This window comes from Triturus cristatus, chromosome 2_2 (assembly GCF_964204655.1).
Source record: "Triturus cristatus chromosome 2_2, aTriCri1.1, whole genome shotgun sequence".
NCBI lineage: Eukaryota > Metazoa > Chordata > Amphibia > Caudata > Salamandridae > Triturus > Triturus cristatus.
The window spans coordinates 1,121,897,027-1,121,969,115 of NC_140582.1; positions in this window are offsets into that span (position 1 = coordinate 1,121,897,027).

The window sequence follows — 72,089 nt, forward strand, 5'->3', positions numbered from 1 at the left end:
TGGAAGGCAGCACCACCATCCCATAGCAATTTAGTTTATATACATTTATAAATGAAGATGTGAGTGAAGGGACCCCTCACCTCAGAAGAACCTAGTACTGGTAGTTGGTGCATCGTTCAGAAGCTCTGGTTCGTAGAAGCGAATCTTGCGTCTGTAATGCGAAAAAAGAAATGGTGTGCGTTAGTATATTGCAACTTGCAAGCATTTCTCAGCCGTGCCAAAAAGTGTAGCATCTATGGATAAGCAATATGGACTAACAGTAACAGTAGTACACCAGTTCTTCCTAAAAAAGTGGCTGGTTAATGTTTGTTGACCGCCTGTACGCAGCGCGTAGACTAGACAGTAGCAGTGTGAGGCAGGTCATGTGGGCTCAAAGGTGTCTTAAGAAGCTGCAAGGTAAAGGTAACGTCACATGTGCATGGCTAGGGCTAATCAAGCAAATGCTACAATGATCATATAACTTAGTGTCTACTCTACTACTACCTGATTTGTACTAGTGATTTATGTTAGTATTAACTCATTTTTCAACCTTGCTACTGATCAATAGGGGGGAGGTGTATATGTTGCCTAATAAATGTGTAATGTTTTCTAGGCGCACTACCGACCACCATTGCTGGGGCCAGCGAAGGCGACGCCGAGGGCGAGGATGCGGCAGTTGCAGATAGCAACGGAGGGGGAGTGGCAGCACCAGTGGCAGGCGGTGGTAAGTTAGATTCATAATCTTTAACTATTGTTGAACTTGACAGCACACTCACTGCAAAGGTGTACTGTATGTCTATGTATACTGTAAAGTTGTGAATTAGGGCCCCATTAGGATGGTGGGCGTATTGCCCCCGCCGGGCTGGCTGGAATTCACTGCCGTCACAGCAGGGGCAAACCTCCCGCCATCCCTGTAGAAAATATTCAGACATGTCTAGGCGGAAAAGGGTTCAATATGGCGGTGGTGTCTCTCTCACCACACCGGCAGCCATATAATCTGCATTTTGGAATGCCTTTGCGTGGCGGCATTACCGTCCGCCACGGAAAGGCATGCACACATTGCAGAGTATGCTTGGGGGCCCCCATGGAGGGTACCTACCGATGCTATGGTACCCCCCGACTTTCAAAGCAAAACGTGACAGGCTCCGTGCGAGGCCCGTCATGTTGTGCTTGGAAAAGCAGCACAACATTTTAGCATTGCTTTCAGCAAAGCCAACCAGAATTTAAAATTAAAATAACAGGGTGCGCCCGCCACTGTGCCGGGCGCATCATCCTAATTAATTGTCCCCACGGGACCCCCACCCTTTTTAGCAGTCGGATGGCGGGCGGACAAAGTCCGCCCGCTATCCGATGTCGTAAGTAAGTATGAGTTCTTGGGGACGTTTGAAGAGTGAACTAGAAGACTAGAATTCCCTTTAATTGGTATAGGACTAGGAGCCAGAGTATTGAGTAACCAATGGCCTCATCTATCTGATTTCAACTCCGCTTTGAAAGTTTTATGGAGAAGAGCACCTGGTGCACTGTTCAACTAAAAAGTGTAAGACAGGTGGAAGGAAGAAGGACGGGCGACATTTAAAATGTTATGTACTACTGTGCTTTATTTTATAGTGCTACTCTACCATGCCACTATGTGTATAAATAATTACCTTGTCCTACTGTTTTATTAAGACTATATTTTACAATTGTCGTGTTTTTTTCTTTTTGATACACAGCTACTCCGAAAATCAACCGCAAGGAGTTGGCCGCCAAGGCACGGCGCCGGAAGCTGGAGGCAATCCAGCAGGAATACCGGCGGCTGGTGGTCCTAGCCGAGGAGGAGGAGGAGAGTGCAGCAGCAATTGAAGCCTCCTCCAGTGCCCCGGGCCCCAGCCACCGCCCTCCAGCGGTACGGCGCCACCGTCTGGCGGCTGCCCGCCGCCACCGTGCCATCTCCGGTGCCCCCTCCCACTGTGGTTGCAACTGCCGCGGCCTTAGACGCCGCGTCGCCCATTTAGAGGACCAGATTCGTGTCCTCCTCCAGTCCCGCCCCACCAGTTAGTCCCTGTCACTGCCCCTTTTTTAATTCCTGTTTGTTTCCTCACTCGTTTGGGCGTTCTCTATTTCTATGGACAGTCGTTGGGGTTAGGGAGGGGGGTGGGTCAGCTTTTGTGGGTTTAGTTTATTTGTTAGGGTCAATTAAATATATTTTTCTATGTTACATGCAATGTTGTTAATGTTTTGTAGGTGGGGTAACTGTTTTACATCACACTGTTTCTTTGCTGGTGCATGGCCGCCCATAGCGTGTGTTTGATTTCAATAATTTGCTGACTGTATAAGACACAAACAGATAGATGCGACACACCTCACTCATTGACTGGTCCTACTATGCATTCTTTGGAGTGGTGTTTGAAACTGACATCATTGACATGTCCATTATTGATTCTGCCTCCCCCAAACTTCTCTCTTACCGGTGCTTGATGTTTATGTCCAACTGTGGCACAGCACTGGCTGCATGGTGAAGATGGTTTCCTTTTTCATACATGCCATGATTGGGGTGGTGGTGGTAGTATAGTAGTAGTATACACTGGCAGGGTAGCAGCATTTCCAAAAAAAGAAAAGGAGATAGTCAATCGCCTTTGAGAGACTGTTAGAGGAGTAGTTGAATGAAGTACATCACAGAATTTACCGAGCAACAATTATATGTTCAAATATTTGACAAAAAAAATGAATGCTGGATATTATGAGGATAGCCTACTAGACAGAGTTACAAACTATAGTTTTGTCGACTTGGCTATGCCTACAGTCTAACAGTTAGTGCTGTATATGAGGAATGACAACAAACAAATCAAATCAATGCCGGCAATTCATGCTGAGGTATATGTTCCTTTGTTAAATAAAATAACCTGTGAAATATCCTACTCATGGGTGGGCAAGCAGAAGAAGATCATCGCTCTGCATTGAAATTGAAGTAGTGTTGCTTTCACCACATCCGCCCCAGCAAGTGTGTGATTAAGTATTGGTGTACTTTTAATTTAGTTACACCTCGACAATAAGTCACACAGCCCGGGGGAAGAGGGTTAGGGTCCGTTGATTGGATGGGAAGTGGGATTTTGGGAAAGGTTTGACATAGAAAAACAGTATGCATACATAGACAAACAAACGACAATCATTGAAGACTACCATACCATATCCATTCCATATGTTAAGGTATAAAAAAGGAAATGCATGCATGATGAGACCCGGATTACATACACTTCTATTTCTTGTTCTGTTCCGGCCTTAAAACTTTAACAGATAGCAAATAGAAATTTTAAATATTGGTAGTGAAGAATCGTAAACACAGAGAAAACGTAATGATGATTGATAATAACAACTCCAAGAACACACTGTTGTAAAGAATGTATACAAGATATTAATCAAATTTTTTAAAAGAAGTGAAAAGTGGATACTGTTACTGTCTTATCCTGGTCAAAAATGTGGACTGGTTTTTTGCATCTCGGCATTCCTCTTGCTCCTCTCGTCCATCAATCTAGGGTGTGTCGCCTCACCACTCGCCACTGCCCGGCTGGAATAAAAAGGTGATTGATTGGTAAGGTAATTAATATGCATTGTAATGTTTTACAAAGTTTTGGACAAGGCCCGGCCTGTAATTTTAGATTGAAAACCAAAGGGGATATTCAGAAAGAAAGTGAAAACAAATGCACAAGTGATGGTGTAGTGCAACAAGAACACTTTCCGAGGTGGCATGTATGCATATGCATCATCTCTACTGTAGTCTGTTTCCAGCATAGACCTTCAACAGTAACAGGAGAGATCAGGCCCACAGTGCTTACCATTAGCACATCCTACGTTACCACTTTAGAGTCCTTTTTTTTTTCTCTCAAAGAGTTGGACAAACGCAAAGCACATTATCCATTCCAGACATAGCATTTTACAGTTAAAGTTAGTAAAATCAATGCACTGCAGTCATCCCACCGCTACACTCTATTCAACTTCTACACAGACATTTGGGTGTGCTGTGGTTGTGGTTCACGTGTTTACCTTTAGGCTTTTCCGTTTTATGCCACTCATGAAACATCCTCCTGACTTCATCATCAGCTCTGATACTTCTACTGACTGAAGATCGGCCTGCAGTACAAGTGTAATTTTTAGAACACAACAAGAGTAGAAATATAAATATTACTGACTTGAGTCATTCTTTATTGTGTACAGAAAGATAGATTAACACTAGTACACTTTGACATCATTCACTTTGTGCACAACAAACAACGCCAACACAAAGATCAATAGCTCAGAGTCAGGTGTCCAATGCATGCCATTAATTATCATCATTTATTACCTGTTACTTCTCATCTTAAGTTAACGGGCCGTCTCTTTCGCCATCATCATGACGGACGGTGCTGTTTAAGTCACAGTCATTTGCATTGCGCAGCAGATTGAGTGAGTGCCCTTCCTGTATTGAATTAAAAGCAATGTATCACCAAGATGCAGGAGAGAAGTACACATTTCTTGTTTGCCAGAAGAGGAAAATTAGTAATTACTAGTGTGTTCTGTAGAAAGTTGATTAGTGGCAGTGCACAATTACATCAATTCATGCGAAACACACCACAAAATCTACATCATTCAGTCTGCTATTCTGCGGCCAATGCATGGCATCAATCATTACCTGTTGCATCTCATCTCGTTAACGCTGCAGGCCGTCTCTTTCGCCATCATCATGATGGACGGTGCTGTTAAGTCACAGTCATTTGCATTGCGCAGCAGATTGAGTGAGTGCCCTTCCTGTATTGAATTAAAAGCAATGTATCACCAAGATGCAGGAGAGAAGTACACATTTCTTGTTTGCCAGAAGAGGAAAATTAGTAATTACTAGTGTGTTCTGTAGAAAGTTGATTAGTGGCAGTGCACAATTACATCAATTCATGCGAAACACACCACAAAATCTACATCATTCAGTCTGCTATTCTGCGGCCAATGCATGGCATCAATCATTACCTGTTGCATCTCATCTCGTTAACGCTGCAGGCCGTCTCTTTCGCCATCATCATGATGGACGGTGCTGTTAAGTCACAGTCATTTGCATTGCGCAGCAGATTGAGTGAGTGCCCTTCCTGTATTGAATTAAAAGCAATGTATCACCAAGATGCAGGAGAGAAGTACACATTTCTTGTTTGCCAGAAGAGGAAAATTAGTAATTACTAGTGTGTTCTGTAGAAAGTTGATTAGTGGCAGTGCACAATTACATCAATTCATTCATGCGCAACACACACAACAAAATCTACATCACTCAGTCTGCTTTTCTGCGGACAATGCATGGCATCAATCATTACCTGTTGCATCTTATTTTCAGTTAATGGCCAGTCTCTCTCGGCTCTGAAGGAGGATAGCTATAGAAGTCATCAGATTCATGGTCCACTTGTTTTGGAAGGACGAGGAAAGTTTGAATTTGTTGTTACCATCATCCAATCATCATTCATGAGGGAAATGGAATTGACCAGGAGATGCAGTATGATCGAGCGGAGGAGCTGGATTCTGAGGACTGTAGTGTCAAATGGCAGACACCTGAAACTTGTATCTTAAATTAGAAGATTAGAAGACGGTGATAATGCATTGGTTGCGATTCACAAGTTTATAACCGGAACAACAGACACAAACAAAGGGGGAAAAAAGGGAGGAAGACAGTAAGTGCGAGCCTAATTGTCAGGGAAGTATAGCTCGTCCTCAAACTCTGGGGGATCTTCCAGTAGTAGGTAATCATCTGACACAATACTACCGTCACCTGAGCCGCTGTCCTCATCTTCCTCTGTTGATTCATGCATTGTGTAATTCGGTGGTATGAAGTGCTGATTCATTTTGATCATTGTTAACCTCTCCACGTTTTTGGGAGATAGACTGGTCCTTCTCAAGGTTACAATGGAACCAGCAGCACTGAAAACACGTTCGGAAGAGACACTTGCGACAGGGCAAGCCAGATAGCTTATCGCCAGCCTGCTGAGCTGTGGCCATTCAGACCTTTTCCTATACCAATACTGCACTGGGTTTTGATCAACGTACACCTCTGTTGGATCGTCCAGATAGGCCTGGACCATCCGCTCAATGTTCAGGGTTGCTGCTGGTAAGCTTTTGTGCTGTTTTTTCTGTGCATCAGCACTGTGCTTACGGCCCATCTTTACATACCAATCTGATAATGATTGTACTCGGCCGAATGATCCAGTTATTGTTTTTGTAGTCGATGGTGATGGTGAGTGTTGCGATTGTGAGCCAACCGCACTGCCCTCAGCCGACGAAGTTGCACTTGATTCTGCATGGCCTGCTTCAGTATCAGTACTTGTTGTGGGTTGATGTGGCGGGCTTTTAATTAGCAGCCCTTCGTTTTCAAACTTGATGGCTGCTTCAGCTATACAACTTTTGTAGCGGGCAACATCAGTGTCGGAAAAAGAACGGAATAGTCCTAATTTTGCACGTGGATCCAGAATTGTGGCACAAATGTAATGGTCTTGTGACAAAATTTTATTTTGTATCCTTACATTTTCTGATAAGCGCCTGGATAAGCTCTCCACCAAGTCATGGGCTTGCCTTCTGTCCTCTACACCTTTGTAGGATTCAGACACATTATTCAGCTCATGCTCTAGCATTTGCAACAATGGGATCGCTTGGCCCATTGTACAGTCCTCCTTGCTGACTTCACGTGTGAAGACCTCAAAAGGAGACAGCATCTCAGTCAGGCATTGAATTAGGGTCCATTGCTCCCTCTGAAGGGTCATGCCTTTAACACTAGCATCACTGCCTTTGTACCAGACATAATCATTGAGTGACCTGTGCTGTTCGTACAGACGATCAAGCATGTAATACGTTGAGTTCCAACGTGTTGCCACCTCCTGGATGAGTGCCTTGACTGGCACCCTACGCTCACGTTGGAAGATCCTCAGCTGCTTCCGAGCTTTAAAAGAATGGCTGAAATGAGTGCATATTCTTCGGCAGATGGACAGTAAATTGCTTACTATGGGTTCTTTTTTCAGAAAGTCTTGCACTATAATGTTTATGCAGTGTGCCAAACACGGAACCCTGAAATAGGAACCAAGTTCCATGGCCTTAAGTACATTACTGCCATTGTCTGTGGCAACAAAACCAATACCAAGCCCTCTGGGCTGCAGCCATTCCAAAACCTTGGTGCGAAACTCTTCTAAAATGTTTTCAGCCGTATGAGATTTCTCCATGGCGAACATGGCTACAGTTGCATGTTTCCGAGTACCTTCAAAAATCGCAGCTGTGTCAACAACACCTCGTGCAGATAGTAGATCTTTAACCCCCACAAAAGAGATCCAGTGTGCAGTGATACACATGTAATCTGTGGCTTGGCAACTGGTCCACATGTCTGTTGTCAGGTGGATATTGTGCACAGCACTCTTCTGCAAAGCTTGTCCAACCAATTCCAGCACATCATGATGTAGTGCCGGAACAGCAATTCTTGCGAAATAGGACCGGCTTGGAACTTTCCATTTCGGGCAGATGGCAGACACAAATTCAAGGAAACCCACCCCTTCCACAAATGAAAAAGGAAGAAGGTCCAGCGCTAACATTTTAGCCAGCTTCGCATTGTACAATCGTGCCGTTGGGTGGTTGCGTTGGAACTGCCCCTCCAACCTAAACATGCTGTCAATGGTAGGCTGGCTTACTTTCCTTAGTGGTGCCATTAACCCACTAAGGCTCAACGACACAGATTGTCTCATTGAGGTACTCGCCGCCGGTCGCCTTGGTGTCTCACCCACACTCTGAGTATGGCTCTTACTGCGGTGCCACTCTGATGTTACTGAGGAGGATGTGGGCGTTACCACTGCAGTGACTGCACTACTGGAGACAGGGCTAGAAATGCCTCCCTGTTCTTCACCTGCCACCACAATAATATCGCTCCCTGATTCCTGACCAACTTCAAAGGGTTTAGTTTTCCTACTTTCTTTTAACTTAAGTAGGTGATCCTCCCACACAATAGTGTGGTGTGTTCTGAGATGACTTGCTTGTCCTCCGGTACCATAGTTTGTACCAAGCTTACCACGCCGAACACCTTGCCGACAAATTGCGCATATAGCAACGTTCTCCTCCTTGGCGCTAACAGAAAAGAAGTCCCAAACTGGGGAGGAGAACTTTCTGGCACTGCTGGATGTGCCACTTTCAACACCAGATGAACTTGAGGGGGTCCTTGAAAATATGTGACCCTGTCCACCTACACTGTGACTTTTACTACCACTTCCTACTGAGGTGGTTGAGCTGGATGTAGGTCCCTGCCGGGCCTTGGAAAATATGGCAGCTGGAGGTAGTGGTGGTGTAACCTGTGTTGGTGAGATCCGTGCTGCATCCCGCTCAGTAGCAGCCTTTCTGGATAGGGTTAGAATGTCGGTCTCCAATCCCTTTGGGGCGGGAGTAATGTGCGTGATGACTGGCTCGTCTTCATCAACATCATCACCCCCCTCTTCTACATCTACCTCCATAACTCTAAGTTTTTCTGGGACCTTCCTTTTCAGAAGCAATGTCTTGTGGCGTACTTCACTCTCAGACCGAGCTGGTGGGACCCAAGTGTCATCACGATCATCAGAAGCGGGGCTTGAAGAAGAAGATGATGGACTAAGCCTCCTTTTCCTTGCTGGTGGTCTGGAAGACAATAGATGTTCTGGAACAGTGGTTTGACTTCGCTCCGCTTTGTCTGCAGGAAGCTCGATTTCCTGAAATGCCCCTACGTCAGGAGCAACAACTACTATGGTGGGCTGTTGTGGCGGCTGCTGCTGTTCTGGTTGCGGCGGCTGCTGCTGCTGGTCTGGTTGCGGCGGCTGCTGCTGCTGGTCTGGTTGCGGCGGCTGCTGCTGCTGGTCTGGTTGCGGCGGCTGCTGCTGCTGTTCTGGTTGCGGCGGCTGCTGCTGCTGTTCTGGTTGCGCCGGCTGCTGCTGCTGTTCTGGTTGCGCCGGCTGCTGCTGCTGTTCTGGTTGCGCCGGCTGCTGCTGCTGTTCTGGTTGCGCCGGCTGCTGCTGCTGTTCTGGTTGCGCCGGCTGCTGCTGCTGTTCTGGTTGCGCCGGCTGCTGCTGCTGTTCTGGTTGCGCCGGCTGCACACTGATCTGCTGAGTTTGCGCCTGCGTTGAACTTGATTGTGTACTACTTTGCGGTAATGACATTTCTTCAACACCGCTGCCCGTTAGTAGACTGGCTACCTCTGCGACAGTAAAGCCCTTGGGCCTAGGTTGGTGGGGTTGCTGGACCGCTGTGCTGCTCCCAGCTTGGTTCCCGGACAACGCTTTGGTGCCAAAAAAAACCTTGGCCGGCACACCACCAGTCGTGGTTAATGGCACTTCCTTTTTCTGTTCCTTCTTCTCACCAGCAACTTTCTTGGTACTGGACCTGGTACCTTTCTTTGGGGCCATCTTATTCCGACGTCAGGCAGGAGGCAGATGCACAACAAGTTCTGGTCACACGTGGGCGTGATGCGCAGCAGGACTTCTGTCTGGCTGGCAGTACAACGGGTAGCCAGGTGATGCCGATGACACCTCCTACTCTGTCTTTTGTGCACCTAAAAGCAAAGAAGACAGGAGAAGAACATCAGTGAAATGTTGCATTTGTTTTTGTGGTTCAGTTACTTAGTACTGTACTAGTGCAAACAAAAGATAGTCTAGCCATTTATGAATTTTTTTTAACTAGAGCTATGTTATACTACTAGTACTGTGTACAGCCACACTACACTCTCAGGAAGGTGATGTCTAAAAATTCAACAGATCACATAGAAAACACTTGATCAATAAAGCTGTGGCTACCTGCTCTGGTAGCAGTGGATGAAAGCAGGCCTGCTGGCAGACAAGGCCAGGCAAGCTTGCAGGCCTAGGCCTCAAAATGGCCACCAGCCACATGTCCAGGCCCAACAACATCAGCAAGGCCACCCCAAAAAACACACTTCCCCAACTCAATCCAATGCCATCCATGCCCAAAATGATGTCTAAAATCAACAGAACACACAGAAAACAGTAGATTACTAAAGCTGTGGCTACCTGCTCTGGTAGCAGTGGATGAAAGCAGGCCTGTTGGCAGACAAGGCCAGGCAAGCTTGCAGGCCTAGGCCTCAAAATGGCCACCAGCCACATGGCGAGCCCCAACAGCATCAGCAAGGCCACCCCAAAAAACACACTTCCCCAACTCAATCCAATGCCATCCATGCCCAAAATGATGTCTAAAATCAACAGAACACACAGAAAACAGTAGATTACTAAAGCTGTGGCTACCTGCTCTGGTAGCAGTGGATGAAAGCAGGCCTGTTGGCAGACAAGGCCAGGCAAGCTTGCAGGCCTAGGCCTCAAAATGGCCACCAGCCACATGGAGAGCCCCAACAGCATCAGCAAGGCCACCCCAAAATACACACTTCCCCAACTCAATCCAATGCCATCCATGCCCAAAATGATGTCTAAAATCAACAGAACACACAGAAAACAGTAGATTACTAAAGCTGTGGCTACCTGCTCTGGTAGTAGTGGATGAAAGCAGGCCTGCTGGCAGACAAGGCCAGGCAAGCTTGCAGGCCTAGGCCTCAAAATGGCCACCAGCCACATGGCGAGCCCCAACAGCATCAGCAAGGCCACCCCAAAATACACACTTCCCCAACTCAATCCAATGGCATCCATGCCCAAAATGATGTCTAAAATCAACAGAACACACAGAAAACAGTAGATTACTAAAGCTGTGGCTACCTGCTCTGGTAGCAGTGGATGAAAGCAGGCCTGCTGGCAGACAAGGGCAGGCAAGCTTGCAGGCCTAGGCCTCAAAATGGCCACCAGCCACATGGAGAGCCCCAACAACATCAGCAAGGCCACCCCAAAATACACACTTCCCCAACTCAATCCAATGGCATCCATGCCCAAAATGATGTCTAAAATCAACAGAACACACAGAAAACAGTAGATTACTAAAGCTGTGGCTACCTGCTCTGGTAGCAGTGGATGAAAGCAGGCCTGCTGGCAGACAAGGCCAGGCAAGCTTGCAGGCCTAGGCCTCAAAATGGCCACCAGCCACATGGCGAGCCCCAACAACATCAGCAAGGCCACCCCAAAATACACACTTCCCCAACTCAATCCAATGCCATCCATGCCCAAAATGATGTCTAAAATCAACAGAACACACAGAAAACAGTAGATTACTAAAGCTGTGGCTACCTGCTCTGGTAGCAGTGGATGAAAGCAGGCCTGCTGGCAGACAAGGCCAGGCAAGCTTGCAGGCCTAGGCCTCAAAATGGCCACCAGCCACATGGCGAGCCCCAACAACATCAGCAAGGCCACCCCAAAATACACACTTCCCCAACTCAATCCAATGGCATCCATGCCCAAAATGATGTCTAAAATCAACAGAACACACAGAAAACAGTAGATTACTAAAGCTGTGGCTACCTGCTCTGGTAGCAGTGGATGAAAGCAGGCCTGCTGGCAGACAAGGCCAGGCAAGCTTGCAGGCCTAGGCCTCAAAATGGCCACCAGCCACATGGCGAGCCCCAACAACATCAGCAAGGCCACCCCAAAATACACACTTCCCCAACTCAATCCAATGCCATCCATGCCCAAAATGATGTCTAAAATCAACAGAACACACAGAAAACAGTAGATTACTAAAGCTGTGGCTACCTGCTCTGGTAGCAGTGGATGAAAGCAGGCCTGCTGGCAGACAAGGCCAGGCAAGCTTGCAGGCCTAGGCCTCAAAATGGCCACCAGCCACATGGAGAGCCCCAACAACATCAGCAAGGCCACCCCAAAATACACACTTCCCCAACTCAATCCAATGCCATCCATGCCCTAAATGTGATTGAAAATGAAATATATTCAAAAAACAAAAGGAACAGTTGCTTCATCATGCACACACACACCCATGAGGCCATGCCCATGGCTAGCTCGGGCCTACTACTACAACCCACAAAATTAAAATAAATTAAAAAAAAAAAAAAGGAATGATGATAATTAATTATCAAAAATAAATTGTAGTTACACAACAACTGCAATGCCCACAATCAAACACAACAACCACTTACTTGTAAAATATCCTATTCCAAAAATCCTGAAATCCAATTGCAATGATGCAGCAGACAAAAAGAGAGATCTTTCCAGCTCCAAATCCAAAGGCAGAATGAGCAGGAGATGGACAAAGCACTGGGAGGAGCCTGCTGGACAGGAACAGGAAGTTGGAGAATCTGTGTCACTTCCTCCCTCTCTCCACTTTGTAAAAAAAAAATGAATCCTGGAGTCCTTGCACAAAAAAGGAAAGCCAAATGTGAATGTAAGGAGTTCTTTTCATCCAAAATCAGTATTTGCAGATGGTTTCATGCTGCTAGAGCCGATATTCCTCTCCAAATTGTAAATTTTACATTGTTGAGTTCTCCAGCTTCACATTACTTCCGCCGGCGTGTCGAAAACGATATGATCGCGTTCTCTTCTTTGTCCCTGTCGCGTTGGATATGACGTGTTCGCGGTCTCTTTCTCCTGTTCGCGTTCGATTTCATGTGCCCGCGTCCTCATTCTCTGGCTCGCGATGTAGAATGACATGTTCGAGATCTCAATCTTCTCATACTCGCGCGGTGCATGATCGCGAGAAGAAATACCTGATCGCGCGACAAATGACGTGATCGCGTGAAAAATGACTTGAATGCGGCCGCGAACTCTCGCGAGACAGCGCAAAATGGCTACCAAAATCCAACATCTCGTGGAGAACGCGACCGGGTCAAGAAAACTTGTCGGAGAACGCAGGGATTCAGGTAAGGCGATCGCGCGCGCGCGAGAATGTATTGTTTTACAGCGCGAGCAAGAAAAAAATTATCGCTAAGCTGCGGAATGCGGAAATTTTGACATTTTCGCGCTTTCCGCGGAACGCGAGAATGCCAAAATATCGCAACTTCCGCGAACGGAACGGAATTTTGGCCCAGGCCTAATGTATATCTCAAGGTCGATGGAAGAATAAATGAGTATATAAGTGTCTAAATTGATGATTTGTTTCTGAAAAATTGATTGTATAACTGACTGATTAAGTGTATCTTTTTGAATACATGGCTTAGTGAGTAATGTTTAAATGTGTAAATACCTGTATCAGTCTCTCACTTTGTATATAAGTGGCTGCATGGGTTGGTGAGTAGCTACATGAGTGTCTATATAGGTTAATAGTTGGTTTTTTGAGTATCAGTATGAGTGTCTGAGTGTCTTCATGGTGCGGTGGGGGGTATTACGTAGTGCATAGATGCATGATTGAGTGACTCACTGTTTGTATGTGTTGAAGACAGCATGTGTGCAGGACTGTATGGGTGGATGAGTGTGTGCATGGGTGTGTTAGTGAGTGAATGACTGTCTCAATAGTGTCTTCATAAGTAACTACATATGTTTTAAACTAGTATATGTGACTATTGTTGTTTATAAGTGAGTATATGTGAGAGTGAGAGATTGGAAGAGTTCCTGTATGAATAAGTATGTGTTTCTATAAGTGATTGTTAAACAGACTAAGTATGTGTAAGTTTCTGTAAAAGTAAGTGTGCTGGTGTGTGTATAACTGTATATGCAAGTAAATGGATGTTTGATTCTTTATTAGCATGAGTGACTATGTGTGTGAGTAACTCTATGGATGAGTGGGATTGTGTTACAGGATGTTTAGGTGTATGAGTACATATGATGTGTGAGTACATGTATGAGTGACTGTATAGGATTGTTGGTGGATGAGTGGATGTGTATGTGGATCTTAGAATTACTGAATAGGTTGTTGTAACTGTTATTGGTATGTCCATTGTTTTGAAAATTTTAGTGTCTATTTTTGAATGTTTGTATCAAAGGTTATATTAGGGTGAGAGGAGGTCTACCACTCTGTCACAAGGATAATATCATCAGTGATGTCATTTGAGATTTCATCAGTGATGTCATGAGTGATGTCACTGACCATGTCATGAGTGATGTAATATGTGACGTCATCAGTAGTGCATTGCGGGCGCGCGAGTTATAGTTAGCTGAACTAACTATAACGGGGGAATTTCATTGGTTTTTTACGAGTGAAATGTCCAGCTAACTATAACATGTGTGAAACCTTTGGTTTTTTCATTGAATTTCTAAGGTTTTTTAAATGCTAATTCCTAACTATAACGTGTGTGAAACCCATGGTTTTTTCAGTGAATTTCAAAGGTTTTTTAAATGCTAATTCCTAACTATAACGTGTGTGAAACCCATGTTTTTTTCAGTGAATTTGCAAGGTTTTTTAAATGCTAATTTTTTTTTTTTTCTTCTATTTTTTTTTACATATTTTTATTTTAATTTTCTATCCTTTTTTAAAGACTATGGTTAAATTTTTAAAATTCTATAATATGTTTTTTTTAATATATTTTATAAAATAAACAGGTAAAATTTATTAGCAATACATTTATTCCTTTTTTTTTAATTTTTTTTTTAGTACACGTACCGTAAGCTTACGGTAAGCGTACGGTTTACGCAATGTCCGTAATTTATCTACACTGTTTGCGTATAGTTACGCAATTTGCGTAGCCGCACGTACTCCGCGTGGGACGCGTACGCGTGTACGCTACACGCGCACGTTACGCGGAAGTGTCGAGGAGTGACTGTTATGCGCATGCGCGCAAGCGCGTGTCTTTTTTACGCGCATGCGTACTTTTGCCGTAAGCGTACCGTAAGCGTACGGTAGGTCATGTGATCATGAAACACAACTTTTGATTGGTTGAAACTACTTTCAGTTCTAGAACTCTCCTACACCACACCCATTCCCTTCATTTCTGCTTGTGATCCCTTAGGAGAAGGAGCTGGGTTGTCTTTGTGATACGATGGCAGAACAGCAGAGCTCTTCTGAGAGTGAGGCTAGCAGCACTACCTTGAGGCAGAGAGCGAGGAAACAAAAGACCTCTTACGTATGGGACTATTTTACTTTTCCAGAAGGCCAGCAAAAGGTAAATGCACCCTTAGTGACTTGCAAGCTGTGTAAGCGTGTACTTTCAAGGGGTAATCCTGACAGGAAGTATTCCTTTGGGAATCACACCATGATGAGACACCTTAAGGATGTACACAGAAGGACACATGCTCGACTTACTGAAGGTAACCCTTCAGTAAATCAACCAAGCACATCCACAGCAGCTCAGCCTGGACCATCATCTGCAGAGCCGAGTCCTTCTTCTGCAGGTCAGGTGAGCCCTTCATCTGTGGGGGGAGCATCTCCTTTTTCTGGTCCTCTGGAAATTAACCCTCGGTTTGCGAGGGTTGAAGTACGGTGCGCCCATTGTCACGATCTAATTACTTATAGGGAGACCAGTGTTTCCCTAGTGAACAGTAAAATAGATCAGCACACTTGTCGTACCGTCTAATATTCCCAATCTTTCTTTCCTCTGTCCCTGAATGAACACAACGGCTCTTTTAAGAGCCAACCTTACCTTTCATCTATTTTTTATATATTTTTTTAAAAACTTTTTTTATTTTTTTTTTTACCGTACGCGTACGGTACGCGTAATTTTTTTTTTTTTTTTTAAAAACACTAAAAATCAATTATCACATTACAAGGTCCTTGAGAGACTACAATTAAAAACTGCAAATGTGATTGTAGAGAAGTGGAAAAAAGGGACCATGACATTATTGACTTACCATACCCACTCAAAAAAAGATTTATTCATTTAATTTATTTTTAATTGCTTTTAAAATGGTTATAGTTTTTGAAAATTTTCTATCTCAATCTGAAAAAAAAGAAAAAAGTATTAATATTTAATAAAACATTTAATAATACAGTACACATATTTACATATTTTTCAAAAAATATTTTTGCCTTTTTTTTGCTGTTTTCAGAAAATATTGCATTTCACTATAAATTGTGAAAGCAATTGCATTCATCATTTAACAGCAGGCAAACAAAAATTAACAATCTCAAAGATTGTTTTTAAAAAAGCCCAGAATCTCTTTTTTCATAAACATAACTTTAAAGAAATGCATAATTTTCTAAAAAAATATCATCTAATATCTATACTTATTTCTTGAAAATACCGTCTGATATTTTTGTTTCAGAAGTATAATCACAATAATATATGTCAAATAACTCCACAATACATCTGGTTCCATTTCCTTTAGGCCAAATAGTAATTTTAAAATTCTTTTTTTGTTTAATTTCCAATGGTAATCCAATAAAAAACAAAAGTTTAAATTGTACAGATGTCACCGTTTCTCTGTAACATTTTGGTTTCCGAAAGATTAATTAATAATTAAATAAGTCCACAATAGAATTGTTTACTTTTCCGCATGGCCAAATAGTAATTTTAAAAATCTTTTTTGAAAAAATTTCCAATGGCAATCCAATAACATTCCAAAATTTAAATTGTGCAGATGTTACCGATTTTTTCTAAATTTTTGGTTTTCCAAAGTTTCCTTAAAAAATTGAAAAATTCTACATTACAATTGGTTACCTTTCCATTAGGCCAAATGATAATTTGTTAAATCTTTTTATTTGTAAATTCCAAATGGTAATCCAATAAAATGCTAAAATTGTTTTCTCCAGATGTTGTCAAATCTCTCTAAAATTTAGGTTTCAGGAAGATTAGATAGGAATTTGCTAAATCAAAAGGCAAACGTTGCTTAAAAATCAATTGGGAATCATTACACAGTGTCCAGACTTTTTCACATTTAAGATAAACTGTGTAATGACCAGAAGTTACAGTAGGTCCATCATGGAAAATTATTGCAACTGTTACAAAAGTTTTTCCTGAAATTGATAATTGCTGTCCTGTAAACTTCTTTATTAAAGTATCCAATTTTGAACCATCAGCTCTACATCGTTGCATCATTAAAATTACATACTGTCTGTATTCCTTTAAAATTAATGTTGAAAACATGTCAGATTTACACTCACTGCATTGCATGCTATGATTAGCATCTTTAACTAATTTAGCAAAAGTGACTGTTTTACTCTCTGGCAATGTTAAATAAATAAACCTTTCAGAATCAACATTAGAGCCACATATATTATAACAGTTTTCACAACTATGTTCCCATTTATAAGAGAGACCAAATACATTTTCAATGTTAACCCCTTCTTCTTCCAGTACCTGAAGAAAATAAATCAAGAATTCCTGTGCGTCTTGCTGTACATTTTGAGAAAACTGTGTTCGTCCTGAACATACATCTAAAACTTTTCTAATTTCAGTAGCACTTTCTATTTGAGTTTTATCATTACTCAGCTTTTCAAAAAGGAGACTCAGCACAGTACAGAATCTTTTTCCCTGATTTACTATTATCTGCTCTTGCAAACTTTCCAGATAAAATGCAACATTCAGCACTACATTAGCGTAGCAGTTGACACCAGAGCTATTTTCAAAATAACATCCTACAACCTGTTCTTCATTTTCCTTATTCTTTTTGCTTGCAATTACATCACTCCTCTTTTTTTTCCTCCTCTCTACATCTTCATTACAGATATTCTCATTTCTCCTTTTACGAGAAACTACACGTTTCTCCAACACAGGATACTGACCTAAATGAGGAGCATAGCTTCTTCTTAATCTATTATACTCCTTTACACAGTTTGTATCAGAACTAACTTTTGAATCATCAAAGTCTATCATGAATAAACCTGATAATGTTTTCACTCGTGACAAAGCAACATATGCCATACCTTCTTTGAACACAGTTGAACCAATGTTCACAAATGCACAATCTACAGTCAATCCTTGAGACTTGTGAATAGTTACAGCATATGCTAGAGAAAACGGAAACTGCTTCCTACGTACATATAAGTCTTTCACAAGCATGAAACGAACTGTACAACGACAAATATCTTTAACTTCTTCTATCTGATCAAATTTTATTTTTAAACATTCAATTCCATCTTTTTTCTGATAATTAATAAAACCCACAACTCTTCCCATAGCTCCATTAACTAAACCTTTTTCAACATCCAAATTTCTCCTTAAAAATACTCTACAGTTCATGCAAACATATAGATTATTTTCTAATCCAGCTGTTTTGGAAATCTTCTTCTCTAGTGAATCCAATTTATTTTTCAGTGTGCCTGTTAATGTGACAGTAATTCTTCCATCCTCAATTTTGTCCACTGCTTCCAATTTCCTGATATCTTCCTTTTCCAATTTCAAAAGCTCCTCATTGAATATTGAGCATTCACGTAGAGTTGGCATTAAGCAGATGACACTTTTGTTTTCTGCAATGTTCTTGTATATCTTCTCTGCAACTATTTCTTCCTTTGGAAATAAATTATGTAGCAGCCGAGTCTGTAATGCTTTTTTGCCAGCTTCTGTGAGTAGTCCAATCCTGATATCTTTCAGAATACTTCCATATTCTTCATCGTTTGCTTGCCTCATATTAGTTGTAAGTTCCTTGTACTCAAAGAAGGACCAAATATTTGTATTACCGATGCTTCCCAATGACTTCTTCGTGTCTTCATGAGTCACAGTATTAAACACTGGTTGTCCTTTAACTGGAGTAAGTTGCAAAAGATCTCCAAAAACTATGACGTGTTTTCCTCCAAATAACACGTCATAGTCTGACTTCAGAATTTGCTGCATTCTTAAATGCAGAAAGGCAAGCATTAAGTTCGATACCATGCTCACCTCATCAATAATGAGAACTTGCATCTTCTTCAATACTCTTGAAACTTCCAAGCATGCTTCTCCAGTTAGCTTGTTGTATTGTTTTTTGTTCTCATGCTCCACTGGTAACATTAGCAAACGATGTAAAGTGATTCCTTTTATGTTATATGCTGCTAACCCAGTTGGAGCAGTAACCACACAAGACAAAGTAGAATCCGTTTTTGCTGTAGGTAGCTTCTGATGACTTTTATTAGGAAACTTTTTCCAGTTCCAGCTTGTCCGCTTACATACATCCTGATTGGATGAAATGATGTGCATGAGCACTCTTTTTTTTCATGTAGAAATCCGTGATCAATTTTGTTTCTGATCTCTTCATAAATTTGTTGCTGCTCTTGATTCAGTTGTCTTTCCAAATTTTGTAAGTCTACAAATTCTTCTTGAGCTTGATTCATAGCTGTTTCCACTTCATTCATGGCTATTGATGCTTCATTTTCAACGATTGGTTGTCCTAGGGGATCTTGACTGAGTGTTCCTGAACTTTGGCTGTCCTGAGAACTGTCTCTAGCTATTTCTGCTGCAATTGTAGTTTCCTGTTCAATTTCTTCATTTAACATTTGCAGATAAGTTGTGAATGTTCTGCATTGTATGCTGTCTTTGCAAGCATTAAATGAATCTTCATAGCTTTGAAATTCTCCCAGTAGTTCATCCTCTGTACGCCATGGTTTAAACAGCTGTAAAAGAGCCAAGTAGTAAAATTCCTTTTTGTCAGTAGTGTCGCAACTCAGCTTCCGGTGATTTATCAAACTTCCTTTTGTTTGCTTCACCAAACATCCTTCCTCACCAATGACTTTATATTTTCCATTGTTGATGTCTTCTGCGGCTTTCCGTGAATAAATGTAGTTCTGCAGCACTTCATAGAGACACATGTTCTCCAGATGATGACTTCTCTTTCAGTAATATGTGTCCAACATGTTTGATTTCAAAATATCTGTACTTTCTGGGTCATTCTCGGCCAAATATTCAATTTCTCCAACAGATTTCAGTACCCGATTTCTCATTGCTGCAAGGCCTAAACTTGCCCAAATTATTCTTCTTGATTTCGAGTAGAGACTTGCAGAAGATAACCTATCTGAACATTCGTAGGATCCAATTTCTCGATGCGATAACATCTTCAAACTGAAACTGTACAGCTTCTTACTGACAGTTTTCTCGTGAGAAATCTCTTCCCACATTTCCTTCAATTCTGTTTTTTCTGATTTCGTAATGTAAGACGTTACATATCGAGCAACAGCAATGGAATTGTCAGCTACATACTGTATATCCATGTTAGCGTTCCACATGGATAAAATCACTGGGTTGTAGTCATTTATATTTTTTGATTCTTCTTTTCTTTTAAGGTTGTAGGTATTCTTAGGTGATTTTCTTGTGATAGTATGTCTCACAGCTGACATAAAACTGTTAACTCTTCCATTTGAAAGAACAGGTCTAGGAAATCCAAATCGACATTTAGTGTAGTATTTATCTTTGCTCTTGTATTTCCGTCGACAGTATTTTCCACACCGATGACTTTGGAAACGTAAAACTTGCTCCTTTAACTTTTTCTCTTCTGTGCTTTTTGGTATAGCACATGTTGCATATTCTTCAATGTAAGATAACACTGCTTCATCAGTATCTGTTCCAAACTTTGGGGCATCCTTGATCCACAACAGCATATGAATATGAGGAGCACCTCTTGCCTGGTACTCTTTTCTCCAAAAGAAATCCACTACTTCTCCTAGAGGTGGATTTTTTTTATTGCAGATGAAGGACATCATAGCCTCAAATCTATGATTGAAATATCTGCAAACATTAACCGGATCCAATGAGCACAGTTCTCCTGCTGTCTTGTATTCGATGTTTTTAATGTTTGAATTTGCCTCTCGTAGAAAATCCAGTAAATCATCCCAAGCGTACTCGGCACAGCTTAGGGTAAGGAACCATGTTGGAGTTCCTAAATTCCGTAACATGCATTTTAATTCACCATGGCGTCGGTACCAATATTCATTTGTCCCACGCTGACAAGCCATCAGATTGATCAGTTGTGTTTCCAAATGATCATCTCGGTGCTGCACTTTCTCCATAAAATCCTTAGCAGACACATTTTGTAAATGTACTCCACTTTTTAAAATGTGATTTACTGCATAAGACAGTGCAGACAAGTCGCTTTCAAATAAAAGATGGAACAAATAAGGAATACTTTGTCGAAATCTGGGATCTTCAGCATATAGTCTTGTAGTCCGATACTCAGAAGCTGGAATCTGTTCCGGACGTTCATCATATCGTCCTCCTTTTCCTTTAGGAAACAGCTGGGGAAAACATCGAGCTTCCAAGCTCTCCTCCCATACACTCACGGGAGTTCCTTTTGCTTTCTTCATCTGAAATAGATCAATATTGTCTCCCATAACTTCTTTTGAATGAAGAGGATGTATGCTAAAATGTTCATAAATTTCTTCTTCCTTTGACTTGTCCACTTTTTCAATTTGTCCAGTTGGTGTTTCTGTGTCTTCTTGTAAATCTTCTTCTTCTTCTTCTTCTTCTATATAAATTGATTCATACCATTTGTTATTCCTTTTCAAATACAAATTTGCTCTTTGTACTTTCCGTACATCTACCAGCTCCTGCCAAATCTTCTTATTCTTTGTAGGTACACCATTAACCAGAATAATTAATGGTTCAGTTTCCAAAGAATCCGCATCAATAGTTTCCATATTTTTTTTCAAATCCAAGGGCAAATACACCACTCTACCTTTTAAACCTCTCAGTAAATCTGAAGGAGGTAATTTACCAGTTTTGGGCTCCATACGTACTGTGGTCTGGAACGGATGAACACATTGAATGAGTATAGACTCATATGTATTTAATTCAGAAAGTTCAGCAGGAATAGCATCCAATTCTAAATTATTATGTACAGCTCTGGTCGGCATTCTATTTTCCTCTAACTTGTTGTAACAGTATTTACAAATACGCTGAACTTCACCCAATTCAAAACAATTTTCAAGAAATATATAGGTGGCAAAATCCTTCCACTTATAATTATCTTCATTTTCACTCTTTCTGTAGAGATCAACATACCTGGTTTGTTTTCTATAATGAGTTCTGCGGCAACAAATACAAGTAATATTTGGTCTTTCATTAGAGATTATTGCAAATTTTGTTATGTGATCATTAAATGTCTTACTTACAGAGGGTTCTACATTTTCTTCCACTTCTTCCTCATTTACTGTGTCCTTCTCTGCACTGTTTTGTTCAGGACCAAAGTAACAAAACTGAATTTCATCAACAACCTTCTCTACATCTGATACCGTTCCACGTAACAGAGCCCTATTCAATTCATCTAACTTTATTGCTGGACTTTTAGCAAAATACAACCGTCTCACAAACTTTCTCATTTCAGTATGATGAACAGCCAGCATCCTAAAATGATGGAAAACACTATTACACACTTTTCTAGATAGACAAGCCAGAGAATGACCCTGCAAACCAGTATTCTCTCTCACTCTGCATGGATCTAGACTTTGAAGCACCTTAATCTTCTGTTTCACACTTTTTTTGCTATATTCTCTTAGAAACTCACGAAATTTATCAATAGATTCCTGACTCACAGTGCAAATACTACTACAATTCCAAGTGTACACTGGGGCTTTAGGACGTCTCCCCATAGCCTCATCCGCCATCACTTGTACCTCATCTCTTGGAACCATTATCTCCTTCTCCATTATGCAACCATTTTTCACTTCATAAGCACGACCTCTGGTGTCAACTGCATGCAGCAAACTATTACTTTGAAAATAACTCTCTTCATTAAAAAAAGGTTCACTACTTGAACTATGCATCCATTTTCCTAAAAACACTTTACAAAAGTTTGTTCTGTTCACTACTCTTTTCCTTTTGCTATGTGATTTCAGTACATTAACCATTTTGTCTAATGTACGCATCCTATTCAAAATTAAAATGAATAGTTTCCTTTTTAATTCTAATGCCTTTGCTGCAATGGCTTCAATTTCTTTTTTTCTCTTATAAAACTTTGCCTTTTGCTTATATTTCTTCACATCCTTTATCAAATTGGACATAACTCTCCTCTGAAACATTTTTCTACGTATCTCTTTAAACGCTGTTTTTCTGTTTAAGTTTATCTTTTTAGTTGCAGAAGGTATATTTGCATTAACTAAATTCTCAATTTTTTCCTGTCCTTTTCGATTTAAATCATTCTTTCCAGTACAGACATTTTGTACATTTTTCCTTTTTTTGAATATGTTCCTTAGAAAATCTTTTGTTTGCTTACCAGAAGATTTTTTCTTCTTCCCAACATGAGCATCTTCAACTAACTTAGGTCCTCCAGTTGTCTTCAAATATAGGTTTTTTTTCTGCTCTTTTTTTACTCTGGATTTTGTAGGCATCTTAAATTTTGTTCACTGCTCTTCAGCAATACCTGAAAAAAACTAAAAAAAAATTCCTTTATTTTATTTAAATATATTACTACATTTGTTTTCACATTAGTCACAAAACGAAATTTCTTTGCCAATTTGAAAGCACACTTACTGCTCTTTTTTTTGGCAAGTGATAAACACTTTTACAGACTGACACATTATGAATCCACTTTTCAGATTTTTTAAAAAGCACATGTCCAAACTGCTTTTTCAGACCATCACCATTTGTAACCTGGGTGACTGCCTACACTCCAGCAAGGGCAACCAGCCTTAGTGATGCTGAATGTATTTGCATTACTGACTGAAACCTCAAATCCCACTCGCTTGTGAATACTGTGCATGATTCCACATGGTAAGCAGCTACCTGTGTGCTAAGAGTCAGCTTCTGCACCAAAAAAAGGCTCCCCCTTTCCATCTAATGCAACTGTGAAATCACCAGAGCAATACGCAATAAATCTCTGCCTGTAATTCCTATTTGCACACAGAGTCATGTTTTCACATTAGTCACAAAACGAAATTTCTTTGCCAATTTGAAAGCACACTTACTGCTCTTTTTTTTGGCAAGTGATAAACACTTTTACAGACTGACACATTATGAATCCACTTTTCAGATTTTTTACAAAGCACATGTCCAAACTGCTTTTTCAGACCAGCATCATTTGTAACCTGGGTGTCTGCCTACACTCCAGCAAGGGCAACCAGCCTTAGTGATGCTGAATGTATTTGCATTACTGACTGAAACCTCAAACCCCACTCGCTTGTGAATACTGTGCATGATTCCACATGGTAAGTAGCTGGCTGTGTGCTAAGAGTCTGCTTCTGCACCAAAAAATGGCTCCCCCTTTCCATCTAATGCAACTGTGAAATCACCAGAGCAATACGCAATAAATCTCTGCCTGTAATTCCTATTTGGACACAGAGTCATGTTTTCACATTAGTCACAAAACGAAATTTCTTTGCCAATTTGAAAGCACACTTACTGCTCTTTTTTTTGGCAAGTAATAAACACTTTTACAGACTGACACATTATGAATCCACTTTTCAGATTTTTTACAAAGCACATGTCCAAACTTCTTTTTCAGACCAGCATCATTTGTAACCTGGGTGTCTGCCTACACTCCAGCAAGGGCAACCAGCCTTAGTGATGCTGAATGTATTTGCATTACTGACTGAAACCTCAAACCCCACTCGCTTGTGAATACTGTGCATGATTCCACATGGTAAGCAGCTACCTGTGTGCTAAGAGTCAGCTTCTGCACCAAAAAAAGGCTCCCCCTTTCCTTCTAATGCAACTGTGAAATAACCAGAGCAATACGCAATAAATCTCTGCCTGTAATTCCTATTTGCACACAGAGTCATGTTTTCACATTAGTCACAAAACGAAATTTCTTTGCCAATTTGAAAGCACACTTACTGCTCTTTTTTTTGGCAGGTAATAAACACTTTTACAGACTGACACATTATGAATCCACTTTTCAGATTTTTTACAAAGCACATGTCCAAACTGCTTTTTCAGACCAGCATCATTTGTAACCTGGGTGTCTGCCTACACTCCAGCAAGGGCAACCAGCCTTAGTGATGCTGAATGTATTTGCATTACTGACTGAAACCTCAAACCCCACTCGCTTGTGAATACTGTGCATGATTCCACATGGTAAGCAGCTACCTGTGTGCTAAGAGTCAGCTTCTGCACCAAAAAAAGGCTCCCCCTTTCCATCTAAAGCAACTGTGAAATCACCAGAGCAATACGCAATAAATCTCTGCCTGTAATTCCTATTTGCACACAGAGTCATGTTTTCACATTAGTCACAAAACGAAATTTCTTTGCCAATTTGAAAGCACACTTACTGCTCTTTTTTTTGGCAAGTAATAAACACTTTTACAGACTGACACATTATGAATCCACTTTTCAGATTTTTTACAAAGCACATGTCCAAACTGCTTTTTCAGACCAGCATCATTTGTAACCTGGGTGTCTGCCTACACTCCAGCAAGGGCAACCAGCCTTAGTGATGCTGAATGTATTTGCATTACTGACTGAAACCTCAAACCCCACTCGCTTGTGAATACTGTGCATGATTCCACATGGTAAGTAGCTGGCTGTGTGCTAAGAGTCTGCTTCTGCACCAAAAAAAGGCTCCCCCTTTCCATCTAATGCAACTGTGAAATCACCAGAGCAATACGCAATAAATCTCTGCCTGTAATTCCTATTTGCACACAGAGTCATGTTTTCACATTAGTCACAAAACGAAATTTCTTTGCCAATTTGAAAGCACACTTACTGCTCTTTTTTTTGGCAAGTAATAAACACTTTTACAGACTGACACATTATGAATCCACTTTTCAGATATTTTACAAAGCACATGTCCAAACTGCTTTTTCAGACCAGCATCATTTGTAACCTGGGTGACTGCCTACACTCCAGCAAGGGCAACCAGCCTTAGTGATGCTGAATGTATTTGCATTACTGACTGAAACCTCAAACCCCACTCGCTTGTGAATACTGTGCATGATTCCACATGGTAAGCAGCTACCTGTGTGCTAAGAGTCAGCTTCTGCACCAAAAAAAGGCTCCCCCTTTCCTTCTAATGCAACTGTGAAATCACCAGAGCAATACGCAATAAATCTCTGCCTGTAATTCCTATTTGCACACAGAGTCATGTTTTCACATTAGTCACAAAACGAAATTTCTTTGCCAATTTGAAAGCACACTTACTGCTCTTTTTTTTGGCAAGTAATAAACACTTTTACAGACTGACACATTATGAATCCACTTTTCAGATTTTTTACAAAGCACATGTCCAAACTGCTTTTTCAGACCAGCATCATTTGTAACCTGGGTGTCTGCCTACACTCCAGCAAGGGCAACCAGCCTTAGTGATGCTGAATGTATTTGCATTACTGACTGAAACCTCAAACCCCACTCTCTTGTGAATACTGTGCATGATTCCACATGGTAAGCAGCTACCTGTGTGCTAAGAGTCTGCTTCTGCACGAAAAAAAGGCTCCCCCTTTCCATCTAATGCAACTGTGAAATCACCAGAGCAATACGCAATAAATCTCTGCCTGTAATTCCTATTTGCACACAGAGTCATGTTTTCACATTAGTCACAAAACGAAATTTCTTTGCCAATTTGAAAGCACACTTACTGCTCTTTTTTTTGGCAAGTAATAAACACTTTTACAGACTGACACATTATGAATCCACTTTTCAGATTTTTTACAAAGCACATGTCCAAACTGCTTTTTCAGACCAGCATCATTTGTAACCTGGGTGTCTGCCTACACTCCAGCAAGGGCAACCAGCCTTAGTGATGCTGAATGTATTTGCATTACTGACTGAAACCTCAAACCCCACTCGCTTGTGAATACTGTGCATGATTCCACATGGTAAGCAGCTACCTGTGTGCTAAGAGTCTGCTTCTGCACCAAAAAATGTCTCCCCCTTTCCATCTAATGCAACTGTGAAATCACCAGAGCAATACGCAATAAATCTCTGCCTGTAATTCCTATTTGCACACAGAGTCATGTTTTCACATTAGTCACAAAACGAAATTTCTTTGCCAATTTGAAAGCACACTTACTGCTCTTTTTTTTGGCAAGTGATAAACACTTTTACAGACTGACACATTATGAATCCACTTTTCAGATTTTTTACAAAGCACATGTCCAAACTGCTTTTTCAGACCAGCATCATTTGTAACCTGGGTGTCTGCCTACACTCCAGCAAGGGCAACCAGCCTTAGTGATGCTGAATGTATTTGCATTACTGAGTCCAACCTCAAACCCTTAAACTATTCTTTTATTATACCAGTACACCTTAATTTATTGTGAAAACATAGTCCATATTATTTTACATGTTCCTCACATTTAAATTTCTCCCAAAACAGAAAATAATAAACACAACTTCAGCAAAAAGAATTGCATTTCTATTATTCATTTCTTAATTTACCATATACATCCCCTCTCAGACTCTAAACTCACCTTTAAAATTAGTTAGTTGTGAAAGAAATGTGGCACTCAAACAGCAGATTATCAGAGCCAGGATCTCTGTTCTCTACACATCTCTCCTCTCAGCAGAACCAGATAATGGCAAACTTTCCCTCTCTTTTTCCACACATATACATGTTAGTTTCAAATCTCAGTGCTTGCCCCTTTTTTTCAAATGTAATCACACATTTCTATTGGTTGAAAACCAACCCTTTTCCAAAAGTACCCTTCCCCCAACTTGACTTCTGTCTAGTACCCTTCCCCCAACTTGACTTCTGCCTGCTACCATAGCAACAGCTCATGGAACACTGCTGTGTGGAGTCAGGTCAGAAGTTCGCCAAACAATGTTTCAATTCCACAGAGCAAGAGTGCTTGACTTTTCAAACCTAACAGCAAATCCATAGTACTGTTCTTTGGTAACACATTTTTCTGTACCAATACAAAACATGCTTCTATTAATTTACACATACAGCCTAGTTTTTATTCTAGAATGGTATGAAACAGCCAATCAGTTCTTTTTTTTGTTGAAAAAAATATGTATGCCTCCATTTCCAAACTGTCTTTCTTTTCATATTGCCATTCTACTGAAAGACACCTCCTGAGTGCATCCAGTTCTCCTTTGAAGATGTTCACAGTGTGGATTGTAGGGCACAGCTATGTCTTCTGGAGTGAAAAGTATGCAGAGAAAACAGATATGGTGAGAGACCTTGCTTTGCCAAATGTAGACATTAAATGGATTGGTCAGAGAGGGTTAAAGTGGCGCCAATTAATGCCATTGGTGAAATCCTTCATGCACATCCAACACCCTGACCTCATAATAGTGCACTGTGGTGGCAATGACCTAGGCACTTTGACTGGGGTAGGTCTGGAAATGCTTATGAAGGAGACCTTTGCACAACTGTTTTCACTTTTCCCTAAAACTGCCTTTGTGTTTTCTAACATATGCCAAAGGCAAAAATGGAACTGGTCCAATCATTTCTGTCCGCAGATTGACAAAGCAAGAAAGCACGTCAACAAATCTGTTTCTGCTTTCCTCCGTGACTATGGTATGGGTTCCATTTACCACAACAACTTGCGTTATGACATGCAAGACATTTATAGAGGAGATGGTGTACACTTCAATGATGAAGGGAACAGAGTCTTCCTCTTGAACCTTAGACTCTGCATCGGTACTTACTTGTAGGTACCACAAAAAAATCACTTCATAAACACAACGGCTCTTTTTAGAGCCCCCTAATATCTAAACACTTAAATCTGATTTTCATTTATTTATTTATTTTTTTTTTTTACCGTACGCTTACCGTACGCGTACCCCGTGATTTTTTTTAAAATCAATAAATGTTTTCTTTGTACTTTTCTGTCCTTCTTTGACCCCCTTACAAATGTTAGGGGGTCTGTAACTCTCCTCCTTGCCCCCTTTTCTTGTTATCACTCTTTTTTTTCTGAGTGAAACACACGAAATGGCGGCCGCCGCTTCCTGGTTTCGACCGATTCGAATGTTTACTAAGATCTAAGAGCCAATCAGAATCGCGCTCGCGCACGCCACCGTACGCGTACGGTAAGCGTACCGTAAGCGCACCGTAAGCTGGCTCAGAGATATATATTGATTTAAAGGCTATTTTCTCAGAATCTACTGAACAGATTTACACCAAACCTACAAAAGGCACTTCCTTGACCTGAGGACTACCTCTCTGCCAAATTTCTAGTAATTCTGTTCAGCCGTTCGGGCTGTAGCCCTGTCTAAAGGTCCTATGGAAAAATGCATGGGAAAAACGCGTTTTGGGACCCCCCTTTTATCTCAGCCCCCGCTTGACGAATCCCCCCGAGACTTTCAGGGAAGGAGCGGAGCGTAGCGCCCCACCTATTTTGAAAAATTCGCGAGGATTCGTCGACCGGCGCTAAAGTTATTCAAAATAGAATGTTGCGGATTTCCTATGGAAACGTGGTCCTAACTATAACTACCTACTGGCGACCGCCAGTAGGTAATATATATATATATATATTAATATGACGTCATCAGCAGAGGATTGCGGTCACGTGAGTCATAGTTGCCTGCACTAACTATAACGGGGGAATTTCATTGGTTTTTTCCGAGGGAAATGTCCAGCTAACTATAACATGTGTGAAACCTATGGTTTTTTAAGTGAATATATATATATATATCTATATCTATATATATATAATATATATAGATATATATATATTATCTACTGGCGGTCGCCAGTAGATAGTTATAGTTAGGACCCTCTTACCATAGGAAATCCGCAACATTCTATTTTGAATAACTTTGGCGCCGGTCGACGAATCCTCGCAAAATTTTAAAAATAGGTGGGGCGTTGAGCTCCGCTCCTACCCTGAAAGTCTCGGGGGGATTCGTCAAGCGGGGGCTGAGATAAAAGGGGGTCCCAAAACGCGTTTTTCCCATGCATTTTTCCATAGGACCTTTAGACAGAGCTACAGCCCGAACGGCTGAACAGAATTTAATGAAATTTGGCAGAGAGGTAGTCCTCAGGTCAAGTAAAGTGCCTTTTGTAGGTTTGGTGTAAATCTGTTCAGTAGATTCTGAGAAAATAGCCTTTAAATCAATATATATATCTGAGCCAGCTTACGGTGCGCCTACGGTGCGCTTACCGTACGCGTACGGTGACGTGCGCGAGCGCGATTCTGATTGGCCGTTCGATCTTAGTAAACATTCGAATCGGTCGAAACCAGGAAGTGGCGGCCGCCATTTTCTCTCTCGCTTTCTGACAGGGGGTTGAAAAACAAAGTGCAAAAACATGTAAAGGGGCTGTTTAGACAGCTCCCAAGCACCTAGCCATGTCGAGGGAGTCCCCAACGATCCCCCAAGTGAAAAAAGGCAATTTTAATTTTTTCGAAAATTTCGCCGATTACGCTTACCGTACGTGTACGGTAATAAATAATAAAAAAAATAAAAAAATATCCACATTCTCCCCACCCCGTGTGCAAATGGTCCCTGAAGGGCACCCTTTGTGCATGGCATATTACAGCAAAAACAAAACATATATTTTACCTGTCACAACGATGCTCATCATATGTCCTCCATGTGCGCACGGTGCGCGAAGCGCATCGTGCGTTCATGGCCCATCTAGCGTAACGTGGGCACGCGGTGCGCGAAGCGCACCGCGCGCCCACGGAACGAACTGCGTTAAGTGGGCGCGCACGCCACAAATGGCGTAAAGTAACTTAGCATTTAAAAAACCGTACAAATTCACTGAAAAAACCATAGGTTTCACACACGTTATAGTTAGGAATTAGCATTTAAAAAACCTTGCAAATTCACTGAAAAAACCATAGGTTTCACACATGTTATAGTTAGCTGGACATTTTACTGATAAAAAACCAATGAAATTCCCCCGTTATAGTTACTGTAGGCAACTATAACTCACGCGACCGTAATCCTCTGCTGATGACATATGTGTCTTTATGAAAAAAAAATATTTGTAATATATGTATAGCTAAAATTTAATGGAAGAAGACATGGGCAAATAAGTGTCTAAATACAGTATTAGCATCAGCAGAGGATTACGGTCGCGTGAGTTATAGTTGCCTACAGTAACTATAACGGGGGAATTTCATTGTTTTTTTATCAGTAAAATGTCCAGCTAACTATAACATGTGTGAAACCTATGGTTTTTTCAGTGAATTTGCAAGGTTTTTTAAATGCTAATTCCTAACTATAACGTGTGTGAAACCTATGGTTTTTTCAGTGAATATATATATAAGGTGGGGTGATACGTACTTATGAAAGCATGTCAACGGCATATTCCTTTTTGCCACTGGTACCATTGCTATGGCTTGTATGACCTGATGCCTTCAGCAAGTTCTTCTCACTTCTGGCCCTCTCTGCATGGTCATCCCCAAACATTTTGCCTTCCCCCCTTCTGTTTTCTGAACCCGTGTTTGTTGGTTTTAGGACTCTGAGCACTTTATGAATGCTAACCAGGGCAGGTAAATTAAAGGCTACTCGTGGGCCTGCAGCATTTATTGTGCCACCCACTTAAGTAGTCCTTTAAAACTTGCCTCAGGTCTGCTATTTCAGCCTATGTGTGCAGTTTTAAACTAGGATTTCAACCTGGCAAAACATTTTGCCAGACCTAAACCTTCTTTTTTGGTACATATAAGTCAACCCTAGTCGTAAATAGCACTTAGGGCAGGGTATGGTGTATCTAAAAAGTTGGACATGTGCCTTTAGGTTTTACAAGTCCTGGTAGTGGGAAACTCACAAATTCATTTTTCACTATTGTATGGCCTACCTCTCTCCTAACATAACAAGGAGTTATCGTACTACATTTAATAAGAGTTAGGAGCAGGTATGAATGTGATGTTTGGTGTTTGAGGAACTGTAATTTAAAACTCTCTTTAAACGTAAAGCCGTATTTTTAGAAAGTTGGTATTTTTTGTCCTAACCATTTGATGTCTGCAGACTGTATATAACGAGGTGTCGTTGGCAGTCGGTCTTTGTATATTCCTCCCAGACTGTATCATAATAGTGGGTCTGGATGTTGGTAGGATACTGACTTGATCAGAGGGGTGGAGCTCTCACCTGTCAAACTTGCCCTTCAGAATACACTGCTCATCCCACACACAAAGGACTTCACACTAGTCTATTGTGCCTCCAGACAGAGTGGGACCATGGCAGGGAAACAGGATATTCCAGACACTTCTTTGGGGGGGGACTCCAGGTATTTCTCTGACACCAAGTATGAAAATAGGACTCTCAGACCCACTCTTGGGTACACTACTGGACCAGTAGATAGTACAACATAAGGACTGCACTGCTGCTTGATGCCTGCCCTGCTGTCTGAGAAGGAATTCTATGCCTGCACCCTTCATCCCAGGCTGAAGTGACTCCAAGGGTCAACTGACTGACCTCCTGTTCTGAACTACAGGAAATAAAGAGCTCCACAGGCCTCCCTGCAACTGCTCCACTGACCTTCTGGACTGGACCTGATTGGACTTGCAACTGGACCAGCTCACGCCCTGCTGTCCTCTGCTAGAGTGAGTTCCTGCGCCCCAAGAGGTGCCTCCAAGGTTCTGGACCCTTGGTATAGCATCGGTTGAGCTCCTCTATGAAGAAAAGGAGAAATCCTGAAGCTTTAGGCCCTTCATGATCATGAACAGGCCTGCTTGCACCAAGACCTTGTCACCCTCTCCGACCTCTAACGTGAAGCTCCAGTGAGCCCAACTTTACACACTAAAGTGGCCACAAGCGACAACTGAAAATGCAAGACCTGCACTTCACGCCATGGCATTGACAGCCCGTGATGACTGCCAATGCACATCTCCAGGAACGACTTTCCATGATGCCCAAAAACAACTTTGTGCTACAGCAACGACCGTCCGTGACGCTCTGCCTACACTTTGCGCTACAGTGACGACCATCTGCTCCTTGTGGCATCCTCCACTGCAAGTGGAAATCTTGGCTAGACTTTAAAAAAATAACTTTTCAGAGAAAGTAACTTAGTCCCTGTATCTGACTCTATCATAGGCAACCTGAACTTGTGAATTCAGCTCGGTCTTGCACGAGTGGCACTTTATGCTTTTAGGTGCTATACTTACCTTAAACCTTTAACATTGCATACATATTGTTATACTGGTTGGATCTTTGTCATGTTGGAGTCAAATTATTACATTTTACTCTATTTTTCCAAATTGGTGTGGGATTTTCTTATATTGTGTTTTCGCTTAATTACTATTTTAGTGCTGCATACATACTTTAAACATTGCCTCTTAGTTAAACCTGACTGCTTTTGTGCCAGGCTACCAGAGGGTTAAGCACAGGTTAGTTTAGTGACTTTTGTGATTCACCCTGACAAAGATTGAGGCTGGTGCTTGAGAAGGGCTGACATCCTGCTCAACTAACAACCCAATTTCTCACATACACACTTTTTAACTGAAGCTGTATAACATGTTAGATTCTGTGAATGTCCTCTAGAACAATTACACAGTGCAATTATCAAAGTACATATCTCAACAATGGAGCTTTTGGGGAGGTATCCACCAGTAGACGGGTGGATCATAAACACATTCTATTTCAGACAACAGTACATCTTCAAGAACATTTCAGAAAAGGAATAACAGGGTTGTGTGGTGGTCTTAATTTAAGCTCCACCGCCACACCCATTCAGAAACCTCTGGAAATGCCTAATACCACTACCATTAGATTTAATGGGGTTGCCCTGTGTTACTCAGAACCTGGGCATATAATAGAATAGACTACAATATGTTGCGTCAATGTCGCAATTGGTTTGCATAATCAAAAAGGTGTCTAAAATATCAAAAATATGGACAGATTCATATATACTCCCAAAAAGGACACCTTCCTACACATAAACAAACAATGGTGTTTTGCTTTTTCCATGTGTGCTGCACTAGGCAGCACACATGGAAAAAGCTAAACGAGGAGAAATAATGCATTTCTCCTCATTTCGCCATCTTAAGACCAGTTTTTACCTGGCCTTAATTTTGGAGCGGCCTCCTATGTACGCCATCCTTGTACATAGGGGCAGCGTAAAAATAAATGGGTGTTGCAGTGGAACGCCCACCATAACACCCACTGCCCACCCCTTTCACGCTAACCATAGTATGGAAGAGGGCCGTATGTACAAGGCAGCATTAATATAGGTGGCGTTGTGGTGGCGATAGGGGCTTGTACATATGCCCCAGAGTCTCCAAACCATTTTTGAGATGACTCAGATGCTTAGGGACTTTTTTCATTTGAGCATCTGAGTCATCTAAAAAATTATTTGGAGACTCTTTATTTGAATATTATCAGTCTTCTATAAGTAGGTTTCCTCAAGTTTGTCACTATTTTGAAGGTCATTCTAGTGGCATTAGGCATGGAAGTGAGCAGCATGTGTAAGAGTATAGCCTAATAATAGAAGAATAAAATTATAGCCTAATAATATACTAATTGAGACCGAGGGTCTAGCTTTTTGTAAGATGAATAAGTTCACTAATGGCCTTCCAAACCTAATCATGAAAATGTTGAACTCCTTTCAGGAAGGACTGCTGGGGAGCATATTGAGAAAGTTTGGTACATCAGACAGAAGCAGAGAGATTGGGCCAAGGATAATACAATGTAGATGTGGGGTTTACATCCTCAGTTTATTAACATTTATGGAAGTGAGGCTGACCAATTCAATAAAGAATCCAAGAGCCATGGGCATGTATGAGAACTAAGGTCAAAGAAAAAATAACATCTATGGTGTAGCCAGCATTATGCATAGATTATTTTATATATTATTATTATTATTATTGACTCATTTGTAAGGCGCACAAATCATCCCCAGGGGGATCTCTCGAAGTCAAGCTAGGGATATGCATGAATCAGAAAAAGTAGTGGTCCCTTCTGCCTCACAGAAAACAGGCCGCCCATATGTATTTATATATATATATTTATACAGCGCAACATTCATCCGGATGGATATCACAATGCTAAGAAGAGCGCAACCTAGGTGGGAGTGGAGTAATGAGCTAAGGTCTCTAGGTTACTGATCAAACTCTAGGGAACAGATAATTTTTCAGTTTCTTCCTAAATACCATGTAGTCATCGGTAATCCGGAGTTCTAGGGGTAGTTCCTTCCAATGAGTTTCTGCGAGATAGGAGAAGGAGTGACTCCCTGCCCTGTTTTTCTTGGTGCGTTTAGTTTTTGCCCGTGCTTGATAGTGCAACCTCAAGTTCTGTGTGTGTGGGGGCATTGAATTCAACTCTATCTTGCAGAATTCTGGGGCCAAGATGGTGTAGAACTTTGTCTGCATGGCTTAACAGCCTAAATCTAGCCCTTTGATGCACAGGCAGCCAGTGGAGCTTCCTCGTGCATTCTGACGCCAAGCTGTACTTGTTCTTGTTGTACACCACCTTGGCAGCCACATTCTTGACCACCTGCAGATGAGCGAAGAGGTAGTCTGCCACGCCCACACTAAGTGCATTCCCGTAATCCATTTTACTTATAAGGCCTGAATGATGGTTAAAGTAACTGAGCTTAAGGATTGTGCTACCAAATATATTTGTTACAAGAAACAAATGATGGACGGAATGCTGACAATGCAGACATTCTCCCCCAGTCAAGAGATCTGGGTTAAATCCATCGTTCTTTTGCCCACTACACCACCTCAGTTTAGACATGGCCATATGTAAATCAGTCTTGACCCTGTGCCTCATGGGAACAGTCCAGCCCGAACTGCCAAGCCATGTCTTCCCTGGACCGGAATCAAGCATCCTAGGACCGGTTTCTGGCTATCAGCCGTCATCAGCCAGGATAGCTTGACTCCAGTGGCGTTGTGAGCACGGGTCCCACGTCTGGGAATACCCATCCCACTTAGGGCGAAAAGCGTTACAAGAAACAAATGATGGACGGAATGCTGACAATGCAGACATTCTCCCCCGGTCAAGAGATCTGGGTTAAATCCATCATTCTTTTGCCCACTACACCACCCCAGTTTAGACATGGCCATATGCAAATCAGTCTTGACCCTGTGCCTCATGGGAACAGTCCAGCCCGAACTGCCAAGCCATGTCTTCCCTGGACCGGAATCAAGCATCCTAGGACCGGTTTCTGGCTATCAGCCGTCATCAGCCAGGATAGCTTGACTCCAGTGGCGTTGTGAGCACGGGTCCCACGTCTGGGAATACCCATCCCACTTAGGGCGAAAAGCGTTACAAGAAACAAATGATGGACGGAATGCTGACAATGCAGACATTCTCCCCAAGTCAAGAGATCTGGGTTAAATCCATCGTTCTTTTGCCCACTACACCACCCCAGTTTAGACGTGGCCATATGCAAATCAGTCTTGACCCAGTGCCTCATGGGAACAGTCCAGCCCGAACTGCCAAGCCATGTCTTCCCTGGACCGGAATCAAGCATCCTAGGACCGGTTTCTGGCTATCAGCCGTCATCAGCCAGGATAGCTTGACTCCAGTGGCATTGTGAGCACGGGTCCCACGTCTGGGAATACCCATCCCACTTAGGGCGAAAAGCGTTACAAGAAACAAATGATGGACGGAATGCTGACAATGCAGACATTCTCCCCCAGTCAAGAGATCTGGGTTAAATCCATCGTTCTTTTGCCCACTACACCACCCCAGTTTAGACATGGCCATATGCAAATCAGTCTTGACCCTGTGCCTCATGGGAACAGTCCAGCCCGAACTGCCAAGCCATGTCTTCCCTGGACCGGAATCAAGCATCCTAGGACCGGTTTCTGGCTATCAGCCATCATCAGCCAGGATAGCTTGACTCCAGTGGCGTTGTGAGCACGGGTCCCACGTCTGGGAATACCCATCCCACTTAGGGCGAAAAGCGTTACAAGAAACAAATGATGGACGGAATGCTGACAATGCAGACATTCTCCCCCAGTCAAGAGATCTGGGTTAAATCCATCGTTCTTTTGCCCACTACACCACCCCAGTTTAGACATGGCCATATGCAAATCAGTCTTGACCCTGTGCCTCATGGGAACAGACCAGCCCGAACTGCCAAGCCATGTCTTCCCTGGACCGGAATCAAGCATCCTAGGACCGGTTTCTGGCTATCAGCCATCATCATCCAGGATAGCTTGACTCCAGTGGCGTTGTGAGCACGGGTCCCACGTCTGGGAATACCCATCCCACTTAGGACGAAAAGCGTTACGAGAAACAAATGATGGACGGAATGCTGACAATGCAGACATTCTCCCCCAGTCAAGAGATCTGGGTTAAATCCATCGTTCTTTTGCCCACTACACCACCCCAGTTTAGACATGGCCATATGCAAATCAGTCTTGACCCTGTGCCTCATGGGAACAGTCCAGCCCGAACTGCCAAGCCATGTCTTCCCTGGACCAGAATCAAGCATCCTAGGACCGGTTTCTGGCTATCAGCCGTCATCAGCCAGGATAGCTTGACTCCAGTGGCGTTGTGAGCACGGGTCCCACGTCTGGGAATACCCATCCCACTTAGGGCGAAAAGCGTTACAAGAAACAAATGATGGACGGAATGCTGACAATGCAGACATTCTCCCCCAGTCAAGAGATCTGGGTTAAATCCATCGTTCTTTTGCCCACTACACCACCCCAGTTTAGACATGGCCATATGCAAATCAGTCTTGACCCTGTGCCTCATGGGAACAGTCCAGCCCGAACTGCCAAGCCATGTCTTCCCTGGACCGGAATCAAGCATCCTAGGACCGGTTTCTGGCTATCAGCCGTCATCAGCCAGGATAGCTTGACTCCAGTGGCGTTGTGAGCACGGGTCCCACGTCTGGGAATACCCATCCCACTTAGGGCGAAAAGCGTTACAAGAAACAAATGATGGACGGAATGCTGACAATGCAGACATTCTCCCCCAGTCAAGAGAACTGGGTTAAATCCATCGTTCTTTTGCCCACTACACCACCCCAGTTTAGACGTGGCCATATGCAAATCAGTCTTGACCCTGTGCCTCAGGGGAACAGTCCAGCCCGAACTGCCAAGCCATGTCTTCCCTGGACCGAAATCAAGCATCCTAGGACCGGTTTCTGGCTATCAACCGTCATCAGCCAGGATAGCTTGACTCCAGTGGCGTTGTGAGCACGGGTCCCACGTCTGGGAATACCCATCCCACTTAGGGCGAAAAGCGTTACAAGAAACAAATGATGGACGGAATGCTGACAATGCAGACATTCTCCCCCAATCAAGAGATCTGGGTTAAATCCATCGTTCTTTTGCCCACTACACCACCCCAGTTTAGACATGGCCATATGCAAATCAGTCTTGACCCTGTGCCTCATGGGAACAGTCCAGCCCGAACTGCCAAGCCATGTCTTCCCTGGACCGGAATCAAGCATCCTAGGACCGGTTTCTGGCTATCAGCCGTCATCAGCCAGGATAGCTTGACTCCAGTGGCGTTGTGAGCACGGGTCCCACGTCTGGGAATACCCATCCCACTTAGGGCGAAAAGCGCTACAAGAAACAAATGATGGACGGAATGCTGACAATGCAGACATTCTCCCCCAGTCAAGAGATCTGGGTTAAATCCATCGTTCTTTTGCCCACTACACCACCCCAGTTTAGACATGGCCATATGCAAATCAGTCTTGACCCTGTGCCTCATGGGAACAGTCCAGCCCGAACTGCCAAGCCATGTCTTCCCTGGACCGGAATCAAGCATCCTAGGCCTGGATTCAGGGCATCACCCTTCTTCAGCCAGGCTAGCTTGAATCCAGTGGTGTAGTGAGCAAATATATTTGGTAAAAACAACAATTGATGGACAGAATGCAGAACAATGTCATACATTCACCCCAGTACAGAGATCTGGGCCTAAATCCATCGTTTTTTTGCTCACCATGCCGTTCCAGTTTGAACCCAGCCATATGCAAATCAGTCTTGACCCTGTGCCTCATGGGAACAGTCCAGCCCGAACTGCCAAGCCAGGTCCTCCCTGGACTGGAAACAAGCATCCTAGGACCGGTTTCTGGCATTTCAGCCGTCTTCAGCCAGGCTTGCTTGATTTCCAGTGGCATGGAGAGCAAGGGACCCACGTCTGGGTATACTCTTCCCACTCGGGGTGACAAATGCAAAAACAACTGATTTGCATATGGCTGGGTCCAAAAGTAAAAGCAAAAGTATGATGGATTTAACCAAGATCCTTGTGACTGGGGGTGAATGTTTGCATTGTCCAGATTCAGTCCATCAATTATTTCTTTTACCAAATATATTGACAGCAGCAATGAACTCAGGCAGGGTCTCAAAAATGTTTTTAGGAGGACTGGTGGGCAATAGAGAGGGACCCATTGAATTATGCAATGGGAAGAAGGTTTCAATAACACAGCCATGAGGTCAGCGATATCAACGAGAGGAAGCTGAGACATTTCAAGATAATCTAGTGATAGGAAGGCTAGACAACATCCAATGTCTAATGTGTAGTCTTGGCTGAAGATTGTAAATGCCAGTGGGGAATGCCAGTGTAACATATAGGACTGAATTCTCTTTAAGACCTGTGTCATTAAAGGATAAATATCTAGGTGGTGGTCAATGTTATGGTCATTGACAACAGAGCAATGTTCAGTATCGAGCAAGTGTTAAGCAACATTGTCAGTATCTTGTGTGCTATCTTGCTTTGAAGAAAAATAGATGTATGCATTTAGGGCACAGGGTCTGGAGATTGTTAAAATTTGGCAACCTGATTCAATAGGAATGAGGTATAGAAACAAAAGAGTGTCTGCCATAGTTCTTATATGTGGCTGGCAGAATGGAGCTCTTACCCAGAAGAGAATCAGGAGCATTTTTCCCCTTATCACATAACCACAAATCCTCATTTCACCTCCCTTGGGGAGGTGTAATGGTTTGGCACATTACCAGGTTTACATGGTTTTGTAAATCTGGGGGAGCATCACATCCATGGTGTTGCATGGGAACACCCACTGCAACGCCCATGGAATGCATCCCTAGTGCAGGGTAAGGCAACACAGCAATTTAGGCTGCCTTGCCTTACTCCATATCTATGAGGCCATTCAAAAAGACATGCAAAGTGGTTTTGCATTACTTGATAAAAATGATTTTGTAGTTTCCACCATAGCACAAAAAGTGATGCTCCGGTGCCACAAGGGGCTCATAAATATGCCCCTAGACATTTAGGCCCTAATTTATGGGGAGTTGGCATATGGCAGCGCAGCAAGTCACCTTGCTGCACTACCCTACTCCAAAGTGAAAGGGCAGAAATGCACCGTATTTATCCACTACGGTGCATTTCTGTCCTTTCTCCCTGTGCTAGCGCCATTTTGGCAGCATAGCGCGAACACCATAGTGCAAGGATGCCTGTGCTGTCGTCAGGATTTTTTTTCTTCACAAAAACAATCCTGAGAGGCATTTTCCTCTTTCTATGTGAGCTGCAGGATGCAGCGCACATAAAAAGAGGAAAAAATAAGGAGAAATAAACATATTTCTCCTTATTATGCCTCAGAAGGCATATTATTTTGATGCATTCCCAGGCTTCTAAGTCCTTGTAAATCCAAGAATGTGTCAAATCCAGTGGAGTTGCATGGGAACTCCCACTGCAATGCCCATGGAATGCCTCCCTTTTGCAGAGTAAGGTGAAGCAGCAATTTGGCTTTGTTGCCTTACTCAAGATTTATGAGGCCACTCTGTTGCATGTACTACTTTGTTTTGTGCAGACATGATGCATGGCTCTTAAATATGCTACTTAATCACCGAACGCAGTTGAAAAGTAGCACTCAAGGCACTGTACTCACTGGTCATCCTAAAATCCCCATATTAGTAGTCCTCCACTATGATGCCCGGTTCAACTCCAGGAAAAGTACATTCAACTCCACCAAACAGTGTTTGGCAGACTGAAGTGGCTGCCTTTAGAGGCACACATCACGTGCAGGGCATTACATAGAGATACTCCAACAAACCTGGACGAACAACCCACCATCACTGAAGGAAATAATCTTTGCAGTCGCGGCCGGTGCAAGTAAGCGTGGTGGGCAGTGGAGCGGGGGTGGGGCGTGCGGGGATTGGGGGAAGACGACAGACGATGGAATAGGTTTTATTTAATTTTACCTATTCCTTCGTCTGTTGACTTCCCCCACCTTGCCCTGCCCCCGCATCACCCCACCGAGCTTACCTGCTCCGGCTGCCATTGTCTTTATGCCTCGACATTTTGAGTACATAAAAAGATGCTCTATGAAGAGTGATTTTTCACAGATAATCTCAAACTTTCTTCCAACAAATTTGTGCACGGTGACCTGCTGCTAGTGTTCAAGTCTCACTGAAAGAAACAACAGATGACTTCCTGAATTCATGAATGAACTCTCAATCAGTCACAGGCAACGCCTGACTTGCTCTCTTAGGGCCATATGTAGGTGGCCTAACATTTACCACTTCATAAATACCGAATTTTACCGATTCGGTATTTATGAAGTGGTAAATGCTATGTAGGTAATCCATCGGTAATATTTACCGATTCGGAATGGGTCGGTATTTTAGAATCGGTATTTACCGATTCGGTAATGGTAACTGGCTTCCCATTGATTCCTATGGGCCAGGAGGCCCATAGGAATCAATGGGAAGCCAGTTACCATTACCGAATCGGTAAATACCGATTCGGTAATGGGGGGAGCACAATCAAGGGTGGCAGGGTGTCACAGTGACACCCTGTTGCACCCCTGATTACTGCATGTGTGCACATGTGGCACACATACATGCCTACTAATGACTACTAAGTGCAAAAAAATGCTTTTTCAAAGCCATTCGTCATTTACCACCAACTTTTAGTTGGTGGTAAATAACGAATCCACACAACACCCACACACTCCCCCTACATCTCATTTCAGGCTTCGGACATGCTGGTAAAAGTGATCATCACCGAATTGTTAAACGTGGGCCTGTAATCTGCAACGCCTACAGGCATCCTTGTGAGGGGCGAAAAAGTGCTACACCAAAATAAATGAATAAACAAATTGGCACACCCGAATAGAAAGCTCCAGAGTCGCCCATGAGCTATAGTTTACCTTATGGCCATTTTGCAGCACTGCAGCAGGTGCTGCTGGAGAGCAAGGGTTCGAAATCCAGCATACAGATCTGGAACCAATTTTCACTATGCAAGGCCTTGGGAACTCTGTGCCAGGGCCAGCTTAAGGGCAGTGCGACTGGTGTGACCCCACTGGGAGCTGACCTGTGGAGGGGGTGATGACCTCAGGGGAGGCGCTGCGTCTAGCAATAACTTATGATTGGAGAGATGAGGGGCAGTTTTACCAGGTGGTAGTGAGAGAATCTGAGGAGGCGGTCATAGGGTGCGGGTGTGCCAAAAATGATTATCGCCCTGGGCGCCACCGGCGCTAGAGCCGGCCCCGTGTGTGCCCACCTCGAGGCAGGTTGCAGGGAATGTGCAAGAGAATATTGATCGCTAGCAGCTGCTAGATGCTCTCCATCCACATGGAAGCACACAGAAGCCATGTGCAACTGAGTGGCACATCCCACAGCCTAACTGTGAAACCGAGATATTTTATTCGACACTTGCTGTACCCTTCCATCAAATAGCAGTCACAGCCTTAGCCCTTTCCCACAGGGCCCACTCATCAGGGACATTTAACCCAGTAACTGTCCTAGCAAGACACACACATTTAATAAGATTAGGGCTCTAATGCCATTGCTGGGAGCCACGAAAGGCAGGAATATTGGGCCATGATAGAGTCTGGCCCTTGAGATAACTTAATGCTGGCATCAGAAAACAGATACGGGAAGAGAGAACGCCTAGGCAAGATGGCGGCCGCACCTCGGCCGAGTAAGCTGGACTAACTCTCCCTGCCGCTGGTGCTCCCCCTCTGGTGCCGCCACCGAGAGGACCTACAGTTTGACCCCCGGTGTGAGATGATGGTTTAGCCGACCACTTACGTTTAGGAGGTGGCGATGTCCGCGGCTCTCCGACAATGATCTGGCTCGTGGCTGCATCCCTGCAGACTGCACACAGAGGTGGCTGGCTTTTCGGAGCTGTCGGCGTTCTTCGTTTTTCCGCCCGCAGCTTTTCTGCCGCTTCTGTTGCTGTGGTGTTTGGCGGCCTTCACAGGGCTCGTGGAGAGATGCCGCCCAAGTCAATTAACGAGTCCTCTGTCAGGAGCAATAAGCCTCGCAGCGCTCAGTCCACAACTTGTACTGATACTTCAGGAAATTCCGGCGGGCCTTCGAGGATGCAGAAATCTCCCTCGGCAAACGGGCAAATGGACTTGGTGAAGACATCAGCTGGTAAGACCCCGGCTGCTTCTGCTTCTGCTTCTGTCAAGGCTACTGCCCCCCTGTTTACTAAACGCACTTTGAAACAAAGCATACCTAAAAATGTCAGTAATGAGCTTCCCCCGGAGGTGTCTTCTAACCTTCCTCAGCTCAGCTCTCAATCGAACGACTCCTTGGGTCAAGAGTGTGGGGGAGTACAAACCCCCCTGGACATTACAGCTCCTGAGCTTGAGGTGGATAGCCAACCTGCAGGGTGCATTATGGGACTTGTAGTCCCCACTATTCCTGTCAATCCTCCTCCCCCCACCGGCAGGGCTGTTGCTGTGTCAGGTGATACCCTAAGGCCGAGCCCTTGCTAGGGGCTAGTGGGGGGGATCCAGTGGTTAAGATCAAGGCTATAGGAGGAGCTGAGCTCAGTCACGATAACGATGTGCTGGACACATTTTTGTTCTCTGTCTGATGGGTCATCCACCTCCGAGGATGACGATGTTGCTGGCGGAGACTGGGCTGAGTTTGATGCTGGGTCTATTAGTCAGGGCGAGATTGATGATTGTTTGATGGGCGGTTATAGGAATATGCCCCCCCTTGATGGCAGAGTTCAGAAAGTTAAGCCTTCAGGCATACAGGTCTTGTCTGAAACATCCGCTCTAACTATTACCACATCTGACCCTCCGGTGGAGAATCTGGCCTGGGACTACTCGTTCTCAACCACTCAACCACCAACAAATGGCCACGGCGGGAGTGAGGGGGTCTCAGCCGCTGTCAGCTCTGTCGATCTTAACAAGCCGATTACCCTTGAAACGATCTACGATACAATGCTTTCCCACAGGGCTGAGTCAAGACTTGAGATTGCCAGAATGCAGGGGGCTTGTCGTAAGCTTCAAAATGCAATCAGACGCATAAGCAAGACATGCTCTGAGATCGGCACCAGAGTAGGGGAGACAGAATCTTGTATTTCTATTCTAGAGGACGAAGTGGCAACACAGAGAGGAGTGGTCAATGAGTTAAAGAATCAAAAAGAAGATGTCTCATGGAAGTTAACTGAATTGGAAAACCGGCTGAGACGTAATAACCTACGGGTTTTGGGTATCCCGGAGGGGGCAGAAGAGGCCGATACGAGACAATTTGTTATTCAGTTGTTTGCTGAAGCTTTTCCTGAACTCACTCACAGGGACTGGAAGGTCGAGAATCAGAGAGCCCACCGCTTTCCTCTCCATAGTAAACCTCAAGCTGCTCGTCCTGGACTAGAGACTCCCTATTCTCGTGCTATTTTGATTTCTATAAATAACTTTCTTGCGAGAAGCTGTTTATGATCTAGCTAGACCTAATCAGAAGAGATCCGCCAAAGGGGTTAATTTCTTTGTTAGGCCTGATTTCTGCCAACTAATACCTCTCTTTCAAGCTAAGGGGGGTCAAGCATTTCTTCTTAATCCTGCAAAGTTGAAAATTGTGTATCAGGGCCAGAATAAGTTATTTTCTTCTGAAATCCAGGCCAAGGATTATTTACATTCACTTAAGTCTGGATCTTGAGGCAGGAAGGCGTAAGTTGGGCATATAAATAGGTCCTCTCCGTAGGTTGCCTTTTTTTTTCTTGCGTTTGTATGTGGGTGGTTCAGGGGGGGCACCACAGGGAGCGTCACCAGCTTCCCATCTCAGGGGCTTAGGTCCCATTGCTTCCGGCAAGGGAGGGTGTGGGGGGGTGGGGGCTCGAGGGAAGGCTGTGTGGGGTGGGGGTGGGAAGTTCTGGGGGGGGGTCTTTAATTAAAAATTTGTTCCACAGTACATTTTCAGATTTTTATTCTTTTTTTATTGTTGTCTATCAGTTTCTTCTCATGAAAAGGTTTAAGCTCAGGGATAACTCATTACATATTGGTCCATGGCTAATAAGGGGATAAGCATAGTCACATATAACGTTTGTGGCCTTAACAATTATGATAAGCGCAAGAAGATTCAGGCTGAATTAAAAATTATTAATCCAGATATCATCTGCTTGCTGGAGACGCATATCTCCTGGACCCACAGCCAGAAATTAGCTGATCTGGGATATACTACACTCGCTTTCTCCAAACAATCCGATACGACACGAGGGGTGGCTATTTTAGCTCGACCCTCTTTAGTCCTTCCTGGGCGATCCTTGGTGGATAACCATGGCCGGTGGGCCATTCTCGAATATTTAGCGGGGGAGACAAAATTCACCCTCTGCACGGTATGTGGCTCCAATGCAGATGAACCAGACATCTTTAATTATTTAAATGGGGAACTTGCTCTGTGGCCCACTCCACTAATTTTTTGTGGAGATTTGAACATTCATTTATCTGGTGCCTGGGCTTGTTCCCCTTCGTATGTTTATATGGGTCGTAAACCTAAAGTTTTCCGAGCTCTGCATAATTTAATGAATGATCATGGGCTGGCAGATGTTTGGAATATAATGTATCCGCATGATCCTGGGTATACTTTTTTTTCTTCACCCCATAGCAAATTATTTCGTTTAGATTATTTTTTTGTGTCCATGGCTTGGGCTCACAGTACTCAAACTCAAATTTATCCTAGATTAATGTCTGACCATGCTCCCTTAGTTATCTCTCTTTATAATGTCGCTATTTCTAGAGGTGTTAAGGCTTTTTTGTTCGACAGAAAATTGTTATATGATCCTCTTTTTGTAGGCCATATGAAAAAATGGATTCACAACTTTTTTTTGTGTAACCGTGGATCTGCCACTCCGGCCTGTGTATGGGATACTTTTAAGGCCTGTTTTCGTGGCAAAGTCCTCAGTTATGGCTTATTTGTTCAAAAGTCACTGAAACATAAAATGTCAGAGCTTCTTCTACTTCTTCGGAATGCTGAATTGGACCTTGCCACCCAGCTTCGAGCAGCAGCAGACACCAAAGAAATTTTAGCTAGGCTTGCCCAGTGCAAAGCCAATATTAATCTTATATGGGCCCAGGAGATAGCACTTAAACATCACCTTTACCGGAGACAGCTGTATGACTTCGGCGAATCTTCAGGGAGATTTCTGGCTCAAAGAATATGTGCTAAAAGTCAGGTTTCAAAGATTAAAGCCATCCATGACGCTCAAGGTTCCTTGGTCTATGATCCTCAGACTATTATGAAGGTTTTTCACCTGTTTTACTATATAGACAACCGAATGTTGGGGATCTTCCTACGGATCTGGAGCTTCCTGCACTGACTTGGGAACAACTAGAGCAGTCTGAAGTAGAGGAAATGGATATGCCTTTCACCTTTGAGGAAATTGATCGGGCACTATCTAAAATGCTTTCGGGAAAGGCTGCCGGGCCAGACACCCTCCCTATGGAGGTCTATAAGGTATTTTTTCACAAACTCAGAGAGGATATGCTGAAGACTTTTGAGGTGGCCAGGCAGGGATCTCCACCTCAATCTTGGGATGATGCGCATATTGTTATATTCCCTAAAAAGGGGAAGCCTCCTGATCAGCCGGGATCCTACCGCCCCATCTCCTTAGTTAACTGCGATGGTAAGCTGTATGCCAAACTCCTTGCTAATCGAATGGCCCCATTTGTTGCGGGGTTGGTTTCATTACAGCAACATGGGTTTGTTCCTGGTCGGGGTACGGTTGACCATGTTAGCCGGGTTGTCACTCTTCTCGACGTTGCGCAGGTGGAGTCCAGATCTCTGGGTCTCGTCCTGCTCGATGCCGAGAAGGCTTTTGACCGGGTTGCATGGAACTTTCTTTGGGAGATAATGGCGCGCATGGGGTTTGGGGGTGGTTTTATCCGTGCTCTTCGGGTTTTCTATCAGGCTCCTACTGCGAAGATATGTGCAATGGGAATTAAATCAGAGGTGGTTCAGATTTGCAGGGGGACCCGTCAGGGTTGTCCCTGTTCTCCTCTTCTTTTTGCTTTTTATATTAATCCTTTTGTGAAGATGCTGGAATTAAACATGCAGATTCCCCCTTTTATTGTCCAGAATCAGCCCTATATTGTTTTTGCTTATGCGGACGATATCACTGTGGTCACCTCTAACCTTGATACTGCCCTGCCGGTCATTGAACATCTTGCTAATTCTTTTGGTAGATACTCGGGCTATAAGTTAAACTCTGCCAAAACTCAATGTCTTTGTACAAATTCGGCTACAGCAATCAATCCCAGGGTAGTGGAGGTAGTGGTGTACCTTGGCATTAAGATTAGATCTAATTTAAATGATATGATTTCAACTAATTGGAATGATATTTTGGATAAAACTAAGTCCACCCTTGATTCTTGGCAGAGTCTTCATCTTACTCTTGTTGGCCGATCCAATTTGCTAAAAATGGTTATCTTACCAAGAGTACTCTACTTCTTTCGCGCTGTTCCCTTACTAGTCAAAAAACTTCAGATCCGGCAACTTCAGTCACTTTGTGAAAAATACCTGTGGGCCCCTGGTAAGATTCGCAGAGCCTCCCGATTGATGACGCTACCATCTGCTCGTGGGGGATGGGCTATCCCTGACTTTGGGCTATATCAAATGGCATGCCTACTTCTGAAGATGCATATCCTTATTACAGGGGAAGAAGCAGGTAATCCCTCAGAAGCCCCTACTATCTACCAGATGGCTCTAGGTTGCTGTGCTAAGAACTGTCTCCAAATCGAAGCCGATGCCAGTTATTATAAACGTACTCGTTTTAAAATCATTGCTTCTGCTTTTTCTGTTTGGAAAAGTCTTAGAAAGATGTTTCATATTCCTAAATTTACTGTCTATACCCCTCTTGTTGCACCTCATTTGTTACCTCCAATTTTTTTCGACTCTATAGCGCGCCAATGGCATTCTAAAGGGATTACTCGGTTAGGGCTTTTCTTTCTTCAGACGGCGCTTATCTTTCTTTTGACAGACTCAAAAAGAAATTTGACATAGCCAACAATTTTTTTAATTTCTTCAGATTCGAGATTTTCTACAGAAATATACTTCTCATCTTGTTTCTATTCGTATCATTGATGCTGTGAGATCGCAACTACAAATTGGCTCTATTTATCATATATTATTGGCTTCTAGATCAGATGATCTCGATAAAATTAACGCAAAGTGGAGAACTTGGCTCTCATCTCCCTCTATTCATATTGAAGATTCCATCGATATGGCTCATAAGATTTTTTATTCTGCTTCACTAAAAGCCCAGCACTTTAAAACTTTATTTAACTTATATTATACTCTTGCGGTTATTATGAAATGGGGTAACCCTTCACAAGCTTCAAAGTCTGGGGAATGTTTTCGCTGCCAAGCTGGCAATGATGATATAGTGCACATCTTTTTTTTCTGTCCCTCCTTACGTTCCTTTTTTAATCAAATTGAAAGTTTTTTGTTTCACATTTTAGGTAAACCAATCACAGTTTCTTCAAGCCTGATTTTATTAGGGACTGATGGGGCCTCATCTATTGGATAGCCTTTGTGTAAATTCCGCTACTTTTTGTTCATCATCGCGGCTGTAACGCTACTTCCTATTGCCACTGCCTGGTTACAACCTGAGGCACCGAGTTTTGATTTATGTCGAGCCAAACTATTTAATATTTATAATTTAGAAATTAGTATGTATTTGTTGAAAAAAACGCGTAAAAAGAAATTGGGCATGGCTATTTGGCAACCATTATCAGATTATTTTTCTGAATAGTATTCTTTTGCTCTTCTCTGTTTGTTGTTGCTGGAAATGTCAATTGTACTATATGTTTTTTTTTGGCTGTGTATTTATGTACTTGTGGAACTTCAAGTAAAAAAAATAAATAAAAAAAAAAGAGATAACTTAATGCTAATCGGCTCTGAAAATAGAAGTTTGTAACCAATTAATGCACCCATTATCATTATTTAGTCAATTTAGTGGGACGCATGAGGTTCGCAAATGGAACAGATCCTTATACCATGGTGAGAGTAGGGTTTTTCAGTGCAGATGTCTTCGAGATCCTTGAAATTATATCCTAGTTAAAAAAGTGATAAACAATCTCTGTGAGATGAAAACAAATTACCTCAAATTTTGACAGGACAGACAAACGTGGACTGGACTGAGTTTTAATAAAGTAATAATCTGAATTTGCTCTCAATCCTGTTGACTGTGTGTTATAAAATGGTAATGAATCTGGTATGTTATGTGAGTTGCACATGGCAACTGTGCACAAGCTTGGGGAAAAGCACACAGATACATAGTATTGTTGTTAATATGATGCAACCCTGTGTTGGCGCAGTTCCGCACAGCAATCTGGTTTGCGGCACCGCGCTCCGTAATGTTTTTAATAAATGAGGCCCTGAGTTTCTGGTTGGCAGAGGGATGCACCCTGTCCAAGCAGGAACCACAATCCTAGTCAGTGAAAGTCAGCAGCACATCCTAAATTAACCTATGCTCTCCCTCTGGAAGCTTGGGACAGAGCAGTTAGGCTTAACTTAAATAGCAATGAATGAAGCATTTGTGCAACACTTCAAACAGTAAAACTGTGAAAACAACCACATAGAAAGATACCACACATGTTTAGACAAATAAAGCTTAATTTAATTACCAAAACAAGACCAAAATGACAAACATTCAATAAGTATAAACGGAGTTATGGATTTTTAAAGAATAAACTGAAATATTTTGCTTAAAAACATACTGTGCCAACCAGGGTTGTCTGGTTGGGCTAGACCGGGTCAAATCCCAAAGTTCAGCCCGTCTGGAATGGAGCGTGGTTCAAATACAAGGACCAGCCTTGGGCCACTGAAACAGTACCTTGGTCCCGGTTGCTTCGAGGATGAGATATGAGAAGCAGAGGAGGCGATGCATCAGATCTGATCCCTTTGGTTATAGGCTATGCGTTGGTTCCAATCTGCGCAAGTTGGTGATGCATTGTCGTCGAACCCCAAGTTGTAGGTGATGGTACCATTGTTGAGCCATGCAAGCCGAGGACACGTTGAGAACTGGAGGCGATACGCCATGCAGTCAACAATGCAATGCCTTTGGTTTAAGTGGCAGTGGCCATGTATCATATTGAGAGAGATGTGCTGGTTCCAAGCTGCGCAAAAAGTGTGATGTGTGGGTTGTTACAAGAGCAGCACTCTATAGCCACTTGCAGGGGACCAGGACTGGACTGTCACCACTTGACAGGGCCAGATTCGCAGATGGCAGAGTCCAGGTGGTGTAGATGTGTGGATTGAAGTCTTTAATGTCCCTGAAACTTCTAACAGGAGGTAAGCCAGCAAGCCATTGGAGTCCCTTTGGTTCTGAGTTGGAGAGATGCAGGTCCAGTCCTTCTCACTCTCAGGCAAGGAGGGCATCAGAGAGAAGGTCAGCACAGCAAAGCAGGAGTCCAGCAGAGTGACAGTCCTTTCAGCAGCACAGTAGTCCTTCTTCCTGGCAGAGTATCCACTGGGGCAGAAGTGTACTGAAGTGATGGTGTCAGAGGTCCAGTCCTTATACCCAGTGGTGCCTTTGAAGTGGGGAAGAGTTCAAAGAGAGTCCTTTGAAGTGCACATAACCCCTGCTCTTTATGTCCTGACTCCAGACTTATTACAGGGGGGGTGGTATGCAGCCCTTTGTGTTGGGATAGGACACAGACCTTTCAGGTGGGTCAGCTCCTCCCTCCAATCCTGCCCAGGATGGCCCATCAGGATATGGATGGCCACACCTAAGCTCCCTTTATGTGTGGCTGTCTGGAGGGAATGCATAAAGTCCAGCTGTCACTCAGCCCAGATGTGTATTCAGACACAGGCAGAAGGCACCAAATGGCTAAAGTAAGAAAATTACATCTTTCTAAAAATGCCATTTTCACAATTACTTTTTAAAATCTAACTTCACCATAAGTTATAATTTTAAATTGTGATTCCAGAGGCATAAAACTTGGAGGTCCTATCTCTTCCCTATTGGAAACTACACATATAAGATGTTAACCTATGGTAGAGATAGGCCTTGCATTATTGAAAAAAGAATTTAACAGTTTTTCACTACCGGGACATGTACAAAATAAAAGTAAATGTCCTATTTTTTAAATATAATGCAACCTGCCCTTGGGCTGTGGAGGGCCTACCTTAGGGGTGACTTATATGTATTAAAAAGGAAGATTTTGGCCTGGCAAGAGGGATAACTTGCCAGGTCCACATAGAAGTTTAAATCTTCACACACAGGCTCTGCAATAGCAGGCCTCAGACGGGTTTAAAGGGCTACTGAAGAGTGTGTAGCACAATCAGTGCTGCAGGCCCACTATTAGCATTTAACCCACAGACTCTAGACACTTGTGGCACACTTTACTAGGGGCTTATAAGTACATTAAATATGCCAATTATGGATCAGCCAATGTTACCATGTTTAAAGTAGAGCGTACATGCCCTTTAGCACTGGTTAGCAGTGGTAAATTGCCCCGAATCCTAAAGCCATCAAAACCGAAGTCTGCAAAACAGGAGGCCATAAGGCAAAAAAAAGTCAGGGGAAACCATGCCAAGGAGGCCATGTCTAACATTTAGTTTAAATGTTAATTTACCACCAGTTGTTGGAGGCTTTTCCATGTTATATTATTCCTCTCAAAGTGTCAGCAAGACTTGACAAATTCATTTTCTAACTGAAGACTGTACTGTAGTCAAGGAAGAATCACAATAGGAGTGTTTCTGTTTTCTGTTTACTAAACAAATTAAGGAACAGATGTACAAAGGCTTTTTGTGCTACTAAAGGGTCCGATTTGATGAATCAAGCAATATTGGACCGCAAAAGGTCTTTTGGAATGTAAGAAACTTAAATTACGATTTGGTAACAGGTTGATGAATAGTAATTTGAGTTTGCAACTACATACGCATCAGTATTTGGAAGGGGTTTGTTTAGTGCATCCCTTTTCAAATGCTGAATTTGAATGGTATGGATTGATGCTTTATCAACTACTGAAAGGTAGTATAAGGCATTTGCAAATGGGAAGGGGTCACCAACAAACCCCTTCTAATTTCTGAACGTTGAGAAAAACAGTTTTTGAGTTCTACATGAGAGAGATATTGTTTACAAAAAGGGCTTTGAACCCACCCCTTGCTTAATATTCATTGGTTTTAATGTCCATCTGCTATGTCGCCTCCTAGTTGGCCAGCTAGGCCAGGTGTCACTCTTGTCTCTTCTCTGATGCATGGACCGAGCACAGATTGCTTTCTGTTGATTAGTGTAAGTCGCTGCTCACGCTGTAATTGAGTTACTGTGTTGTTCCCTATGTTGCTGCTACCTCTACCTTTCACCCTTTCTCCATCTTGCTCTCCCCTTGCCCCCCACTCCTACCCCTGTATTTGCTTGCCTGACCTTCCAGTCCTACCCCAAAAAGCACCATGACACCAACACTAAACTGTATTTACAAAGCTCTTTTTTGAATGATTGATTCACTGCAGAGACTAAAGCCCCCCAAGACACAGTGTTGATGCTATATGAGAGTAGGCCACAGGCCAATTTAACATAAATCTGATGTCCATCGCTCATTGGAATCAAGCTCTAAAATGTCTCTGGTGGTGGGAAGAAAGAGTACACAGCCTTGGATAGCCTCCTTACTGTGGGGCATACTCTCAAGGACCTATCGTCTAGTTAGCTGCACTTTAACGCAGCCAAGGTCGTGATAAAATTATCGTCCCATTCACCAGCTGGTGCTAACATCCGATATCACCAGTTTCCCTGCAATAGCAGCCGCAAAAAACATCACCACAGATGACACCGGAAACTATCGCTAATGAGATGCAGAGTAGGCGTTCCAGTGCAAAAATCCGCGACAACACAACTTCGCAACATTCACAATGACCAGCCAGATCAGCGGTAAGATCAAGAAACAGGTGATAAGGCGCGTTAGCAGCACGAATTGAACACCTGCTCTTACCTGGTGTAAAGTCGGATGACAACCTGCACCATAAAAGGGAGCCCAGCCCAGAGCCACACCTGAAGAACAACAGATGCCATGGAGCTACTGATCATGCAGCTCAGAGGCCCAAGAGGGCCACAACACCCACCTCCATGAACCCCCTAAAGAAAACGCACCACAGACTTGACAGCAGAGGATGTCATTGCCCACTACAGGCTCAAAAGGACAACCATCCTTAGCATCATGACCATCATTGTCCACAGGCTGACGGTACCAACACAGCGGACAACCAACATCCCTCCATAGGCAAGGCAGCTGGCTGTGCTGCACCTGTTGGCCTCTGGTACCTTCCAAATCAACAACCGACAGAGTCGAAGGAGTCTCACAGCCAGCCCTATCAAAGTTCATCACACCTGTCTTGGATGCCATCATCAGCTTGGAACCCCAGCACCTTCACTTCCGCCCAACTGCGCAGCAACAGCTGGAGACCAAACAAGGCTTCTACGCCATAGCTGGCTTCCTGCACGTGTTGGGGGCAATCAACTGCACACATGTACTCCTTGTGCCCCCTGTTCCACGAAATTCATGGACACTCTCTGGTTGAACTTTGGTGGCATCTGAGTATATGGCCTGGGGGTTGTCTTCTTCATCATGTAGCTGATACTGACTTGGTGTTAATAATGAGTCTGTAGCATTCATCTCCTCCATATTGCCTGTTTCTGCTTGGTTCTGCCCTCTGCATCATGCCCTGGAAAAACACCTTCCACAGTCCGCCGAAACACTCCGTGACCTTCACCTTGGACATCGTTGAGGACCCGCTCAGCCTTCGTGGCCCTACCTCAGTACACCACAAGTCACCATCCCTGTGCCGGCCGCAGTGCATCTGGGGCCACTAATTCTGTGGAACTCAAGTCATGGACCCTGTCTGATTGAATATTGAATGGCCTCTGGCTCGATGGCCTGGGGTTCATCAATGCCATGTGTCTGTGGCCCTGCGCTGCGCTGACTGCTGCCTCTGGCCTCAACTGCGGTCCACCAGGGCTCACACATCAAATCAAGTCCTGACCTGCCCAGACATCGCATCACCGTGGGATGCACACGCCACCACCACCAGGACCACCTCCAACCAACAACTACCAGAGTCAAAAGAGTCTTACAGCCAGACTATCAGAGTTGCTCACACCTGTCGTGGATGCCCTCATCAGCTTGATACCCTGCTCAGCTCTTCAGGTGCCACTAACTCAGTGCACCACAACTCATGTACTCTTTCTGATTGAGTTTTGTGCTGTGGACAGCTCACGCAGCAATATCACCTCAGGCAGTGGGGAAGACCTGGGACGATGATGAGGAAAATGATGCAGGTGTAACACACCCCACTGCAGCTGCTGCAGGAATATCCCAAAGGGACACAATCCTAGACAATTTCTTCACATGAGCACGTTCAGCTCTGGTGCCCCAACCTCAGTGCACTGCAACTCACGGACCCTTCTTATTGCATATTGGTTGACCTCTGTACTTGCTCCGGCTACCACCATGATGCTTTGCAGTTGTTTGTGTTATGCTGGTGTTTTCTGTTTCCGCTTCAATAGTGATCACTGTTCAAGTTGTTGCCAGCACCAGCCGCTCCATGAGGGCTGACTTGCACTCACCCCGCACCCATCCAGCTCAGGCGTCACTGTACATGGCAATCGTGCCCGTAGCCAGTTCCACAAACTATCTCAGTGTGTCCATGTGGTCATAATGTATGCATGAGGTCCCCAGGCCCTACCACATTATATTGTGCTGAGTACAGCGGATGCAACCATGTCACCGCAGGCAGTGGGTAAGACCTTGAACATGTAGCTTTTTTGTCCCCCACTCAATACGTAAGAGGAGTGGACTGGGCCGGCATATGCAAGTTCAGCGTGGGGGTGTGAATGATTATCCCGGGGCTCTGGGTGTGGTTCAGTACTGGAAATGTGCAAATGCGTGTGTCTCTGTCACAGTGTGGGTCTCGGTTGGGGAGTGTGAGTGGTTCCTGATGGGACGTAGACACCCACATATGTGATCTAGTTCGGCTGCCATGAGGTCGAACCCCACCCGCACCTGTTCGGCCACCTCCTTATGGCAGTCTAACACCTGGCCTTGGAATGCGATGTGTTCTTCGGTGAGGTGCTGGGAGACAGCTGTGGTGGTGGGTGCATCCTGCTGTGTGGTCTGTGCAGGGGGGCGGGGTCTCCTCGATGCAGCTGGGCTGCCCTGCTCCTGGTGGTGGGTTGCCTCAGATGTCCATGAGCTGTTGTATGGCATCGGTGTCAAAGGTGTGGAGGCCCTCTTCATCATCAATGATGAGATGTCTGGTTTGCTCTGCAGGAGGTGTTGATTGTCCCTCTGCAATGTGAATGGTAGATGCATTTTAACATTGTTTTGACATGTATGTTGACGCATTGTTCAAGTTTACATACAGACTGCATGACAATGTACATTGTGACTGTTTGGAAGGAGCTGACTATTTGAGGTTGTACACGTACATTTTTATCTCACGGTTTCCTGCTGTGCCAGATGTGATTGGCCAGTTTCTACGCACAGGCGGAACCAGTTGTGTCCTCTGTTCTTTGGTGAAAGTGTTGCACTTTGTACGACATTGTCGTCAATGTGAATGTGCTGTTATTGCTGTTATGTTATGTTATGTTATGTTAGGAGAAATTTGTATAGCGCACGTACACCCGAAGGTTTCATGTCGCTGATTGTCACAAGAAGACGCGGCGGGCAGACTAGTTGTATACAAGTTCAAACAGCTGTGTTTTCAGGACCTTTCTGAAGCTCACTAAATTTTCCTGCACTCGTATGTCCAGAGGAAGCGAGTTCCAGAGGCCAGGTGCGAGGTACGAGAACCTACGCCCTCCCTGGCATTTCCGTTTAATGGTCGGAGTAGCTAGTAGCATGAGGTTACTAGACCGTAGAGGGCGGCATGGTATGTATTTCACAATCAGGTTGCTAAGAAATTTAGGGCTCTTACAATGCAAGGCTTTGAAAAGAAGGCAGCCAGTCTTAAAAGCTACACGTTGTGCAATAGGGAGCCAATGAAGTTTAGCCAAAAGGGGGCTGGCAGAGTGCCATTTGGGTTGCTTAAGTATTAATCTGGCTGCCTGGTTCTGTACCATCTGGAGACGTTTGAGGAGGAACATGGGCAGGCCGAAGTAGATAGAATTGCTGAAATCGAGACGCGATAGTACAAGGGCAATCACTGCCTGAGTAAGAGCAGAAGGGGTAAGTAGGTGAGCGATTTTTTTGAGTTTCCTCAACTGGAAAACACATGAGGAAACTACAGACCCCACTTGTCCCCTGAGTGAGAGGTCGGCATTCAGAGTCACTCCCAGGCTTTTTACTGAGGGAGAAGGGGAGGGAGGTCGGCCAGGGTTGGCAGACCAGAAGTGAGGGCCCCACATGGTTGCGCTAGTACCTGGCAGGATTAGCTCAGTCTTGTCAGGATTAAGTTTGAGATGGTTGAGATTCATCCAGCGCTGAATGTGTAACATGGTGGCTTGAAATTCAGAGGCTGAGTTTGGCCCGTCTAGTGTGAAAATAAGTTGAAGGTCATCTGCGTAATTAAAAGTAGTGACCTTCATATTTTTTAAGGAACTGATGAGGGGTCTGAGATAAAGATTAAATAAGAGAGGGGAGAGTGACGAACCCTGGGGGACTCTGCAAGAGGAGACCATCCTGGGGGCGGTGTAAGTGCCTAGACGGACTGCCTGTGTTCTGTCTTGGAGGAAAGATTTGATCCAGTTGTAAGCGGAGCCTTGTATACCTGCTTGTTTGACACGGGATAATAAGATATGATGATTCACCGTGTCGAACGCGGCCGACAGATCCAGGAGGATGAGAGCCTGGTGATTACCATTATCCGCGTTTGCTCACAGGGTGTCAAGTACGGCGAGAATAACCGTCTCAGTGGAATGTGCAGGACGGAACTCGGCTTGATTAGGTTCCAAGTAGTCGGTTTGTTCGATGAAATTCGAGCGGGACTTGGTGACGTGGGCCTCAAGAATTTTTGCTAAGAAGGGAAGTAAGGAGATAGGGCGATAGTTGGAATGATTCAGAGGGTCAGCCCCGGGTTTTTTTAATAGTGGGACCACTATCGCATTCTTAAAGGCAGAGGGAACCTTACCTTATATTGTTATGTGTGTGTGCTGCATTGTGGGAGAATTGCCCCTGCAGCTGTGATTTTGCTGTCCCCTATCCCTTTGAGGCGGTGTGCCTTTGACTTGTGTGCTTTTATGGTCCTGAGATGTTGGCGACTTGGATCATTTGTGCTCTTGGACGGTTTTTGTACTCTTGTGCATTGTTTGTCTGCACATGTATTGTTGACGACAGGGGTTGTTTGTGCACGTGGATGTGTTAGAGTGTGAAATAACAGCTGAACAGTGGAAAACCTTTTAGGGAAATGTTGCTACAAAGGTGATGTCACCCACTATCAATGTATATATAGGTATTTGTTCAAAGGTGCTGTAAGGTAGGGAGAACCACCAGCCTCCCCAAATTAGTGCAGCCTGTGCTACACATGTAATACAAAACAACAACATCCCCAGCACACAATAGGTACAAGGGTATGACAGCTATAGCTACAGGAAGTCAAAACAGTGCAACAAGTGTTTAGAACACGTTTATTTTGTTCTTTTATTCCTCTTTTTTTTGGTTGATCCTTTTGTTCTCAGTCTTTATATACAGGTTAACAAGCCAACACGTGTTTCGTCGCTAGCATGGGGATCAGCCCCGCGTCCTTTTCAAGGCTCCTAAGTCCTGTGTTGATATGTTATTAAAGTGTGGTGATAATTCCAACCCACACGATATGCCGGTGCGGGTAATGCTGTGATGCGTCCCACAAGAAAACAGATCCAGAGTGATGGTCTGTAACCTTAATTCATAGCGACGTTGTTGCATCTGTTTTCCTCTTAGCGTACTCGAGTCACGTTAGTTTTAAAGCGGCAGTTATCGTGAAACCATAGCATGGTGCCGCTGCTTTGAGAATACAACGTTAACACCGTGTTATTTGGTCGCGATTGACTGCAATATGTAAAGTTGCGTTAAGCTAATTTTGCGATAATTATCACACGTTCTTGAGAATATCCCCCTGTGTGTTTCATTTATTACAATACTTTATTGCAGTTCAGGTGACTGAAAAATATTTGTATCCGGAGGAAACCATGGAAAATGTGCTAGAGATCACTTACTCTGTGATTCAAATAAAACAAAACCGGATAGCCTGTGATTTCATTTCTTCAGAGGAAAATGTTGTGGCAGTGGGTTTTTGCAGGGCCGCAGCTGTGCCGATTGCCAGAATGCAGGACACAATTGGAATATGAAACACATTTGGAACATACGTGACCCACAAAACATTTGCCATCCCATCCCCAGAGCCAGGCATGACCAAGCCTTTTCCGCTGTCTGCAGCCTTCATGTTCCACCTGAAAATGGAAATATTGCCAGCGGTTACTCACAAGTTATCTATAGACCAGCCATCTCATGCCAGTTAAATCAATAAATACTTATTGTTGAAGTGAGCACAAACAATGAGCACTGGTTCTGAGAGGAGGGGTGCGGCCTGGCCATGTCATATGTTGTAGAGCCTTGAGCTGTAACCCCAGTCTAGCCACAAAGTGTGATTCTGGACACATGGCTTAATTTGTGGGCCACATTTCCATTCTCTGTTGAAATGAAAGTGGTGAAACACACAACCCTAAAACCGAACATATAGCAAACCACGAGTCTGCAAACCAAATCGCCCTGTGACATTACTTTCATCAGCACCCACTGAACATCAGGATTAAAGCAGCAACAGGGGGGGAAAGATTTTGAAGCCCAACACCAACCTCCCAGACCCCGCAGCTCTGTAGGTTAGGTGACTGATTCATCCACTTTGGGGCGCTGCCTTTGACCTCATGGTCACTGGAGCGAATCTCAGTGCATTCACTAATTTGTAAGAGTCCTATAACATGGGCACCTCTGAGTGGCTAAAAATAAACTTCTATTATTGTGCAGTAAGATTCATCCAGGGGTGGGCTGGCACTTTTAAATATTTGTTTGGCAGGGCTAGTCCAGGTTCTGTGGTGATCTTCAAATCTAGTATCTGTCAGTGCATCAGCCCCTGTTCTGTATGACTTTTTTAGGCACTGATTTGTCTGTTCTTCGAATGTAAATTAAACGCGTTCATCAAAACTGCTCACCACCTACCCAAATTAAGAAAAATGAAGAACTGGACAGAGTGGTCTCATTTTGTCATTCCTGACGATGGCCCCTGCTGTCATAGACCCTTATTGGACTGCTGAACCCATGGTAGCAGTCTGCGGACCGCCAGATTGGTGGTCTGCCCTCCGCATTCGGACTGTGGCAGTTGGACCACCACAGGACCGCTGCTGCTGCCAGGGATCCATGATCCCTGGCAGTGGCGCAGCAGTCTGAGGCCATTAATATGCTAGTGGTGCCATTGCAACACCACCAAGCATATTAGGAGTTTCCTCACTGCCACATTTTGACTTTGCCAATGCTCGTTGAGACTAGATCACTGCCTAGCCTTATGAAATGTTAGTTAGACATTTCATTTTTTCCTTTAAGTAATAATTAGTAAATTATTTATTTCTAAGAAATTTCTTAGAGAAATAGAAAGTTGAAAAGCACTTTAAAATTGGCCATTTCAAATTTACAGACTAAAACAAAGTATAAAGTAACTAGGGCTTCCCTATGTGAGGTTATAATATAGCTTTTATAAACGGAAAGGAATATTTTTCTTCTCTCATTCAAAATTTGTAGACAGTCTAAAAATGCATATTTTATGCTATGGTTAACCCCCAGGTCACAAATACTTTTTTGCTTAAACTCATCCTTACTCTTAAGCAATGAATCCAACTTACTGAGGGGCATATTTACAAGCTGGCGATAAAAAATTATCGCCGCTTTTGCGGCCGTTTTCGGCCGAAAAGCGGCGATAATTTTATCGCCTAATTAGCGAGGCCACGCTAACGCGTGAAACCTTGCTTTAGAGTGGGGATTCCTAACGCCCAGCTTTGCATCTCTAATGAGATGCAAAGTGGGCGTTCCTGACCTAACATGACAGGAGAAATGTCGCTAAGCGACATTTCTCCTATCATCAAGCCTCACGCTATGAAGCATAGCGTCAGGAAAAGTAGCGATAACCCCTGCTATCGCTACTTTCCTTACGCCTGCTTCAGGACTGACTTAGCCATGATATCCTATGGAAGGTGGATATCATGGCTAAGTTTGGGAGTCCCTATCAGCAAGCTAACACCACACTACGTGAGATTATCGCTGGGTTTCCAGCGATAATCTCACGTTAGGCAGTTAGCATTAGGATTTGTATCACTGAGGAGATAAGCGTTGCTAATAGCATGCTATCTCAGCGATAAAAATCCACGTTACCCGGCGATAATTATCCTCACGCTAAGAGTCCTGAGCGATAATTATCGCCGGGTGTTGCTGATATGCCGCTGAGTCAGTCCCTAAGTGGATACATAAAATTCTATAATGCAATCCCCTGTCAGGAATTTTTGCCATATAGGGAAATACCCTTGCATTGCCCAAATATTCGTGGGAATGTGTCACCATTATTTCATGATAAATAAGTTCTATCACATTGTAGGCTTAGGACTGGAACCATTTTTTCATTTAAAAGCCCCTTCAGCTTGACCATCGAAACCTTGCTATCCATTGTAGTCATGTCAATGCCCCTCACCTGATTTAATGGTATTTTATAAAAAAATTAAAATAAACTTCTTGGGTATCTTGGTAGAGATCAGGTTCTTTGCGTTACCAATTTTCACTTTTAAACTATTGGACTCACAATAATCACCATAAGCTTTACATTTATTTTCTAGGCCTGCTTGGGTGTAGTTCATTAACTCTAAATCATCAGTGTACATGAAGAATGGAAATATGCTATTAACCAATTTTTGCAGAGAATAAATTTGCTAATATCGTTGGGAGATCAGAGATGGAAAGATTAAATAAAAAAGGTGTATAGGTATTTATATAAATGTATAGGTATTTATATAGCACCGATCACCACTACAGGTATCTCAGTGCTGTACTCATACCGCTGAAGGAACCCTTCCTGGCTTTCCATGTGAGGTGTCCACTCCTGGGCACCCCCATGGTGAGGCCAGGCATCCCAGCGCTGTTGGGGCTGTTGTGGAGATTAAGCAAGCTATTGCCCAGAGTTGCAGCGTGGGACCCATGATTAGAATAGGCACTGAGGCGAGAATATCCGGTCCGCAGAATTTATAGCCCGAGACCTTGCCGTGACGGGAATCGAACCCTGGTCCCAGACCAGTGCTCTGCATCGAGGTCTGCCACTCTCACCATTGAGCCACACTTCTCCACACATGCAACTTTGTTTCAGATCATTGTAAGCTGGGATTTTTTTCAGGCAGGATTCCATACCTAGACAGGCCTATCTGAAGCCAGTTACTTGAATGTAACTGTTGTATCATGTGTAAAAGAGGCGGCTGGATATTTAGATGCTACAAACTTTACCATAGGGTCTCCATATCTACTAGATTAAAGGCAGCCTTCATTACACAAAACAGCAGCATGTTTTGCCTGTTGTGTTCACTGATTTCAGGGCTGCCACCCACAGAACCATACAGTGATCAACTGCTGGGCAATTAGGCCTAAACCACCTCGTTCACTAAGGACTGTACCTGAAGAGAAACACCATCTCTAAAAATGGAGAAGAGTTTTTGCATAGATAGTATATGATAAATGAAGTAATCAAATGAACTTGTCATTTCCAGGGTTGCACAATTACCCTCTTTTATGAATTGATTTGGTAACTGTGCACCGCCATGTATCGGGAACGTTAAAGATACCCATTCAAAAAAAAGGACAAAGTAAATTTGCCCACCAAGGAGGGTATGCTTTAAATGGAACAGATGGCAGGTCATCCAGGCCTCCTGCTTAGGATACTTTCAGGTTACCAATTACTTTTGCAATATTTTCAGATTCTCATGAAAGTGTTAATTTAGCGACCTCGACTTGATCAATATTCCCTGTACAAATTGATCCCTGGGTGCGGGAGCTTCAATATGGGTCATTGGAAATTGACACTCTAATACTTTTATTATAGACACCTTCATCTGTTATTGACACAGATTCTCTTCTTTGGCTTAGGCACCCAATGCTCAACATCATGGTGTAATTACCACTGGGACCCAGGTCAGCAACTTTGAAGTTGTCAACGAGTTTAAAATGCTCCAACATACCAAAGGAGTAGTCTATTGGAGCTTTCAATTTGCCGTATTTAAAAGTAGATCACATTTTCTTCTCCCCCGTTTGTGTAACAAATGTTTATCCATTATGTTTAATAAATCAGAATAGTCAACAGCAGACTGGTGAAGTGGCAGTTTTAAATTAAAATCCCTAGCTAAAATAAACAAAGAATCAGGAAAAAGACAATGGATCCTATACAAGTCTTTGTCAAAATTCTAGAGCCGTCAACAAAAGATGTTGCTCTAAGTGGGGCATTTTAATAGATCAGGAATCCTGCAAAAATATCTTAGTATGAATGTACAATGAGGCAAGCCAAAAAATATCTTCATATTGTATTTAACTTTTGAACCTTTAAAACACAGAGAACTGAGACCAAGATCATGTGTCTACTGGAAGATCGATTTTGCTTAGGAGGAATTGTATTTTTCACAGAGCCAAGAACCCTCATATCCTCATAGCCACACACGGGCACTGTCACAACCAAGGGGCATATTATCAAGCACGGCGTTAAAATTAAAGCGGCGATAATGGTCTTGATAATATGCCGCAGAGAATTCCAATAGAAACCCATGTTGACACCAGAACATGGGCTTCTATGGGAATTCTCAAGGGCATATTATCAAGTCCATTATCGCCACTTTAGGGGCAGCTTTATGCCGCTAAAGCGGCGATAATTTTAACTCTGTTTCTTGATAATATGCCCCCAAGTTTCCTGAAGAAATAATATTGAATGTTTATCTACAGTTTGATTGCTCAGAAGATGATACGAATTCTTAAAGATAATAGTGTTTCAGATTACTATACCTAATGGTGTGGGATGCCGAACAGTGTACAAGTAGTCACTCATATCCCTTCTCCAAGTGATAAACTCAAAAAACCTTTGGCCTGCTGCTGAGATGGAGCTTGGTGGTTAAGACTCTTATTATATAGCTCATTGGGAACTGAGTTCAGACCAGATGGAAAAGTACAATTTGGATTTCGGTCAAACTACAGTGCATTATTATAAATGATGGTAGACAACTGTTGAATGAATGTGAATTGTCTACCCATGTTGTAGCTTCCTGTAATGTGTTGCAACTCACTTTCAATGGAATTTCATTCAGTTAACTACGCACCCTCATAAGCAAAACCCTGCTAAATTAAATCTGAGGAGACTATCTCTTTCAGGGAGGGAATGTTAGAAAAACTAGCTAAAAGTCTTGTTCAGTTTAACAACTGGAATTAGATTTCTTCTTTCCCTTCTGAAGAAGTTGAAAGAATTTCCAATCCATGCTCTTTACATTGTGAAAGCGGGAGCAATACAGTTGCAATGGTCCTTATAAACTGCTGGATTTCTCTTTTGCCTTTTGAAGCTCTGGCCTTCTGCAAGAATAATCTTTAACCTGACAGTGCTTTAGAGGCCTCAAACAAGAAACCCTACAGGGCCTAATATGCCTAGTTGTCTGGGTAGTGCTTAACTTTGCCTGAAAACGTCTTGACGACCTCTATTCCGTGGGTAAATTGGTCCTGTGTCTTCTATCAAATGCTTCCTAAGCTTTTAGGCCTGGTTTTAAAAGGCCCCTTTCTTAACCCCTTCGCTGCTAGGCCTTTCCCTCCCCCCTTGCTAATCCTTTTTTTGGCTATTTGGGGTAGAGCGTGCTTAGGCCCCTGTAACTTTTTGACCACATACGGTATCCATGCCAAATTTGCGTCCTTTTCTTCCAACATCATGGGGATTCTAAAGGTACACAGGGTTGGTGGATTCCCCTGGAGGGGTCCCAGAAATTAGCCAAAATACAGCAAATTATTAATTTTTTTAGAAAAATGGGACAAACGGGCTGCAAATGAAAGCGTCTGGGTTTTTCCCTGCAAATGTTATCAAAAAAGGGTTTGTGGGGCTGAAGTCACCAGGGGAATCCAGGATGGGGTGATTTGACTGCTTCCCACCAGGTTCTGTTACCCAGAATCCCTTGCAAACCTAAAAAATGATCCAAAAAAACACATTTTCCCCACATTTCTGTGGTGGAAAGTTCTGGAATCTGCGTGGATCCACAAATTTTCACCCACCCCGCATTCCCTAAAGTCTTCCGAAAAAAATGGTACCTCACTTGTGTGAGTCGGCCTAGTGCCTGTGACAGGAAACGTCGCAAAACACAACGTGGTCACACCTCAATCACGCAGTGAAAAATTATCCTTTTTTGGCAAAGTGCCTAGCTGAAGTTTTTGAACCCTAGCTCTGCCGGCACCTAAGGAAACCTAGCAAACCTATACATTTTGGAAAACTAGACACCCAAGGGAATCCAGGATGGGGTGACTTGGACTGCCTCCCACCAGGTTCTGTTACCTAGAATCCTTTGCAAACCTAAAACAATGTAAAAAAAACACATTTTCCCCACATTTCTGTGTTGGAAAGTTCTGGAATCAGCGTGAATCCACAAATTTCCACCCACCTCGCATTCCCTAAAGTCTTCCGAGAAAAATGGTACCTCACTTGTGTGGGTCGGCCTTGTGCCCGCGACAGGAAACGGCGCAAAACGCAACGTGGTCACACCTTAATTTCGCAGTGAAAAATGACAATATTTTGGCAAAGTGCCTAGCTGTAGTTTTTTAACCCCAGCTCTGCCGGCACCTAGGGACACCTAGCAAACCTATACATTTTTGAAAATTAGACACCCAAGGGAATCCAGGATGGGGTGACTTGACTGCCTCCCACCAGGATCTGTTACCTAGAATCCTTTGCAAACCTAAACAATTGTCAAAAAAACACATTTTCCCCACATTTCTGTGGTGGAAAGTTCTGTAATCTGCGCGGATCCACAAATTTCCACCCACCCCGCGTCCCCCAAAGTCTTCCGAGAAAAGTGGTACCTCACTTGTGTGGGTCGGCCTAGTGCCCGCGACAGGAAACGGCGCAAAATGCAACGTGGTAACACCTCAATTTCGCAGGAAAAATGACCCTTTTTTGGCAAAGTGCCTATCTATAGTTTTTGAACCCTAGCTCTGCCGGCACCTAGGGAAACCTAGCAAACCTATACATTTTTGAAAACTAGATACCCAGGGGAATCCAGGATGGGGGGACTTGACTGCCTCCCACCAGGTTCTGTTACCCAGAATCCCTTGCAAACCTAAAGAATTGTCAAAAAAACTAATTTTCCCCACATTTCTGTGGTGGAAAGTTCTGGAATCAGCGTGGATCCACAAATTTCCACCCACCCCGCGTTCCCCAAAGTCTTCCGAGAAAAATGGTACCTCCCTTGTGTGGGTCGGCCTAGTGCCCGCGACAGGAAACGGTACAAACCACAACGTGGTCACACCTCAATTTCGCAGTGAAAAAAGACCCTTTTTTGGCAAAGTGCCTATCTGTAGTTTTTGAACCCTAGCTCTGCCAGCACCTAGGAAAACCTAGCAAACCTATACATTTTTTTAAACGAGACACCCAGGGGAATCTAGGATGGGGTGACTTGTCTGCCTCCCACCAGTTTCTGTTACCCAGAATCCCTTGCAAACCTAAAAATATTTTTTTTAAAACACATTTCCCCCACATTTCTGTGGTGGAAAGTTCTGGAATCTACGTGGATCCACAAATGTCCACCCACCCCGCGTTCCCCAAAGTCTTCAGAGAAAAATGGTACCTCACTTGTGTGGGTCGGCCTAGTGCCCGCGACAGGAAATGGCGCAAAACACAACGTGGTCACACCTCAATTTCGCTGTGAAAAATGACCCTTTGTGGAAGTGGAACTCAGCTAGGCCTACCAGTGCAAGGGGTTCGCCCTTCTCTGCACAGAGTCCTCAGACCAATAGGAAGAAGTTGGCACAGAAACTGGAATAGAAAATACAAAGTTTAATAAACCTCATGAGGTGGAACTACATTCACACAGCACCCTTCGGTATTGAGTGAAGTAGCACACCGAACAGAAAGAGCATGGTCCTTTTATACCCACACAGGGGCTGAAAAAAGGCGGTACAAGTACACATGAGAAGAGTTATGCACATAGATGGTCATACAGAAACTGCACAGTCGACAAGTAGGAGGAGTTAACAGTTTGCCAATGCTAGTAAACACATCCTGACAGTTACATACTACTAACAGCTGTAAACTCAACTGGGCATGTGCGAAGGTAGAAGATACTAAATATAGTGTGTTTCTAGGCAGATTACAAGAGCAGTTAACACTAAAGGAGGACAAAGCACATGGTGAGCACATGACAAACAAAATGGCTGCCAGAAATACAAAATGGATTCCAGAAAATGGACAAGATAGCCTCTAAATACCAGATGGATTACGCTAATGCTAATCCAATCGCAGCCAACTTACAACAGACGACCCTTTTAGCATTAGCTGAAGACATCTGTTCCTCTGGGGTAATCTAAATATGCATCCCGTACATCTATTAGCATTATTTCGGCCACTTCTTTATTCAACATTTGTTGGGCCTTTGTCTCTGCACTATTCCTTTTGACAGGTATACAGACAGAAATGCAAATGGAGCGAAGCATTGGACCACATTGGATACATACACAGCATGTGAAAAGTATTGTAATAATTATACACAGGATAGTTAGTAACTTCCAGCCCCAAGCAGAAATGAGTCCAAAACCATCCAGCCAAAGTCCAAGTACCAGTCTCTGGATGAATTTCTGCAGCAATCTTATGCAGCTTTGATATTGCGTCATATACTGAAGGTGAGTGATCCGGTATGAATACGCAACAGCTGCTACCGATGATGCGACATGCACCACCTCGATCAGCCAGAACCACATCTAGGACCATTCGGTTCTGGAGAGCTACAATCCTTGCAATTTGCAGCTCCCAAGTGCCATAGCTGTCTGATTGGTAACAGCTTCCACAACTCTAGTTAATCGTCTTACTTTCCTACTGTTTAATGCAGCACCCACAAAGGAGAACAAACCTAAATTAAAATCGACATAGTGTTGCAGAGTGGTATCAGTTTGGTCTACTTTGTCAGTACTTATTGTCCTCTTGTATCTATTTCTAGAGATATCGTTAAATAATTTAAGGTCCCGGTGATATGATGCAGGTGCCAGAAACACAGGGGGCAATAGAAAGGACACATAGCACATGCCTGACCACCCAGCAGGTAGTTGATAATATCCGTGGCTACCACAGATAAAATAAGTTTTGTGTGAGGCTATGAAAGTGCTATTGTTTATACCTTCAATAGACAGAATTACAGTACATTCGCTTTTCCCCACTGGAATTCTTCCAATACTGCTTACACATAAATCTGCTTTAACTCTGGTAACAGAAATCACAAATTGTTTATTACTGGTAAAAGTTCTCATATTTGTGAAGATATATGGCATTGAAATATTGTCTGGTTGATACTCTTCCCATTCCCATTTGGTCCCTTTGTCTTGAGGATAACCATCGTTATCTTGGTAGCATACTTTATTAAGGCGAAAAAGAAGCCCGCCTATTTTGCGTCCTTCAGATGCAAAAAAAAAAGGCGCATACCAAGCTTGACAAGAACCATTATGAGAAAAGGGAAGAGGAATAAAAGGTGTTCCTCCTTTCTTTTGATGTGCAGGTATCATCCCACACACCCAACAGTTGGTAGTATTTGTGGCATTATGAGTAGGCCTGGGCGGTAAATTCCGTTCCGTTCGCGGAATTTTTTGCTTGTTCGTGATCCCAAAATGCGTGTTCGCGAGATATTTACCCCCGAGCACGCAAACAGCGGTCGCGAACAGGAAAAAAGCATCGCGAACAAGCAATTCCGCGTGTTCGCGGAATTTCTGCATGTTCGCGGAGATTTTTAACCATTTCGCGGAGATTTGCGTAACGCGACTACGCAAATTCCGCCCACCCCTAATTATGAGTATGATGCAACATCTGGATAAAGGTATTATTTAAGTAGGATTGTCGATGCTTCTGCTCATGGTAGGGAAGCGTAAAGTAGTGGTGTTCAACTGATACTGGAGTAGTGGCGATCAAAAGTTCTCGAGCAGGAGCCACTTTCTCAATGAACCAGGTTATTACTGCTACAGCCACCATAGCAACAACAAACCCTATAGCACAAATTATCTTTCTCTTAGCAACAGTTGATCTCATTGTGTACATGATCAGCTTATTGTTGAAAACAATCGTTGGAGCTCTTATCCCTGGACAGCCATTGATTTCTTCAACGAGGGTCAAGACGGGTGTTGCTACACTATACAAGACTGATCCTCCCCCCTTGCCACATCGGCATTCCGTTTCACTAACCCAGGGAGGTTGCTCAACCAGTCTTTCAGCAATGAAGGCTCTTTCCGTTGTCTCAGTTGGTATGGAGATACTCCAGGAATTGTGTGGTCCGGGAAGACTTCCTCAGGTTCGTCAGGTGATATGGCATCTCTGTATCAAGGATGTCTCGATGGTCGATTAAAGCAACAGGATCCACCAAGGTAGACGGCACTTTCTTGCAGTGGGTGGAGTGCACCCAGTTCCTTCTGTTCGTCAATCTGACCGCAGTTCTCGTTGAAAGGAGCACCTGCTCCGGGCCGTGCCACCTTGGTTCCAAGTTTCTCGACCTCTGGAATGATCGGCTCATCATCTGGTCTCCAGGTCGAAATCCATGGCCTTCACCCGCAGACCTATCAGGAAGAGCTTCTCGAACCTGTTGATGAATAGAAACCAAACTGTCAGTCAATTGTGATAGCTAGTCACTCATCAACACACATGGTACATCATGTATGGGGCGTGGTTTAGGAATTCCCCAAATGTTCATAGGCCTTCCAAACACCACCTCATATGGTGTAAGACCAGATCGTGAATGTGGCACTGATCTAATGGACAACAGTGCCAAAGGTAATGCGTCTGGCCAATTCAAGGATGTGGAAGCCAGTATTTTTGCCAGTTTTAATTTAAGTGTGGCGTTATACCTTTCCACTAACCCTGCTGATTGTGAATGGAAAGCAGCGTGGAACTTCTGCTTTATCCCCAACCCCTTCAGGACATATTCGACAACTTGCTCAATAAAATGGGGTCCGTTATCACTCCATAAAAGTTTACAAACACCAAATCTAGGGAAAAATTCCTTCAAAAGCACCTTTGCTGTAGTGAGAGCTGTATTGTCCTTCGTAGGGTATGCCTCTATCCATTTACTAAAGGCACATACAACTACCAAAACATACTTTAAGTTATTACAGCGCTCAAGCTGGATGTAATCCATTTGCAAAACTTCAAAAGGTGCGGTTGGCGTAGCAAACCCTCCTGTAGGAGTTTGCGTCCCTTTACCAGGATTATGCTGAAGACAAATCAGACAAGACTGCACCATCTTTTTACCTGTGCCGGCAATTTCTGGATGCTCCCAAACTTGCGTGAGCAATTTCGTTATCGAGGAGGCTCCAACATGTGCCGGCCCATGTTCCATATGAATCATAGGTTGTAAATAGGCTGTCGGCAATCTCCACTTGCTCATCTCTTTATTCCTCCAACAGCCCTCACCATCCAATGTTCCCTCCTTAGACCATTGCTCAATTTTTTCTGCAGAAGCAGATCTCTGCATATCTAGCACTTCCTGTCTGGTATCATGCCAACGTTCAGCCTGTGACTTCACTACGTACATAGACGTGGTGCTTCGCTGCATGGCAGTTTCACGGGCTGTTTGGTCTGCAAAAGCATTGCCTTGTCCTATCTTATCAATTACTTTCTTATGTGCGCTACATTTAACAATTGCTATTCTCTTCGGGTATGTTAAAGTAGTCAAGAGATTATGTACTAATTCTCCATGCATTATTTGCACCCCGTGGGATGTAAGAAAGCACCTCTCCTTCCAGAGTAGCCCAAAATCATGAGCCACTCCGAACGCATAGCGGCTATCTGTATAAATGTTCACAGATAAGTCAATACTAAGTTCACACGCTCGTGTCAAAGCTATTAGCTCAGCTGCTTGAGCTGACTTCTGTGGAATACGAGCTGTCTCAACTACTGTCTGAAGTGTTTTAATTGCATATGCAGCTGACGTTGTACCATCTGGTAACTTCAAACAGGACCCATCCACCCATAGTTCCCCATCAACACTTGAAAGGGGCGTGTCTTGCAAATCGACACAACCCTTTGTCTGTTCCTCAGTAAGGAATATACAATCATGAGACTCCTGTGACTGAGACTGAGTCACCGGGTATGGCAACAAAGTGGCTGGGTTTAGTATCGCACATCTCTTTAGTGTAATGTGAGGGGCCAACAATGTCAATTCGTATCCTGTCAGACGAGCACTAGTTAAATGCTGCGTCTTTGTCTGATTTAAAAGGGCATCAACCGCATGGGGTACTAGCACCAACAGCTTATGTGACAAAACTATCCCTTCACTCTGACGTATTGACACAGCTGTTGCTGCAACTGAACGGAAGTATCCAGGTAACGCACGAGCAACAGGATCAAGTACTGCTGAAAAATATGCACAGGGACGCTGTTTGTCACCGTGTGTCTGCACTAAAACTGACAATGCGCATCCATCTTTCTCATGTACATATAGAGTAAAAGGCTTCGTATAATCTGGAGTACCTAACACTGGTGCTGAACAAAGGGCTTGTCATAACTGTCGGAAAGCAGTCTCACATTCATCTGTCCATTGGAGTATCTTTAGTCAAAAGTACTAGCAAGGGTTTAACAATATGCGAAAATCCTAATATCCATTGCCTACAAAAAGAAGTAAGACCAATAAATGCACGGACATCTTTCTGAGTACGGGGCACTGGTGTGTCTAAAATAGCTTGAATGCGATCTGGTGTGAGTGCATGGCCCTCCTTAGACAGAAGGTGACCTAAGTAGGTTACCTTCGGTCTACAATATTGCAATTTCTTTTGTGACACTTTGTGATGATGGGAAGCAAGAAAAGATAGCAAGGACAAAGTACATTTTTCACACTGTTCAGGGGTATCGGCTGCCAACAAGATGTTGTCGCCATATTGTATGAGAGCCACACCTTCAGGCAAAACAAAAGAATCAAGTTGTCTTTTTAATGCTTGACTTTAAATACTAGGACTCTCAGTGTAGCCTTGAGGAACTCTACAAAATCTATACGATTGATTATTCAAAGTGAAACCGAACAAATATCGGCTATCAGGATGAATAGGGATGGAAAAGAAAGCATTCTTCAAGTCTATCACAGAGAATGTAGTTGCTGTCGGAGGAACCAAAGTAAGAAGTGTCGTTATGTCAGAAACCACGGGGTATTGTGGTACTACAATCTTATTAACTTCTCGCAAATCAATAATGAATCGGTAAATCCTAGTGTCAGTATCCTTTTTCAGAATAGGAAGAATCGGACTGTTACAAACATTGTAAGGAACTTCCTCAACAACCCCCACTTCAATGAGATCATGGACAATACGTATGAGTGCTTCTTCACCTTCCTGTGAAATTTTGTATTGAGGCAAACGTGGCAGCACAGCGCCCTCCTTGACACTAATGTGTACCGGTGGAATAACCATTTGACCTACATCGGTGTCTGAAGTAGCCCACAAAGTACTGGGGAGTGAAGCTAATGAAATATCCTCTTTAACAAGACACGCTCTCTCCATCACAGGATGGTTGTCATTCAAGATAACACGTACACCTTCTGGAGAACATCGTATCGTAGCCCTGAAATACTTGAGCATATCAAGACCTACAATATTGTCTGGTGTATTTGGGGAAAGCAAAAATGGACACGGAGCAGTAAATTTATCCACATGGAATGCAAGTGGTTGTGCCAATGGGCTAAGGGAAGGGGTTCCATCGAAACCTATCGATGTAATGGTTAAGCCAGACAGGGGAGCCCTTGGAACCAATTGTTTAGACAAGGCGCTACGACTAGCTCCTGTATCAACCAGAAACTGATCAGTAGAACCCAAAACATTCGCTGTGATATAGGGACCCCTCTAATCTACTGGAACTTCAACTGATTCCTTACCCCATCCTAGGCAATCCTATGCATAAGCAGAAATTTGAGAATCAGACGGCACATAGTCAGACATTTGATATTGGTTCCTTCTATCAAAAGTGTTAGACCCATTCTGCCCACGTATATTAGCATCAAACCTAGCACGATCACCTGTGCTTCCTCTAGGCCCTGAATATCCTGAACAATTTCTCATTTGTCCCCGACCACGTGGACACTGCTGAGCACACAGTGCTGGACAATCGGAAGCCCAATGCCCAAATTTCTTACAGTATGCGCACTGGTCAGCAGACATATTCGAACGAGTATAAGAAGGGAAAGACGAACCATAAGATCCACGTCCACCTCTATCACTACCTCTAAAAGGCGGACCATAAGCCTGACCCAACATAACCTTCGTTTTTAATTCTTTAGTCTTCTTATCCTCATTACCCTTTGCTTCTAATTCCTGGCGTTCATAATACTGAGCCATAGTCAAGAGAGAAAC